This window comes from Hylaeus volcanicus, chromosome 2 (genome assembly GCF_026283585.1).
Source record: "Hylaeus volcanicus isolate JK05 chromosome 2, UHH_iyHylVolc1.0_haploid, whole genome shotgun sequence".
Taxonomy (NCBI): Eukaryota; Metazoa; Arthropoda; class Insecta; order Hymenoptera; family Colletidae; genus Hylaeus; species Hylaeus volcanicus.
Window position 1 is genome coordinate 13,286,703 of NC_071977.1, and position 72,089 is coordinate 13,358,791.

General features: G+C 34.0%; 6 protein-coding genes across 9 annotated transcripts in view; 2 read left to right on the forward strand and 4 right to left on the reverse strand.

Annotated features, from left to right (window-relative positions):
* Positions 1-8,600: 8,600 nt before the first annotated feature.
* On the forward strand, positions 8,601-13,085 carry LOC128872060 (sorbitol dehydrogenase-like). The gene is made up of 5 exons (XM_054114379.1): positions 8,601-8,788; positions 10,789-11,046; positions 11,780-12,017; positions 12,534-12,712; positions 12,837-13,085. Exons 1-5 carry the CDS (start codon positions 8,651-8,653, stop codon positions 13,038-13,040), a joined length of 1,017 nt encoding a protein of 338 aa, XP_053970354.1. The 5' UTR covers positions 8,601-8,650; the 3' UTR covers positions 13,041-13,085.
* Positions 12,959-16,237, reverse strand: LOC128872059 (lachesin). 3 transcript variants are annotated; one of them, XM_054114377.1, is made up of 6 exons: positions 15,922-16,237; positions 15,375-15,616; positions 15,039-15,295; positions 14,568-14,971; positions 14,165-14,282; positions 12,959-14,053 (listed from the first exon to the last, which is right to left on the reverse strand). In XM_054114377.1, the coding sequence occupies exons 1-6, from the start codon at positions 15,965-15,967 to the stop codon at positions 14,032-14,034; spliced, it is 1,089 nt and encodes a 362-aa protein (XP_053970352.1). In that variant the 5' UTR covers positions 15,968-16,237; the 3' UTR covers positions 12,959-14,031. The 3 variants fall into 3 exon arrangements, with proteins under 3 accessions (XP_053970352.1, XP_053970353.1, XP_053970351.1); XM_054114378.1 differs by lacking the exon at positions 14,165-14,282; XM_054114376.1 differs by having other exon boundaries at positions 12,959-14,282.
* Positions 16,238-18,927: 2,690 nt separating this feature from the next.
* LOC128885125 (anoctamin-4) lies at positions 18,928-38,800 on the forward strand. Of its 2 annotated transcripts, none has more exons than XM_054138954.1 (16): positions 18,928-20,908; positions 21,088-21,149; positions 21,625-21,768; positions 23,001-23,328; positions 25,117-25,264; positions 26,817-27,099; positions 27,397-27,542; positions 27,925-28,170; positions 29,342-29,541; positions 30,211-30,348; positions 30,431-30,648; positions 31,736-32,044; positions 33,541-33,850; positions 34,914-35,119; positions 35,320-35,610; positions 36,541-38,800. In XM_054138954.1, the coding sequence occupies exons 3-16, from the start codon at positions 21,730-21,732 to the stop codon at positions 36,850-36,852; spliced, it is 3,174 nt and encodes a 1,057-aa protein (XP_053994929.1). In that variant the 5' UTR covers positions 18,928-20,908; positions 21,088-21,149; positions 21,625-21,729; the 3' UTR covers positions 36,853-38,800. The 2 variants fall into 2 exon arrangements, with proteins under 2 accessions (XP_053994929.1, XP_053994930.1); XM_054138955.1 differs by having other exon boundaries at positions 21,715-21,768.
* Positions 38,356-46,931, reverse strand: LOC128885124 (protein son of sevenless). Its single transcript, XM_054138953.1, has 20 exons — positions 46,440-46,931; positions 44,884-45,147; positions 44,713-44,796; positions 44,560-44,640; positions 44,282-44,431; positions 44,001-44,209; positions 43,741-43,924; positions 43,409-43,655; positions 43,087-43,311; positions 42,649-43,012; positions 42,371-42,560; positions 42,050-42,286; positions 41,819-41,974; positions 41,550-41,732; positions 41,355-41,472; positions 41,005-41,294; positions 40,704-40,929; positions 40,137-40,462; positions 39,759-40,011; positions 38,356-39,679 (listed from the first exon to the last, which is right to left on the reverse strand). Exons 1-20 carry the CDS (start codon positions 46,545-46,547, stop codon positions 39,588-39,590), a joined length of 3,987 nt encoding a protein of 1,328 aa, XP_053994928.1. The 5' UTR covers positions 46,548-46,931; the 3' UTR covers positions 38,356-39,587.
* A 2,880-nt stretch (positions 46,932-49,811) lies between these two features.
* Positions 49,812-53,259, reverse strand: LOC128884866 (uncharacterized). The gene is made up of 5 exons (XM_054138525.1): positions 53,021-53,259; positions 52,402-52,515; positions 52,021-52,146; positions 51,458-51,568; positions 49,812-50,149 (listed from the first exon to the last, which is right to left on the reverse strand). Exons 1-5 carry the CDS (start codon positions 53,101-53,103, stop codon positions 50,146-50,148), a joined length of 438 nt encoding a protein of 145 aa, XP_053994500.1. The 5' UTR covers positions 53,104-53,259; the 3' UTR covers positions 49,812-50,145.
* A 12,203-nt stretch (positions 53,260-65,462) lies between these two features.
* The window catches only part of LOC128884880 (uncharacterized), a 13,615-nt gene continuing 6,988 nt past the window's right edge, over positions 65,463-72,089 (reverse strand). The window contains exons 3-4 of the mRNA XM_054138546.1: positions 68,611-68,731; positions 65,463-67,425 (exon numbers count right to left, since the gene is read on the reverse strand). Coding sequence (XP_053994521.1) covers positions 67,375-67,425; positions 68,611-68,731 — 172 coding nt within the window. The 3' untranslated portion in view covers positions 65,463-67,374. The remainder of the gene's footprint in view (positions 67,426-68,610; positions 68,732-72,089) is intronic.

Sequence of the window (72,089 nt, forward strand, 5' to 3'; positions counted from 1 at the left end):
AAAAGAACCCAAAGAAATGTTCATTTTCATACATTTTTGTTCTATGTGGAGGTCTAACAAACAAACTAAAAAAATTCATTCAAAAAAAATTTTAAACAACTTTTTTATCAAGTTAAAGTGACTTTTTTCGCCCAAAGAACTCATTCTTTTTTTCAAACTTGCAGTAATTTCACATTTCACCATTTTTGCGGGTTTCTATTAGTTCACATAGAGGAAAAATGTATGAAAATGAACATTTCTTTGGGTTCTTTTTGTATCAAACTAAAATTACGACCTGCATCTGTCCCGCCGATAGGAGGTTTTTATTGTGAGGTGCTCTACAAATGTGCGTCACAGTCGACTCAATTTGAATATTTCTTGTTGAAAAAATTTGTACAGACTACTCAAATATGTATGAAAATGGGAGAAAAAGTTCGATAGAATTAATTACTTTTTTCCATCCGAAAAAAATTCACGAAAAACCGCTTTTTTTAGACCTCCTAATACAGGATACCCCCTTAAAGAATTTACCGTGGACATAATATCATTAGAAAGGGAATGTAAACCAATGATGATAATTTGATTTAGCGAAGGAATCGATTTTGATAATATTCGAGAAGAGAAACGAATCCACTTGTCGCCTATCGTCACGTGGAAATGACTGAAATGACTGAGCTATCGTTTGAATGCCATTTATAGCGTGCTCTGGCGTGAATGTGGGTGAACAAAGGAAACTGGCTTGAATGAATCAGACGAAGAGTCGAACGTCGCGTCATATCCGGATACGCAGCCGACACCTGCCTCCTTCTCAGTGATTAATTCGTAGCTAAGCCCACGTCTTCCTGTCCCTTTTCTCCCTTTACTTCCGTCTGGCCAACATCTGTCCGTGCGATTTTTCTTTTCACCATTAAGGGCCGCAACAGTAGACGCTTATATTCCCGGCCGAACGTGTCTATTCTTATCGCTCTGCATTAACCTCTGTAAACTCGTGACACCGACGCCCGTACGGGGATATTCAACGAAAAACATAGTAGTTGCACAAGTTTTCAACGCAAACTTGAAGAGCACTTACGAAACACGAGTACTTTTCCGCTGTAAATAAATCAGAGAATTCTATTTTTAATATATATATAGACTTAGATAAACTTGCCGCGTTACATGGGAGGTTCTAATAAAAGTGATACGCGAAGTAATAGCTCTATCGTTTGGTCCCACTGAAACGGGAGTTTCTTAAGTTACGATATGGTTTTAAGTAACATGTAAGACCCTCCTCACCCTCAAACGAATAGTTACGTAGCAGACCATAGCGAAGCTGGGATGTGTACTGTTATGACCCACAAAGTTCTTTTTCTAACAGATCACTAGTGTACTTGACAATTATTAAATGTAGAAATTAATTTTGTGTATTTACATTTAGATATCTATTTATAACTCTGGTTAAATAGATATATTTATTCTCCATTTTGTTATGTTAAAGTATACACCGACTTTCATAATAATGAAACACACAGATTGCTTCGACAATTAGTTTTATAGACTATATACAGTCAGTGTAATAAACATTAGTACAGGAACCAATTCAAAATAAAACTTCGTATATTTATTTTATTAATCAATTTTAGGGGTAGAATAATTAACCATCATTTAAGGTTTATTACTTTTAATGTTAATCACTTATTTCTTTTCTTATTAGTTTTTAATTTAAATTGGTTGCTTTACGAATACTTCCTACACTGTACGTGCTCTCTTGGAATATGTAAAAGAGGAAAAGTTAAAAGATGTATGATTCCTCTTTAGAAATAAATGACAAGTTTAATATAAGTAATAGCTAATAATAGTTTAATAGGAATAATAGCCCCATCATTTGATTACCTGGAACGTAAGATTCTCAAGTTACGATACGGTTTTATCTGTTTTATATAACATGTAAGATCTACCTCCATCCTTAATAGAATAGGACATGTCCTATTACAATCCACGATTTATCAATTCCTATAGATCTTTTCGATTCTAAACACAGTTTGGCTTGTAGATGGCTAAATAACTTTACAACTATGTACATAGTGTCCAACTCCACCGCGCAGTAGAACAAAGGAAACCAAAGCTAGGACATGTACTATCATAACCCACTATTGGTGTTTATCAATAGTTCCATCGAACTTTTGTTTAAATCTAAACAGAATTCGAACTATAGATGGCTAAATAACTTTACATCTAGATAGTGTCCAACTCTGTTACGAAACCTAATCAAAGTAAAGTAAACCTAATCAAAGCTAGAACACGTCCTATTATAATCCACGATTTATCAATTCCTATCGATCTTTTAGAATCTAAACAGAATTTGGCTCGTTGCTGGATAAATAACTTTCCATCTAGATAGCGGCCAACGTAGTAGAGCAAACGAAACCAAAGCTAGGACACGTAGTATAGACGGATCTCAGGAAGGGGATGTAGCGTCGCGCAGGATCGCAACGATCTTCGTCGGGGGTTGCATGAATCGGCCGTTGGAGAAGAGGCTCGTGTGTGTGTTTCGTCGAACACAGCATCGTTTCCACGATCCGATCGAGGAGAGGGGTAAGTTGGCCCCGTGACCCAGTTTATTCCCGGGGGTTGAATGAACGGCACCGAACGCAATGACGTCATTCTCGACCTCATTTCCGGTTCCCGGTACAGCTAGCTATCCCGGCTCCGTCCCGTTGACCCGAAATTTCTCGTGAATCGAAGGACGCTCGTTCATCCCGAGCCATTCTAGCAGCTATGAATGAATTTTCCGCATGCACGTTACACGGCACGAAAAAAATACCCCGTGCTCGCGAGAAAAACCCCTTCGACATTAATTGCCGCCTACAACTCCGAATATTACCCGCACACAGAAACCACGAGTTCGCATTGATTAATTTAATCAATTTAATGGAGACCGGTCCGTAATGAGTGACGTGAACGATGGAATAAGGGAAAACGAGAGTAGTTAATTCGAGTGTTTATTTTTCGACTTTAAACGTTTTTCAGTGTGCATAACCCAGTTGTAAGTACTGTATGAAATTGAAACTTTATTAGAGTTTATTTTATAGTGGTACAATATTTTTTTAAACTATTTCTGTGGTACGATACTGTAAAGAAACTGTGAAGCTTTTGACCCTTTCGTAATAGACTAGGAAACTATGAAAGTAACAAGTCTATCCAAGTGTTTATTTTGTTCAAACCTAATCGTTTTACAATGAGCATAACTGAGTTGTACTAAATGGAGTTGGACCGTCATTGGCCTTTTTCTGTATGTTGATACAAAATTTTTGATAAAATATTTCGCGATAAAGGAACTGTGACACTTTCGACATTTTCAAACGAACAATTACATACTGCCATATAGCATTTATGCATCCTTTATAAATTCCTATCATGTGTTAATAAAAGCTTAATTACTATCTATAATGTATGCAGTCAGATATTGAAAGGTACGTTTCAGCTGCACACTAGCTTTTCATTGGTTTCTATTAACCGGAATGTCCTCGCATTTAATCGCGTATTGATCAAATAAAGGACAAAGTACATATTAATTAATGCACCGACACGTTATGTTTATGCAATTCATTATCGTTGGATTATGATTCCAACTAATAAATTTAATATATTCAGGGAACAAGTATTGTTTAATTATGCACGTAAAATATGCATATATATATATATATATTCGGTCAATATAAAATAAAATACAATTTACATTTACATATATTTAACGTTTAACAAATACATGGTGTCGTGTATAAATTGCGAATGAAATTTTCGTTTATAAATGCGAGAACATAAAATAACGAAATACGATATACATAAGACTGAAGCAAGCATTTACATCTAGAGTAGAATGGTAAATATTGTTATTAGATTATCATGCCAAATCAATAAATACATACACATTTACTTATTCTATAATTTTATATACCTAATGTTACAATTGAAAAAATTAATGAGAATACGTACCAAACAGTTCCACTTTTGTTTCCGCAGTTTCTAACTTATTAGCAGCTCTGCACACATACTCTCCGTATTGTCTCTTTTCGATCGTAATCACTCTAATCGTTGTATCGGTATATTCGGTATAAAATAAAATACAATTTACATTTACAGATATTTAACGTTTAAAAAATACATGGTATCCCAAAAATGTTGGAGATCCTTGAAAGGGGTGGTTCGGGGGGTGACTTGAAATAACATTTTCACTAAGGGAAAAGTTGTCTCAAATCACCCCCCGAACTACCCCTTCCAAGGACCTCCAACATTTTTGGGGCATCCTGTATAAATAAAAAGGTCAATCGAACCATCTATCATTTAATATCCACAGATAAGCACCTTCGAAGATACTTTCTTGGTCTTGCGATCTTCTGTTCATTTTTGAGATGATTTCTAAGTGAAAAATGAACGTTAAAAGGAAAAACTCTGCACCGCTGGGACTTATCGTGCTGAAGGGTCTCACTTTCAAAGTTTTACCTTCGGTAGAAGGTTTGCATTGTAACGCGATGCCTTTTGTCCTCAAGGGATCACTTTCCAACGCAAAATTTACAACCGTCACGGTGAAATTGAACGGAACCCCTCCAGGAACGTACCGAAAGCATACGTCTTTGGGTTCTAAAAAAACTATAACACGTGCCTTATGCGTGGAAAACATTTTTCTTCTTCTTCAATATTTGGTATTAAAACATAAGATAAATAACTCTTTCTTCGAACTCGTCTTCATTGACAAACCCACTGCGCAAAATCAATAAAATCATATTAATAAAATACAAACGAACCTAAGAAACTTATTTTCATTTCAAAATTGATACAGGATACGATTGAATAAAACACCTATTTTCATTTTCCTTCCTCTATATTAAAAGTAATTCTCTCTGTTTTATTTAAATTTTTTTCGTTCCAATTATCACAAATGTCTCGTATTCTTTCCTCTGAATTCCTATATTATTACGTCAGTACTGCATACACCTTGTTTACATTTCAAATTATTAAGATCGTATTATTTCACCTATCATTGGACCCGGAGGTAACTGTCAAAGCATTACACAATCGAATCGCTACGCGTGAATTACATTAAATAAATTGCACTTGAACATTTCGATCGCACAATTGACGCTAACCACCACATTATATCCACGTTACCTCGCAGGATGTAATTTATTTATCGCGCGGGCACTCGGGCCGGCAACGGAATGATCGCGGTCCTGATTTTGTAAGCCCATTGAAGGTGTTAGTGTCAGACAGGCTTTTGAGGCTTCGGCTGTTAACGAAGTCGATTGTCCAGTGAAATTTACACCATGAATCGCGCGTATACCTGGCCAGGGAGGCTTTTCTTCCGTAGTGGTTCAGGTGTCGGTTCAGGTGCCCGAGGCCCACAAATCACGAGCGTGCAAATCGTAGAAAAATTTCCTCTACGTTGAACAGGACTGGCAGGAACCGCCCATGCATTGTCGTTTCACGGCAGGAGAATTTTTCCCGAAAACGAGGCGTCTTCCAAAAATTTACGGGGTCAAACGAACCATGCGAATTTTCACGAGGCACGAGGTGCAACCGATACGCGTGACAAATATTTCTGGCCTTTCATCCGTACAGTTGTAATTTTACCTGTCCCCCACGAATTCTACGGTATCTGCTTCGCATTGTTCATCGCGAAAGATAAAGCACCCATAGAGATCGGCAAAATTCTCGTGTAGATAACAAATTTCGAATGAGGAATAACAGATGAATTTGGTTCGTTATTTGTTGAATCGCAATTACAAGTTGAGTATAATTCGTGTTTGGTTTCATATTGGACTAATCGAAGTTTACCTAGATAATTGTAGGTGTACCAGAAGGGCTTTTTGGATTTTGTTCTTTATTATATTTGTTAATTTGAGGAATTTGTTTGTCTTGTTCAGAATCGACTGTATAGTATTTAGAAGTCTTAAGGCGTCTAGCCACCCTGAACGCTCTTCAGATGGGTGCTATTCTTAAAAAATTCACAAATGCGAAAGTATAGAAAAAAATATTTTTATGTTTTGACACATACTAAAGAATGGTTTAATGAACACATGAAGAATTTTTTGAGATAACAAAAAAAAAATGGCGGCCGTTCGAAAATTTTGGTGAAGGCCTTCGGCAGGAAACGCGCGTGAGCTGTACCATCATTATATTCTGTAGGTTGCATGTGTTAAAAGAAAAAAAAAATATTAGATTGTTTCTAGAGTTTGTCGCAAGAGAGTAGCAATTGGACTTTTTTTTTTACCATTAAGAAAATTATGGTGAGCCGAAGAAATTTTTTTATTATTTTTCACCGAAATTTCAAGAGAGAAATTGTCAATAAAAAAAAAAACTAATCAAGTAATCGCAAAAATCCATTGCTACTCTTCAGATAATGTATCTAAAAGTAGTGTGTACAAATTTCAGAGCAATCAGACCGACAGTTTACGAGAGATTTACGTTGTACCATTTCGAAAAATGTAGTTTCGAGATAATCCCAAAGGAAAGTAAACGTGCGGTTCGATTGCTCTGAAATTTGTACACACTACTTTTAGATACATTATCCGAAGAATAGCAATGGATTTTTGCGATTACTTGATTAATTTTTTAATTAATTTTTTTGTAATAATAGTACCCATCTGGCGAGCGCTCAGGGTGGCCAGACGCCTTAACTCTATTCGATCCTGTTGTATTCTTGTGATATGGTAGACCATTCTTAGTTCCACACTTCCTTTGCTGACTTCTTAATGAAATTTTTTGCGTCATTTGTTATTCGTCGAGTTGTAACCAGTGGTCAAGTTCAAACTATAGTCATAAATATCAATCAATTCAATCTACGAGACTAAATTAATTTACATAAGGCGAGTGGTACTTCGTCGAATCAAGTGTTTCATTTAGAGAAGCAGTCTAGCAATTTCAGATAGAAGAATCACATAGACCTTCTTCTTATAATGTTATGAATAAATAAATCGTAGTCTTGAGTACGTGTCATGTAAATTTTATTGTTCAATTCCGAAAATTGACAACTTTGTAGAGCAATAAAAAACGAGTGAGTTAAATGCTCTACAGGTTACACCAAGTTTGGTGATGTAAAGTAGTCATAATTCTTTAGACATTAACTGCAATGAATCTACATGTTCGAAACATTTGGGCTTGCAGTATATGATCATGCATAATTTGTTCCGTTGTTTTTCCGGTCTGGATGAACGCCATCCATGAAGACTGCATTAAAAATTATGTAAGGAACTTGTAAGGTTTCCAATGACATCGAAAAGATTAGATACAGCTGCGATAGAAACGAAGTAGCCAATAAAGGAGACGAAGAATACTTCGTTAGTTTCAAAATAGACCATAAATTATGTTGTTTAAACAAGAAGTATGTGGTAACAACCTCTCGATAAAGTTAGATATCATCGTAATAAGCCTTTTATTGCTCTTGAATGTTTTCAGTCAACTATCCATCATCAACTGTTATCTTCAAAACTATACAAATAGAGCGATCTTCAGTCAAAATGGAAAATATGCATATAATAAGAAATTAATGAATGAAGACACTTCTTGTGTTTAGATGAATCGAAGTCCAATAGTCAATAATGTTGTTCTTCTAACAGATTAGGCACTAGTGTACTAGACAATTATTAGGTGTAGAAATTAATCTTGTGTCTTTACATTTACGTAACCATGTACAACTCTAGTGTATATAGAAATATTTACTGACCATTTTGTTAAGATAAATGAAACACACTGACTGAGAAGAAAGTAAGTTTCCTTTTATAAATACTCAGAATTAATTTTTACTCTTAATATGTATATTGGACAAACTGTAATTAAATTGTAAATGTTATGTTAAAGTATCAACTTCCATCGTAATGAAACACACAGATTGCTTCGACAATTGGATTTATGAACTATATGTGACTGAAGAGAAAGTGAGTGTGTATATATGTAGATATATATAAATTACGTGTACAAGTAATACGTAAATATTCAACTAAACAATGCATGGAGCAATAGGATTTTTTTTTGTTTTTTTGTAGCTTGCCTTGAACTATCTACATTGTACATGTCATCGCTTTTCCGTAAGCATATGATTTAGAAAAAAAAAACTGGAAAAAACTTGTACTTTTTTCTCTTAACTAGTAAATCATTTACATGTGATTCGACTGCGTGTTAGTGTGTGTACACTGGTCCCCTACCAATTTAAACAACTTTGGTGGCCCGAGAATCCGATAATAGGAGTTACATTAGCAAATTGCTTTCATATATTACTTTTCGAAGGGTGCTTTATTAGATGAGCACAAAATCATCACCTAACTTTTGTATCATTGTATTGCGGTCTCGTGTGGGGAGAAAGTGAGTTTACTTTATAAATGCTCAGAATTAATATATTGGACAAACTGTAATTAAATTGTAATCATTGACGTAGTCACTAATAATCTTGTAGTTGACGTGACCTTAATTGAAGTAATTAAAAGAAAAGAAACGTCGATATAAGACAGATAACAGTGATATTCAAATAGTGCTTGAATGTGTGGCTTTGCCTCGCCTCTTGCCTCGTGTGTATAATAAACGCGAGCGAGCGCACGGCACCAACATATAAACATTAGTGTCGCAAGAGGGATATAAATGTTTGATAGAGAAGCCAGCGTGCTTTAGTAGAGCTGTTAACGGCGACACGAACGACACGATGGAATTTTTGAGTTTCGACGTGAAGAATAAAACGCTTTCATTGAAAAAAGCCGAGATCCCAGTACCGGGACCAAATGAAGTTCGAGTTAGAGTTGCGTACAGTGGAATCTGTGGGACCGATCTTCACATACTAGAAGTGCGTATCTATTATAACGATTTACATCGTTACCGTAACACAATGTTTCGTACAAACTACATATATTGCTCGTAACTCGACGCACGCTCGGCCTAAATGCAAAATGTCACGTTCAGAAACGTGGCATCTCCAACGCAGAACTTCTGAAACTGTTTACCTTGGAATACTGCTGTCACGTGCAATTTAAACAAGTAGAGAAAAATTAACGAATTTCTTGTATTTTTATTTCAAACGTGGAAATTATATCATGCAATCGTTCGTTAATTGATTGAATCAATTTTCCATACATTATGTAAACAATTTCGACCATGTGTGTGCCCATCATCTTCAGATTTTAAGATTTTTTAAATATATAATTTAGTATAATTGAAATTCATTTATGGATGAATTGTATACACAGTCAGTGTAATAAGTATTCGTACAGGAATCGATTCAAAATAAAACTTCGTATATTTATTTTATTAATAAATTTTAGGGGAAGAAATAATTAATCAACATTCCTACACATTTTTACTGTAGATTGTGCGTAAATTAAAGATTATTACTTTTAATGTTAAACTCTTATTTCTTTTCTTATTAGTTTTATTTTAAATTGGTTCTTACACTGTGTATATATTTTAATCTGAAGATGAGTAGCACGTGGACGAAAAGGTTTGTGCAAAGTCTAAAAAATTTAGTCAATGAATATTTATATGTAGGTTCGACGTTCATTATAAAAATAAATAAGCAAAATCACTACTAATTTGTTTCAATATTATTCTAATATTATCTGTGACAAACTAGCAGCGTACTGATGTGATATTTATTTGATCCAATAATCATAATTTTTATTAATTAATTTGTATTATAATTTGTAAACGTTCATTTTTATTTTGATTTTACGTAAAATACACATTTTCAAACTAAATAAATTGTAGTAAGAACCTGCGAAAAAATATAATTAATTATATATTTAACTTATAGTTAAATATTTATTGTGAAATAAATATCAGATGTAAATAGAGTATGTTTGTACAATGATTTAAGAATAAATTACTTATTATGTATTATCTAATGAATTATGTGTTTATGTATCTCAATGACCGGTGCGCAACTTTAGTAAAATCGAAATAAGCTTTCTCGTGCATTCCTAAATTAAAGTTAACATTTGCATCGTGAACAGTTGTCGACAGTTCTCGCGTGCATTGTCCGATATAACTGGGGGGTAAGAGGCTTGAAAACGGTTCTCGGTATGTTTAGAACCATTATAATATCCAATTAAATTTGCAACAGCTACGGTAACACTAAGTTTAATTTTTCAAGGAATCAAAATACATTTAAAAAAGTGAATATTATATTGACATATTAAGTGACATATCGCGTTATTGGCCATGTAATTATATTAGATGTATTGGAATATTCCCACGAATGCGACAAAAGTTTCCATCCTTTGAAGCGTGTAATTTGCATCCATTAATGTGACGTCGTTGCGATGATAGATTCACTCATTTTCCACTTCAAAATGTATGTTTATATTAAACAGAAAAATAAACCTGTCAACACCAGTAGTAAATTATGGTTAGTTGCAAGGCTACATAGGAAATTATTGTTATAAGATATAAAAAATATATATTTCATAAAATGACTTGTTTGATGTAATATTTCAGTGAAAAACAAAAAATATTTGATCGCTTTTCATTCTATTTCAGTTAAAAGTAATAAAACAGCCTCGTTTGCAATTACATTTACCTTCAAATTAAATAATAACGATTGCTTGAACACCGTCCCACACAAAAAAGAATTTACTATTAATTAGTATTAAAAAATCTCCAAGAAGCTCCACGTGAATCCATTATTTATTCTTTACGTTTATTTTTATGCATTGCTTTGGCAAAAAAGAGAACCAAGAGAAGAAAGAGATGTGTGCGAGTTTTAAATTGGAAAGAGTGGAGACATTTTAATTAATTAAAATTTCTGAAACAATAAATATGTGCTTATATTAATTGCAAGGGAATTATTAGGGCGATTTCCCGTGCAAGACTGAAGGCTGTTTGACTCTTGGTCATGAATTTTCGGGTACGATCGACGCTCTCGGCCAGAATGTGAAAACATTGAAAGTTGGCCAAAAAATCGTCGTGGACCCAAATAGCGGTTGCAACACGTGCCACCCTTGCCACAGCGGGAACTATCATTTTTGCAGTGCCGGTGGCATAAACAGCACTATAGGAATCTTCCGTGATGGGGGGTGGTCCACACACGCAATTGTTCCTAAAGAACAGGTTAGTACCAATCATCTTCAACGATTTTCAACTATTAAGGGGTCTCTCCAGTGTAACGCCTTAAAAACTAGATGATATTTGAGTACATGAATTCCAAACTATTTCTGTATTTTATTACATATTTCACGTACATTCTTTAATTTTTTCAAGTAAAAATATTTGTTATATTTCGAGTTGTCGTAGATCAATTAGAGCGTTTTCAAATAATTTGTCAATTAAAAAAATTCTTAATATGTATCAGTGTGGTTATCATTATAAAATTGTGGAATTTGAAAGTACAATGCATAAATATACCAAATATACCAAATTCTTTATCTAAATCTGTACAAATATGAATTTGCACAAGTATTCGCATTCTAGTCATTACTCAAATATTTGAAGCTATAAGCAAGACTTGAAATGTTCATTCGTAAATAAAATTCATAACATCGAACTTCAAAAATTACTTCAGGAAAAAAGTTTTTGCAATTTCCTATTAAGTCTCGTTCTTTCGAGTTCAAGAATAGGTTTAAAATATCTATTTACGCCGTGTCACAAATAGTCTCGGTGTGCAATAAACGGCTTCGTAAACCTCACAGAGTTCGTTTTAATCTCGTTAGGTCAAAAGGATAAAGCGCGCCTTTTTATCGTAGGTCATCCGAATCCAGAAAAATAGAGATTAATTTTCGTCGAATACAGTGAATACGAAATCAACATTTTGCTAATTGTTTCCTCTTATTTTCGTAATTTTCAGGTTCATTTGATACCGGAGGATGTTGATCTGAAAGTAGCCGCGCTCGCCGAGCCTCTATCGTGTTTGGCTCACGGATGGGATAAGATTAATCCCGTTAACGTTGGTCTTAATGTGCTCGTAATTGGCGCTGGGATAATTGGCCTTTTGTGGTCCTGCCTATTGCATTTACACGGGCACAGGAAAATAGTGACGATCAGCGAACCTCAAGAAAAACGACGGAAGATAGTATCTAAACTCGGTAATGATAACGTTAGATAAAAAATATCTATTATCAAAATTGAACTACAAACATCTTTTTACAAATACATATTCATATGTTGCAATTAATCTTGGGCTCAGCAGTACTTTGTTATTCTGCTCTATACACTGTAAAGCAATCCTGAAGTATAATCTCTTCGTTTCGTTATGAATACCAATATCTAAATCGTTAACTCTTTGGGCATTATTATCTTCATATTTATGGAATTATATTTCAATCGTTATCTATGTATAGTTAAACTTTATCGAATGGAACAAAAAAGAAACAATATACTCTGAATCCTTTTTTTAAGTAAAATGCAATATATTTATATGTTGATGGATTTAGTCCTGCGTCGAATTAGAGAAATATCCTTGCTATATTCTCTGTATAAAAGTGTTACCTTGAACACAATATATATTGTTTAACTGTTAATAAATCATGTTGTTAAAACAACACGGTGACTTGCCAAGCTATAATACTAAAGTAATAGCCACGACTTTCTTTTGTTTTCAGATTTGGATTACCAAATAAGCAGTCCAGACAAACTCAAAGAAGGATTCGACTTGGTCATTGATTGCAGTGGTTCAGGTCCAGCTATGGAAGCAGCTGTGCCTTTATTGACTCAAGGCGGCCGCTTGTGCGTCTTTGGTGTTGCCAGTCCTAAAGCGAAATTGACCATCGAGCCATTCCAGGTAATTATTGACTCACGGCTATGTAATCGTCTACCAGATACTTGAGTCATTGTTCTCCCAGTTAATTACGAAAATGTTACGAGCAATCTTGAATACTTTAAGTCTTTACTTTTTTCTTTGACAGGTTTACATGAAAGAATTGAATATCGTAGGCGTAAATATAAATCCTTTCACGTTCCCAAAAGGATTGGCCTTGTTGAGGGCGATGGCCGATAGATATCTCAATTACGACAACCTAGGTATTAAGGTATACTCATTGTCCCAATATCGCGAGGCTTTCGAAGCATTGAAGCGGGGAGACATCAGTAAAGCTGCTTTTAAATTATAAAAATACTAGATAATTGTCGAAATAAAAGAAGGCAAAAAATTTGTATAGCATCGATCTTTATTATTTATTTTTAAACAGGTTATACATAGGTACATAAAAAAGATGTAAGTTTGACGCAATTTTCGTTTATTAAAATCCATATTAGTTTAAAAGTAAATATAAAATTGCAAACTCGTAAAAAGGTCATACAAAATCTTACTTATTGAGATTCTACGTTTCTGCCCTTACGATATCGCGCGGTTGTCTGAAAGAGACGAAAGAAGATCCCTGTTATGAGTATGCAGTCTATGCGCATAGTGACACACATACAAAATATCTTAATGACAATTGTATAAATAATTTCGTCTATAATATACAACCATTACCCTAGCTGTAAAACGAATTACATGCTCTGCATCACAATGAAGGTACTAACACGTATATTAATTTCTTTTTTTCTTCTCGTTTGCCAAACTTTACATAACAAGGCAGCTATAGAGTATTGCTATTTTGAATTTTTCTAATAGAGCATTAACAAGTATTAAGTATTTAAATTGTATTGCTGCACTTTTGAGCTCCTACCAGAGCTATCTGGAAGGTTGAATTGATATATTCATAACATTATTATCAATCACTTCCTTCGCGTCTATCAGTTGTACTGATATATGAAAGAACTATATAATATACATATACATATCAAACTATCGGTACGCGGTAATATTACTTTTTTCGCTATGCATCACTGTATTTTATCTGGAATGTTAGTTTGTACCTTGCCAACGTCTCTTATATGGCTGGCCCCTAATAATTTTATATATTTTCTAATAACTATTCAATTTTGGTTGTAAATAACTACAAAAATAATCATCTAAAAAGAGTTAAAAACAAGTCAGGCCCCTAAAGTTGTTCGTGGTGTTACTAATATCTATTAAGAATGGGGAACCACAGTACTATTAGCAGCCACTTGGACAAGCTGCATTGACTTGCTGTTGCCCACCGAAGTCCGGAGTAATTAATATTTGGCGTAGAAATTTCTGCAAATCATAACATTTTGTACAATGAAGCAATTTCATTCAAAAAATGGTTAACGGAAAGTTCGAAATATAACACATAAAACGGAAGAAAACGTATTCAAGATAACATACCTCATAACAACTGTAATAAATAAAACTACGACTACCAAAGGTCCTGAGGAGACTGGCAATACTCCAGCCCCATAACGCGCTTGACCACAAGCTGGCGGACACACAGGGACAGTAGTTTCTGCGCAAAGAAACAAGGAAAAATCTAAACCATGCTAGCTACTAAACTCAAAAAATAAATGCATTGAAAATAAAATTGCGAATGAAATTTTCGTTTATAAATGCGAGAACATAAAATAACGAAATACGATACACATAAGACTGAAGCAAGCATTTACATCTAGAGTAGAATAGTAAATACTGTTATTACATTATCATGCCAAATCGATAAATACATACACATTTACTTATTCTATAATTTTATATACCTAATGTTACAATTGGAAAAATGAATGAGAATACGTACCAAACAGTTCCACTTTTGTTTCCGCAGTTCCTAACTTATTAGCAGCTCTGCACACATACTCTCCGTATTGTCTCTTTTCGATCGTAATCACTCTAATCGTTGTATCGGTATATTCGTCTGCAGTTGCAAAATGTGATATGCTATAATGCTGATTATTAGATAGCTGAACGTCATCCCTTAGCCATACAATAGCTGGTGGAGGATATGCCTCTACGTGACATTCCAAATCCATATCGTATTGTAAAGCTTGACCAAGACGCGGTCGAGGTGCGGTAATCACAGGCGCAAATTCGACTTCAACATTAATATTACGTCTAGCTCCACGTCCTACACCATTTTCAGCAACACAATAATATGTTCCACGATCTTCTTTACGAATTGCGGGAATTTTCAATGTATTGCCACTGCAATGTTCTTAGTTTAAAAACAATTCTGATAAATATTTTCAATAAACAACAACCAAGTACCTACCGATAAATCGATCCACCAGTTGGTAAAATAGCATTATTTTCTCGACGCCATGAAATTCCGGGTGAGGGAAATCCACCTGCGTAACATTCAAGTTGCACAGGTTGTCCCTCGCTAACAACCACAGATCTGGTTGAATTATCGCTAATAATAGGCGGTCTGCGAACTTGTAGTTCGACATTTGCAGTAACATAATTATTTACAGATATTAAAACTTTACATTGATAAAATCCAGCATCAGTTTCTTGTATATCTTTTATCTAAAGTATTTATAATATTAATGTTATGTATATAGAAGTACACAGATAGACAATAAGCAATTACATAACACTTAAGTACCTGTAATAAAAAGCTAGATGTAGCCTCATCGTATCTGAGAGCAAATCTAGTATCCCTTATAATTAAAGAGCTACCATGAGAAAGCGGTAGTTGATCATTTGCGATATCTTTATTAATTTTTGTCCATATAACTGGATATTCTTGCGCGTATTGAACGGAGCAACTAAACTCTACAGTCCCTCCAATATCTTTAATTTGTTCCGGAGTAATGTAAGATATTGTCGGTGTACGTTGACCCTTAACTGAAAGGTAAATAAATTTTGTATGTTACAAATATTCTACTCCAATAACAACATTAGAATATTTTTAACATAAAAGAGCAATATTATGAGCAAATATAAAACGTAATTAATTATATTACGTTGCATAAGTATCACAACACATTATTAAAATACACAAAACGTTCTATGAAACATTAAGTTACATGAATTGGTTATCGATATCGCACTCCATTAATCGGCGTCCAATTGATATGTGAACTTATAGAAACATCAGATTTCTGTTACGTACGATACAGTACGTGCAAATGAATCATTTTATTACTTACCTGTTTGTAAAAAGGCGAACACCAAAATTGTATAAACAGTCTTCATTATGACACACCCAAATGCTCTCCAATACGCCCGAATAATCTGCACCTTCTTATGCCTGCAGTATTATGTTCACTTATTTCACTGAAAATAATGCTTACTTGTTTCACCTAACTAAGACTTAGGCCGAGACGGCTGTTGCAAAATGCAACGAACCACGCTTTCGGTAAGTTACGTTGTTGTCAAACAACGCAAACGGATAGAAATCAAAAGGAAGTAATGCTCACAGGTGTCTGTTGACCGAAAATAAATATGGCGAATGACGCTACATCACTGATCAAGCGAGATACCGAAAGGTAGTATACGTAATACGAATTAAGACAATTAGTTCACTTATTTTTCATCGCTACTTTAATTATCCTTTTTAATTTTATATGTACTTTTATATCTTCGCTAAAAAAAATTTCGATCAAGCAACAAAAGTGATTCTCCAAATGACTCATGGAGTTCTTTTAAATTTGTAATTTTGTGTACTGCGTTCAACGGAAAACTTTAGTTAATTCTTTTGTAAGATTTATAACAGAAAGTAATTAGAAAAGTTGCATTTTTAATTGAATTTCAATTTTATCTTGTCTTCTGAATACTAACACTGACTTTTAAAGTTAATGATAAATCGTACTCATAATTTTTAGAGAACCGGTTCTTTGAAAATCAATAATGATGTGCTACGTGGTAGGCCCTAATAAATGAGACGCAAGTTTACACATCCTTTAAATATATAATGTAATTATATTTATAAAATGATATTCTTTTTTGTTATAGTATTAATTAGAAGATAATGATATTTACAAGTACTACAAAGGTTTAAAGGTAAATCATTACCTTCGTAACGAAATGTCAAAGCAGTATAGGATTATCAAACATTCCCTATCGATTATTTTTCATTAACTATTAGTCTACATGACTTTCATGTAGGTCTCGTTACGAAGGTTACGTTAATTAAGTTATGGACAATGCTTAGAAACTAGTTTTATACTGTGTACTTTAGAAGAAACGAACCTATCTTATATACGTTCCTAGTTCGAGACAAACTTATTGCCAACTTACGTGTAATATTATCTTGTCATCGAAATAATTGTATATGCGACAAATAGAAATATATACCTGTCACGATCTATTATTATGCAATTATTTTTATTTATAATTCCCACAATATCAAACCAAATTGTATGTATTTAGAATTAAGAAAATAATATTTTATTACTTTAGTATAGACACTTTCACATGCGCAAATTTAAAGAAAAGTTTATATATAAGTTCATAAACAAATGTATAGAAAATATATTTATTATGATACTGTATTGTAAGGCATAACATTTTTTCAATAAAAATTTGATATTCATAATTGTATTACAGGTTTTGTTAAAGTTCTGTATTTATCATTTTTATATCATTCCAAAGTAATTTAAAATGCAAGGGGTCCGATGCGCCTGGGAAAATATTTGAGCTCCATGCTCTATAATTTAAATTTAAAATGCATATGGTTACCTGCTACAATCTATAATTTTGTATCTACGCAAATGAAAATTACCCTACAGATAATAAACTTAGATATATTTTACATTTCATACCACATAAACAATGATTTTCCTTCTCCTAGATCATCATCTGCTACGATAGCAGCGTAAGTGCTCTTTTCTTATCACGATTCACAGTTCCTTATATAAGAATAGTGTTAACTTTACCCAACAAATTATGAATTAAATATCGATGAAGGCTACAATATATGTGTCATCGATATAAGAAATGTCACTTCAAATAGTGTCTGATTTGGCATGGAGTGAGTTCATGAAAGTCTCTCGATGTACGTATGTACTATACTGTCACGATACGTAACACGTGTTGTGATCATGCGGTAACCATAGCGATCCGAAAAACCTCGTTGCTCTGGGGCACGTTTCCTCGATCGTGCACCTCGTGGTTATCCACACGCACACGCGAACAAGACGCACGTGTGTACCCAGAGTCCTTATAATAAATGATCGGTGAACATCGTGCATCTGCGTGTGTGTATAAGCGTATACGGATGCACGAACAAATGAAATCATGAATCGTGTACACGAAACAAAAAAAAATTGTTGTAGGACACTGGGTATAAGTGCGGTAACACGATACATCGTAACTACGTACAGTGGATGTAAAAAGTATTCGTACACCGATCAATTTCCAAAAAAACTATGTAAAAGTGTAGTTTATTAACTTACTTTTTATAAACAATGACATTCTACATATTCTCGGAAATCTCTATAACAGATAGAGTACAAAAGAAAAAATAGCTATTTATGTAAGTTACGAAATTAACAAAAAGAAAAACAATTAATCGATAAGAAATGTTGAAGCAATAAATATTCACACAACTGTTTAAAAATATTTTACTGGAAATTTGATGTTTTCTAATTCGTACGGAGCAATAAACTAATGTGTTTACGTTACAAACTCTACTGTAAATGGTTCATCATAAGAATCGTACAAATACTTATTGCTTCTATACTTTTTACTCACTTTTCGCATTTTTTTGTTAATTTCACAATTTATATTAATTAGTAAATTGTTGTAATTGTAAAATGTTGTTTGGACTATATCCATCTTAGAGATTTCCGAGAATATGTAAAATATCATTGATTATAAAAAAAAAAGTTAAGAAGCTACAATTTCACACAAAAGTTTTTTTTGTAAATTGATCGGTGTACGAATACATTCTACACCCACTGTATACTCACGAGAAACGTTCGTAATCATCCGTTACGCACACTAAATCACGTAGGTACAGTCGTTTGTCCTGAAGTATGCAAGTATAGAATAGAGCGTAGGATAATACCTGGACACGGAACACATTTGCAATTGCACGTGTGTTTATTCGCCAAGAGACGCGTATATAGTTGCTATTCGTAAATAACCACGCACGGTCATACGTGAACATATACGTATCATCCTGCCACGAGGAGGTCAGTATGTGTCACAGTATTGCCGTGGAAGCGGCCGGTGTCACCTGGCGAATATCGTTTAGCAGCCGAGGATACTTATTGTTAGTAAAATTTCGGGGGAAGTGTGCGATTATCAGAAACTTTTACTGAAGAAACGTCAATTATAAAATAACGATAAAATCTATAAAAGTTCATGTAGCTGTATAAGAACTTCCAGGAAATGTAAAGTCTGGAATAAAAATATATCGGATCTTCAGAATTTTCTATAAATGAAATCTAAAATCAAAAACTGATGTACAATTTTGTAGAATTAATTAAAACTACAATTAACATGAAACCTTCGGAAATTTTTATAGGATAAATATCACATTTAAAATAAATATGAAGTCTTCAGGAATGCCTGCAGGAAGGATATAACATTTTCTGAAGTTTACATAGAAGAATTTGTATAAAGAAATATTTTACAGTGACTAAAATACATTGTTTCGAAACGTTGAGGAATGTTAAAGTAGTTTGCATAGATAAAGCGACGGAAGATCAAACACTGTCGACTGTCTCTCGGAAGAACATCGAATTGTGATCCACGTCTCGTCAAATCGTACGTCACTTCGTTGTGTTTATAGTTATATTTCGTAACGCATGATATTTAAAATAAAACCGACGGGTTCATCATCTTCTTCGAGGGCGTCAGGCTCTTTTAAATTCACGAAGTATCGATGTCGACGCGTAGGATCACGCGTCAGAAAGGATGGGATCATAAGTCAACAAGAAACATAGTTACACGATAAAAATGAATGATTATTCATAACGATGAGCAATGTGCCTTTAATCCACCAATATCGTATATATTAAATAGTTCGATATCAAGTGAAGAATTAAAATAAGTATAGGTTTGTAAATTAAATAATTGAATTATAGAAGAAACGATGAAGAAAGAATGCAGTGAATAGAAGAAGAGGGAAGAATTATTATATAACACAATTAATATATATATACAAACTACGAAGTTAAGAGTTGTCGATATCAAGTGCAGAAATAAAAAGTAAAAATAGAAAAAGTATAAATACACGTTCGGTACCATTACGCTGTCTAATAATCTAACCATAAAAAACAATGAAGAAAGAATACAGTAAATAGAGTGGAAAGAAGAAGAGAGGAAAATTATTATATAATGCAATTCGTACACATAAACAATGAAGTTAAGAGTTGTCTCTGTTACAAAGAGTAAAAGTTGTGCGCGCAGGGTTGAACCGGAAGCGGGGGGCAAAGTGTTCGGTAACCAACCTGCACGACAATGTTTCTAAAGGCCGAATCGCGTATATAGCGTGTGATCGTCGAAGACATTTCGTTTCGTGCGAGTGATCTATAGATTTACTTTAAATCGGACAGGGGAAGACCGGGCCGGAATGTCAGCACGTTTCCTCATCGGCCAAGGACACACGAACCTCCCCAGGTCGAGGAAGGTGATAACTATAGATCAGCCGACCAGTGTTCCATTCATAATTGAGAAAGAATCCAACCAGCCCGAGGTCGCAACCTGAAACTGTGATCGATTCTCGTTTACTCAGCGACGAGCGATCAGTAGTGATTACCGCGTGTTTTACGTTTGAATGTCGATCGAACCGATATCCACCAACGTTTCCAACGGTCCGTTGTTTCCCTCCATTATCGATTGAATTATTGCTGGCGATAAAGTTTCGAAGACTGTTATCTTCGTGCAAAAATGCGCTGGTGTATGGAATTTCGTTTTATTTAAACGGAACGTTATCTATTAACATCGCGGCGGCTGTTGGCGGTACTCGTCGTTTTAAATAATTGCTGGAACTCGCTGCACTGGAATTACGGCGCCGATAACATTAGAATTGGTGTAATTAACGATCGCAGACTTCCACACGAATTTCCTTTAGGAAGTCGTTTGGTTTCCGTGCGAATGATGATGATTCAACGACAATTATCGTGCCGCACCGGTGCATCGTTTAAAACAAGTTACCATCACGAAAATAATTCGATTGTGGGAGAGGTGGGCAAGATTTTTATCTATATCGAAGTTTTCTAGTTTCCTTAGTTTAACATTTATCTGCTAGATCGTAAACGCAATTGAAATTTTGATTATATAATTAAATGTATACGATGAATGATTAATTGCAGAATTAAATATCTTACAGTGAATATAAATATTTTTATGATGTTTATCTACAGCAGTTTCTATCAAGCTTCTAGTCATTAATGAAGAGGGAGATCTCATTTCTGGAATTGAAAATGTAAGTGATTAATGAAATAAATTTCGTAAATAAATCACTATTCATTAGTTTTATTTATTATTTAAATAGCACTTCGATCTCTGTTTATGAGGAATACCATCTTTAGGGTTGACGAATTACTGATATTTGACAATTTTATCAGATAATAATTAGTTCACAAATGGTTTAAGTATAACATATTTTTGTAGAAAAACGAAGTTTCAATCACGTAACATCAACAAGTTTTCGAAAATTATTTTTCTAGAACAAATAATTTAGCAAAAAGTTTTTAAATAAATACATGTAAAAGGATACATTAGTATAGTAATTTCTGAAGCATTCTGCAAAGTCAGTCGTGACTAATATACTATACTTTCGTTAGTATTTAAAATTTTGCCTTCATTCTTTAAAACAGTATTTTTAATATCGAATTTTTAAAACCATAAAAGTGTTGTTCCCTCTTAAATATATACGTGGTCGCCGTATCTGCTTTCAGAATGACAGTATCGATCAGGATCGTCGAGTAGTTTGCATTTTCTCGAATTGTCACCTATGATAAACGATTGTTCTTCTTTTTACCTATTAGTTTTTGTTGAACAAGATGGATGCCAGTGAACTTCGAACGGAAAATGAGACGCAGGTAAAATATTTGATACCGTTGTAAACTACTGCTTTATTAATCTCATCACGCAAGACATTTATTTCTTGCAAATTTTCACAAGTCATGCTTATACTCATTATTCTTCACCACCAGATTATTCTCATATCAACACCGTACTTCGGTTTACTCTTAATTTATATTCGAAAGTAATAATCGTAAACATTCCTTTATAATGCGGTAATATTACTTTAATTTACGATTATGTCATAAGATATACATAGGAGTTTTACGAGTTTCGCGTAAAGAGATAAGTGTGAGCAATTATAGCGTGTGTATATTCATAGAAAAAAGTGGTGAATATTTAAAAACTTGCATTAAGGATAGTTTCTATATTACAACGATGGGTCTAGGCGATACAACTATCTGAGCAATAAATCTAAGCAGGCCACGTTACATATAGATTACACGTGTGGTTGTGAGCTAAGGTAGAAAAACGGGGCACCGTTAATAAATTATCCAATGATTATATAGAACTCGCGCGAAATGTGTGTCTGATATTTCAGTACTTCAAAATTAATAACAGATCAATCTCTATTAAATGTCAGTCAATGTCAGTTAATAAGAAACCAAACACTGCTAATTTAACACGTTGGTCGCACGTCACTCAAGAATGGGTGACAGGACTTTTCATTAAGGAACTGAAAAAATTAATTCCAAAGGTGAGACAATTTAAATACTGTGACAAAAACTTAAATACTGTGACAAATGTTAAATTATCTAATTTTCAATAGTCTCGTGACAAAATTTAATTTTATAGACATTTTCATGAGTTTAGCTTGGCAGCCAACGTGTTAGACAATTAGAACTGGATACAATTTTCCTAAAAAAGAAATAGATTCGTGTAAATTGTAAATAGCCAGTTGATATAAAATGCAAGTCTTATTTATAAAGAACAAAAATATCCGTACAAGTATAAACAAGAAATTAACGAGGCAACACCCTAAAATCAACTGTCAAGGCTAAACATTATTTATAATTGTTGTTAGATGTAAGGAATTTGTTTTTCTAATCGTAAGTACTTCCTTATCAGTGTTAATTATTTATGGCACACATACGAATGTGAATGTAGAAAATGTAACTCACAGTGGTCGCTAATGGCTTACAAGCGGATGCAAGAATTAATAAATAAATAAAGGAAATAGAAGTGGTTACGCAATGGAATAGATAAAGAATAATTATCGAATAATAGCTGAATATCATTTATTTTTTAGATGAGTCACAGCAGACGGCAAAGTTTGGCTGTTAGTAATTCGAATGCTAGCGAAGCCAGCCCAAGCAGATCTCAAACGAACGTAAAAATTGAAAATGCACCATCGAACGTGCCATCAACGACCTCGACGCCACAAAGAACAAAGTCCTCTACGGAATCAAGTTCGTCGAGCGTGAACAAGAGCAACCAAGTAGTTGGAAATAGCAGAGAAATGTTGTACGAAATGGATAGAAACGGCGTTCTACCTGGATCGCCGAAGGCCAACAGGAAACTGTCTAGATCCAGCGTTTATCCCTCTGGAACGAACTTGACAGCTCGAGACGCTTTCGGTACGTTCCAAACGAATCACGTTTGTATGTACAATTTTGTTCACATTGGAGGAAAGATACATGAAAAATGGATATAGCGTAAATTATATCATAGTGTCGCCATTAAGTGAATAAGCAATTCCATTATCTCCTCCACTCCTTTCTTTTCATTTTCATTGTTATTGTTCACTCGGGTGTATATGTAGCTCGAGTGACATAAGTGGGACAAGTGATAAATTAGATGGTTCGATGGAATTTTTCTGTCATCTCATTTCATACAATTGCACTGTTTTTAACCGAAACTATAAACATTCTTATGGAGAAATCGATTTTTCTTATCGTTCCGTGCATAGAAGTAAAGAGGATGTTGCCATGGCCTGTTTCTAATGAATCACGTAGACTTAACAAATTGATTGAGACACTTTTATTGCGTTTATGTTGTGGACAATGGTTTTCGAAATTCAGGAAAAATTTGTTCCGGAAAGTTGATCCTTGTTGATCACGACAGAAAGAAAAGAATACTATTTTTAATACTTTCAGACGTAAAAATTCAGTTGAAGTTGGTTTTCGTAAAAATTGTAAAAATTGCAAACTTTAAAGGCTTGTAAAGAGTTTAGAAAAATGATTACTTAAACCCCTTCTAATGTGAAATGGACTACGATATTATTCAATATTATAAAACTCCTTGGCATTGCAGTGTAAAACTACTCTACTCGAAGTGAAGTGACCTGTACGAAGTGAAAACAAGAAGAAAGTAGGGGTCACTTAATTTTAAAGAATTTCTGTCTACCTCCACTTTCATTTATTTCTATATCATCTATGTTTCTTTCCAAATTTAGTAACATAACAGACATTTTTTGGCACAAATGAAGAATATAAATTAATTAAGCATTAGAATTATAGGAACATATACAGACAGGAACATTTTTGTGTCAGCACCATTGCTAATGGTACAATGGTAGAAGTAAACCTAAGTCAATAAACTACGATCAATATGCACATGAATGTCAGTGTGTCACGAACTATAGATATTAATAATGCATGTACAACTTTACCGTGCTGATAAAGAGCCTATGTTTGTCGAACCATTGCCAGACAAACACGTGTCTCCTATTATTCTAGTCCCATTTTTCTTAACTCGTAAAGTATAACTTTTCCTTTAGCTAAAGCGATACTTTTCGTAACTTTATTTAAAGATCTTCAAGAGATATTTTAAGAGCGTTATACATAGTTTTTCTCGCAATGAATTCATTATGGCAACACATGGTTGCAGGAAATTTTTATTCAACAGGTGCTCAATTATGCATATGTATTTGTGCACGTAGCATTGAATCAAACACATAGTCAAACAAATTATTTATACGTTAATGCGTGCACTTATCGGAAAGTTAATTTATTTTGTTGAATTATTGAAAATTCAAGGAAGCGTGTATGCGAAAGTTGTTGGACATGGGACAAATGGAAGAATTAAGTTAGATTTTCTTTTAAAATTATTACTTATGTAAATTCAAGGCTAAATAAAATAATAATTTTTAAATGAAGGCTCTTTTTAATTGGACTCTAATAGAATTTTATTAAATTCCTATAATGGACTTTAGAGCAATTTCGACGAATTAATTAATATTTTGAATCATCCCTTTTTGAAATATTATTATAAACATCGGTGATACAATATTACTATTATCATTATTATATAGTTTCCTATGACATGGATCGATAAAAAATAATGTTATATCGTCAAGTTTATTTTCGAAGGTACGACAAAACTGATGAAAGAAATTAACTGTAAATAATCATTATTCTCCACAGGCCCAAAGCTCACGGTGTCTACTTCACCAGGTGACACTCCGCCATTGTTAGAAACATCAATATTTCCGGATGACATACCAAGGGATGCTTTGCTACAGAAGGATTCACCCTCAGACTCCGAAGTAGATCCTGAAACTCTCTATTTTCGGTACGTAGTAATAAAATGTAACCCATTTTGTAATAATTTCCCATCTGGTAAATTCTCTTCGAAAACAATGGGAAAGAATAAAAGCTATTTGATTTTATATGGACGGTAATAAAGGTAGCCTACACTACTCCAAATGATTGACACTTTGAATTTGATTCGAAGAACTGAAAAGTTTCTCAATGGATATATTCGAGGATATACAGTGGGTGTAGAATGTATTCGTACACCGATCAATTTACAAAAAAAACTTTTGTGTGAAATTGTAGCTTCTTAACTTTTTTTTTTATAATCAATGATATTTTACATATTCTCGGAAATCTCTAAGATGGATATAGTCCAAACAACATTTACTAATTAATATAATTTGTGAAATTAACAAAAAAATGCTAAAAGTGAGTAAAAAGTATAGAAGCAATAAGTATTTGTACGATTCTTAGGACGAACCATTTACAGTAGAATTTGTAACGTAAACACATTAGTTTATTGCTCCGTACGAATTAGAAAACATCAAATTTCCAGTAAAATACTTTTAAACAGTTGTGCGAATATTTATTGCTTCAACATTTCTTATCGATTAATTGTTTTTTTTCTTGTTAATTTCGCAACTTACATAAATAGCTATTTTTTCTTGTAATCTATCTATTCTAGAGATTCGGTGAATATGTAGAATGTCATTGTTTATCAAAAATAAGTTAATAAATTACAATTTTACACACTTTTTTTGGAAATTGATCGGTGTATGAATACTTTCTACACCCACTGTATGTATGCGCCCTTCGAAGGGTTGAGCGACTAAAACCAAGTCAGCACACTCGTTTCCTGACACGATATGTACACGTAACATTTTGCCAGCCCTATGACCGCGTGTATAAATACCCGGCATAGGTAGCGAAGTCAATGAAACGATTATTCGTAAAGGCCACTCTTATTTTTAGGCCGTAATAATAGACAATGTTAGAAAACCATGTAGACGCATAAAAAGGGGTTTGCATAATTGATGTCCTCGTCGCTTCGCCTTGCGCAGAAGTTGCAAGCGTGCTAGGGAGACATGATTTTATCATTTAATAAGTTTACGTAATTAGAGATTATTTTTGTTCGAGTTCGTGTCAATTTTAGCTCCACTTTCGATTATATCATTTCTTTCTCTACTATCTCTGCCAAGTATACCCCTAATTAGTGATTGAAGCAGTGATTTATTAATTTGCACGTTGATTGATTGACCATCCAGTTAGAGTAAAATTAGAAACTGCCGTTTTTATAAAGAAGAGATAATTTTAAACATTATACAACAAAGTTCAGAATCCTCTTCGAGGTATACAGGGTGTTCATTGCAGCAGTACCGCTTTCTTCTATACTCGCATGAGAAATTCCACGTGATTCATTCTCGCCACGCGTACCAATTAATAGCAATTATTCCAATCTTACTATCCTTAATACCGGGTGTGAGAATTCAACAAGTCACCGAAAATAATGAAATTTAAATATGTAGTAAGCTTCTTGCTCCGCAAGGTTTCGTAATGACTTCTATGAATATTATTGTATCGACTTCCAGAGATGGTCGAAGACGGATCGACATGGTTTTGGTGTACCAAGAGGACAATAACGGGGTGCTGACCGAACTTGAAGCGCGTCAAAAAGACCAGAGACGTATATTCCAGCAGAATTTGTTGAAAGAAGGGTTGCAGTTGGAGCTGGAACCCAAGGAGAACTCTTTCGACGGGAAAACGTATTTCTTGAAGTTGCACATTCCGTGGAAGATCAAAGTTCAGTACGCCGAAGTGATGAACCTGAAGCTGTCTACCAAAAGATTCATCACCATTTCTGTGAAAGCTTGGGTAAGCTAATAAATGCTTCGACTAATTTTTAACTCATTCTCCTTTGTGGTTTCCATTTGGAAATTAACTTTACTTTTAGAGTATTTTGTTGTAATAATACGAAACGATTCCTTGAATTTAGTTGAACAGTATCATCGTTGGTTCTTCTTAGTTTCCTAGTTCTTAGAAATAAATGAAAAAGTAGTGGAATCATAAATTTGGAAGGGCATTAATTAATGTGAATCGAAACAAAGGATTAACGATAAAAGTGGCTGAAGATAAAAGTTGAAGCATGAAAGGGAATTATTATTTCATTAGCAAGGTGACGAGGACGCAAAAGAGAGGCCAAATTTCTGGGAGAAATGGATAAAGAGGATAAAAAAGATTCACACTTGGGACACCCAAAAATATCCCGAGGAACCTCATTTCTACGAGAGCATCGATTCAAGCGATCGCGAGGAAAGGTAACTGATAATAATTCGGAGATAATGTCGTAATGTCGAACCAAGTTATTATTTTATTAATACATTTTCAACTGTATCTTGAAACAATATGTTTATGTTTACATTTTTCACTGGTGCGACTTCAGAAATGCTTAGGTTTTAAGTGATTATAAATATTATGTACAATTTATGCATGTATCAACAGCAAATTGTTTTTATTTAATCTTACGATAAATTAATGCGAGAATAAATATATTATTTGACTTAAACTATGAATTTGCAATCGCGTAAAATCGAAGCATTTTTTAGTTTCAATAAAAACATTACACCAAATAAATATTACAATATATATTTCTTTCTTTCTATGTTTAATAATCGTTTTAAATTTTGTCTCCTTGTACAGATTTGTAGTGAAAGATAGAGACACAGCTTACACGCCAGCTCAAAGGTCCTTGATCGTAATGCAGATATTATTGAGGGCGAGGTACGACGAGACCCACGAGAAAGCTGGTATCCGTAGACTTTTGGCGGACGGTACCTTCCTCGATTGCTTTTCTCTGCACGAGGGCCCTTACAATAAACCGGTGCTCAATGGAGAAATCCTCGATAGACATCTATTGTACTTAATATGGGCCAGACCTTCACAGTGGTAATACTCCAGACAATTTTATTCGGCGACACAATGGTCAACTTCATCAGTTTAATCTTGGGATGTTTCTGAAAATTACGATATATTTGGAATTTATTTAAAAATTCAGGAGAACGTACAAAATACTCAAGAAGAAATATTTTTGTCACTTTAGATTAATATCGAATGATTAAACTGAATCTAATTAAAAGTAAAATTGATAAGGCTTTAAGAGGCTTGGAACATCAAAAAATAAAAAAAAATCACTTAAAAAAATTTTTTTTATTACAATTTAATAAAATTGAATTTGGAGCACTAGAAGTGGTAAGCAAATTTTTTTTTACAAAATTTCTTTTTTTCTCACAAAACAAGTTCGACGACACGAACATAGTAAAAAGAACGCGATAAAACTGTAAAAAATATAAGGAAATGCAACCGACAACTTTCTCGAAGAGAAAACAACGACAGTCAAATTTGCGGAAGACCGGAGACGCGGTTCCCTTGGTTACAACCATAGAGTATTGTTTTTCAGGGTAAAGAAGACGGTAAATTATCAAAAAGGCAGTGTTTTAATCGATTTTGATAAAAAGAAATACGATTAGATAATATTTATATCGATAATCGAGCGGGACATACAAATTTTTAGTTTTTTTGCGTCTCCTGAAAACCTAGGTTTTTGATACAAAGATACACTTTTCGAGAAAGTTGTCAGTTGCATTTCCTTATATTTTTTACAGTTTTATTGCGTTCTTTTTACTAAGTTCGTGTCGTCCAACTTCTGTTGTAAGAAAAAAAGAAATTTCGTAAAAAAAGTTCCATTTCGTTTTTTAATTTTTTTACCGCTTCTAGTGCTCTAAATTTAATTTTCTTTGCGTATAATTGTTCAGAATCGCTTAAATTTTAATAAAAAAAAGTGAGTTTTTTTTTCATTTTTTGATGTCCCAAGCCTCTTAATGAAAAAGTCCATAAAAATTTATTTTATATTTTTGTTTATCTAATAAATTATCTATCAAAGAATTTATTACGAAATAAAATTATTCTTTAATAAATTTTAACCGAGTTTCTTGTCTATCGAACGTTCAATTTTCGTTGCACCTTTATTATCGTACTTGTTATCATATTTATTGTCATTCAGTGCGAATACATAGGTATCCAAATAAAATCCAATAAAATCATTTATTCGTGCTTTTAGGTACAAAAAGCAACCACTGTGGTTAATTAGACGGTACTTCGGAGAGAAAGTGGCACTTTATTTCGCATGGCTGGGATTTTACACGAAATGCTTGTATCCACCAGCGATCGTCGGGCTTCTGTGCTTCATGTATGGCGTTGGAAGCATGGAAGGGGCTGACAACATACCTAGCAAAGAAATATGCGATGGCAATATAGGAGGTATTTCTCTTCCACTTCACGATTTAATTTACCTTCTAAAAATTATAGCACTTGATTTGTTCAATGGTTTCCATTAGATTAAATGTATTAGGTAGACTGGAAAGTAATGTCGTTTTTGCAATTTTAAATCCTTGTTTAGCACTCAACAGCTCGTTGATTTTTATCGGTCATTGAAAATTTGCACACTAGGTGGCTGTTGATAACGAGGGCGATTACATAATTGTTTAAAAATAGAAATTTATCAAAAACTTGTTTGAATTTAGTGTAAAAGAAACGACATTACTTTCCAGTCTACCTAATATTATTTGTCCTTAGAGCGAAGCAATATGCTACTTCATTAAATCATATAAAGGATGTAAGTTCATAAAGTAGGGTATTGCTTTCACTCTAAACCGAAAGAATATGTTTACTTTCGCATTAATTTATCTTGAGATTAAATAAATTACTTGTTTGGCCACATTGTTTTTTATTTAAAGAATTGACAGGCGTAACTAACTATTTATGTTTATCTTACGTTTGTTTTAATATGTTCCAATTTTATTGAATTATTCCCATCGCAAAAGAATGAAATCCAAATAAAATCCAATAAAATCATTTATTCGTTTCATACAAACACCTACAAACTTCCTATATAAACGTAAGTTCAATTTTGTTGGATTATGCTTACAGGAAAGATAACGTTGTGCCCCCTATGTGATAAGGCGTGCGACTACCAAAGATTGGGCACGTCTTGTGTTTTTTCCAAACTTACTTATTTATTCGACAACCCCGCCACCGTCTTCTTCGCACTTTTCATGTCATTCTGGGGTAAAGTATGGAAAACGTATAACTTAATCTTACGATTAATAAATTCTGTTTATAATTAACCGCTTCGTTCTCTTTAATGTAGCAACGACGTTTCTTGAACTGTGGAAACGGCGACAGGCTGTGATAATATGGGAATGGGACCTCCAAAACGTTGAAAGCGACGAGGAACCTAGGCCTGAGTTCGAGACCACGGTGAAAACGTTTCGAATAAACCCTGTGACCAGAGAAAGGGAACCATACTTACCAATATGGTCCAAAGCGTTACGTCTCTGCGCTACAGGCTCCATAGTGTTTTTCATGGTAATTAAGAAACATTACTTACAAGGGAACATATCCAATTCTCACACGCCGATTTTGATAAAATTTATGTGATAGGTAGTTTTCAAAAAAATATTTGACACGTATTCTTTTTTAATCGGCATTCGTCCATACCGAAGGGGTGAAAACAGCCTCTAAAGTTGGGGATGAATACCATGTTCTTTTAAATATCTTGAAGACTAGAGGAGCTAGGACAAAAATTTTCTTTCACGAGACGTAAAAGTTAATGATTCATTTATAGAATGTAACAAACAATCGAACGAAGCGAAAATTCTCACTGAAATTCTTGATGATTCCTTAAAACCTATAAAAATCGTGACTAACTATAAAAATTGATTTCTTTATGTTTCTATTTGTCACGTTAATTAAGGAACTTGACTTACTAGCATTCAACGAAGGAATTTCCGTTTTGCTCGCAATACTTAAACATTAAAAAAAAAAAAAAAAAAAAAGAAACGAGTTTCATAAAAATAGGAAAAATAAGAAAAATCATTTTTGCGAATTGATCAACTCGAAAACGATTCCGGCAGCAAAATGTAAAGGGATTCAAGCCGGACATACGTGAAATAGTATAATTTTGCGATAAAAAGTGCAATAAAGTGGTAAGAAATGGAAGTAGGTCAAATGTCTTTCTAAGCATTTAAGAGGAAACGAAGCCCTACCAGATGCAAGAAGATTCAATCCGATTGGTCAATTCGTTTCGGAATAAGAAGCAATACAATATTTTTCGGTTTAAAAAAAAAAAAAAAGGCGGGTAAAAAATGAGAAATCCCAAACTTTTTTGATAATGGGACCATCGCGGAGACATGCTCTACAAAATGCAACAGGTTTCATTCCGATTGGTCAAGCCGTCTCGGCGTAATCGAGTAACATACATAAACAAAAAAAGAAAAATAAAACAAAAAATAAATATACATGTCGATCTGAGTAACCTCCTCCTTTTCGAAGTCGATTAAAAATAACTTCCTTCTTCTAAATAAAATAATCATGGTAGGCTCACGGTAGAATAAAAGAATCATCAATAATTTCATCATATAATTTTATTAACGTTAATTACCTTTATGTTTAGATATGCGTAGTTTTGGGCGCAGTACTGGGAACAATTATTTACCGTATATCGCTGGTAGCCGTGTTTTACAGCGGGGGTGGTCCATTCCTGAAAAAACACGCCAAGATTTTTACCTCCGTGACCGCTGCCCTTGTCAACTTGATTATCATCATGATACTCACACGAGTGTACCATCGACTGGCTCGGTGGATGGTTAACATGGAGAACCCGAGAACTCAAACCGAATACGAGTCCAGTTTCACCTTCAAAATATTCCTGTTCGAGTTCGTTAACTTTTATTCGTCTCTGATTTACATTGCCTTCTTCAAGGTTCGTAACAGAGCGTTGCTGATTACACGAACAACTATACACTAAATAAAATTACTTATAGCTAATTAGTTACGCATAAAACCATTACATTTTTTTTTTTTTTTTTTTTTTTTTTTTTTTTTTTTTAAAGAATAAGATTCATGAATCGGTGTTTCTGTTTTTAATACTTGATAAATGATTTCAGAAAACTTTAAATTCCTTTGTATTTAAAAAAGAAGATTGAATAGTATTTGAAGCACAACAAACAAAACGTTCTTTTCCTTATTTATACAGGGTGCGCCAGAAATAACTTCCACATTTTAAAAAACGATTAAAAAAATGGTACGAGAAAACACCAGATACTTTTTATTTCTTAAATCTGGATATAATAAAGATTTTTTACTTTATGTTTTAAAAATTATGTCGTCCAAATGGTGGCCTTTACGGCCGATAACACATTTGAAGTCGTTCATGAAAGTTTTCCATCACTCTCGCTAGCATTTCGGAGGAAATTCTTTCAATTTCCTCTTGGATGGCCTTCTTTAGTTCATTCAAGGACCAAGGACGATGTTTAAAAACCTCGGGCTTGAGGTATCCCCACAGAAAAAAGTCACATGGACTTAAATCCGCCGAACTACGGTCCATACAGGGCGTCGTCAGCGCGAAATTTTGCAGATGGTATTTCCGGGTCGAGTGATTTCTTTACGCAAAAAGTTCCGTGACCACCGTAGCTCGGCAGATTTAAGTCCATGTGACTTTTTTCTGTGGGGATACCTCAAGGTTGAGGTTTTCAAAAATCGTCTTTGGCCTTTGAATGAACTAAAGGAGGCCATCCAAGACAGGGCCGACGCAAGGCAGGTTCAGCGCGTTCGCCGGAACCGGGTCCCGCGTTTTAAAAGGCCCCGCGGTCTACGAAAATTACTGAATCAAAAGGTACCGATTTTGATTAACGTTTTACAGACTGATGATACCATTAACAAATGGAAGCAATTTTTGCTGAGATGCAAGACATTTTTTTAGTAGCGATGATTAAATTGAAAGGAGTGACAAAAATCATCAAAGTATTATTATTTAATATTCGTCTTATAAAAAATATATAGCATTTGTAAATAAATAATTTCTCGTTGTAAAATTTAAGTGTAAGATTTGAATGTAAATTCAGGCCCCGCAAAATTTGCGAACCCGGCCCCGCAAAAGGTCACGCCGGCCCTGATCCAAGAGGAAATTGAAAGAATTTCCCCCGAAATGCTAGCGAGAGTGATGGAACTTTCAAAAACGACTCCAAGTGTGTATCGTCCGTAAAGGTCACCATTTGGACGACATAATTTTTAAAACATAAAGTAACAAAAACTTTTTTATATCTAGATTTAAGAAATAAAAAGTTTCTGGTGGTATCTTGTATCACTTTTTTTCAATCGTTTTTTAAAATATGGGAGTTATTTCTGGCGCACCCTATACAAAAGCTTGCTCAAAATTACTATGAATTGCTAAATGTGATTTAATAAATTGATTTACAGGGAAGATTCTTCGTCCATCCAGGAGATGCAGAGGCGAGGTCCTCCGAGTTCGCGCGGATAAAAACAGACGTTTGCGATCCAGCTGGTTGTTTGTCGGAGGTTTGCATACAGCTCGCTATCATAATGGTGGGCAAACAATGCTTCAACAATTTCGTCGAGATATTGTCACCGAAGCTGTGGAACTGGTGGCGTAAAAGAAGTCACGTCGCCGCCACGAAAAATCACGACAGAACGTACACTTCCTGGGAAAAGGATTATCAATTGCAAGATCCTGGCAGGCTAGCTCTGTTCGACGAATATTTGGAAATGAGTAAGCATGATTCAATTCTTCTGCATCTTTTATACAGGACTTGAAGAAAATCTGAACTGAGATCGTTTAAACATGCAAAGTAAAATAAAATTGATCAAAATTTGAGGTGGATGTAGCGCGTAACGTGTTTTACATAGGGTGTTTTATTTCAAGCAGAATTATTGCAATTTAAGCGGGGAGTCTGGTCCAGCTTATGTATTTTTCTAATGCATATAATTTCCAGATATAATTAATTTTTGTTATTGAAACATTTTTTACATATAAAGAGAGGTTCAAAGAAGAAAATTTCACTGTGTAGATTTAATTTGGATGTATACATATATAGATATAGTAGTCGAAAGGAAAGGTCAAAACGGTGGGATACGTGAAGCCCTGGGAAAACATCTGATAGGTACAATCAGAAATTTTTTTTCTTTAATAGGTACGTAAAATGAGTATGAACCTCAATTTGCAAAAAAAAATTGTTAATTGCAAAAACGGTGGCAAAAAACATGAAAATGAACGATACATGTCGGCCGTTATTTTGCAATAATTGTATGCTATAATAATAATAATTCATTAAGAGTCGAGGTTCATAAGCATATAAACTTAATTACCTTCAATTTAAGCGTTGAATCAAGTGAATCGGATAAAAATTCAATGAGCTATGCGTCCCGCCATTTTGACCGAATCCTTTTCTTGCGACTACTATATCTACACAAATTTTCTTGTTTGAACGTCTCTTTATATGTAAAAAAAGTTTCAATAACAAAAATTAATTATATCTGGAAATTATATGCATTAGAAAAATACATTAACTGGACCAGACTCCCCCCTTAAGTATTTCATGATGAGATGAAGCTGTTGGAAAAATAATTATTACTAAAGTTATTTGATCTAAAGGGTGACATTACAAGGCGTAAATAATTTTGTTCTGTAATGAAGTAGCGAGGGAAATTTAAAAAACGAATTAATTTGTTCAAATGGAACTTTCTGTATTTTAAAGTATAAAATTATTTTAATAGTATGAAGAATTAAAGAACGTGTATTAATATTCGACGAAATCTTACATTTTTGTACGCAGTACTGCAGTATGGATTTGTGACGCTGTTTGTCGCTGCGTTTCCATTAGCACCGCTGTTCGCGTTGTTAAATAATATAGCGGAGATACGTTTGGACGCTTACAAAATGGTGAAAGAGGCGAGGAGACCATTAGCTGAGAGAGTGGAAGATATCGGTGCCTGGTATGGCATACTTAGGGGAGTAACTTACGTCGCGGTAGTGTCAAATGTACGTAATAAATATATGCAGTGACGAGAATGTTATTAGAATACAAGTACTGATGCGCACGAGACGAGATCGAGACGAAATCAAGATTTGTATCGTCTCGTGCGCATCACTAAATAAACTGTTTCCTTAAAAAATTAAAATAGTTCATAATTTAAATTTAGATTAGATAATGTTAAGGATGATAAATCTATTCTTTGCAGGCATTCGTTATTGCTTACACGTCAGATTTCATTCCACGAAGCGTGTACGCGATCGTTTATTCGCCAACGAAAGATCTGGTCGGCTACATCGACAGTTCTCTATCGGAATTCAACACGTCGGATTATCAGGAAGATATGAAGAGCGACATAGACGGAGAACATCCGGAAACGTGTCAATACAGAGGATACAGAAACGGGCCAGACCATCCGACCGATCCGTACGGACTTAGTCCTCAATATTGGCATGTCTTCGCAGCGCGATTAGCGTTCGTCGTCGTTTTCGAGCATATTGTGAGTTTTAGAATTCCGTAAACTTTTCTTTCAACGTAGTTAAATATATTTACGAATTACAATTTTTATTTACTCCTGAACTCGACTACTTAAAAAAAAAATAAGTCATGAATTGACGATTGCAATAGGAATACGTCTGTAAATATTAAATAAAATGATACAATTAAAAATATATCGAAGAAACAAAGAGTAACAATATGTTAGATAAAATGTTCTAAAGAATAAAGAATTTTGTATGATGTTAATCGTAAAGGATTTTCTAAAAGTGACTCTAGAATATTCGTATTTAATAAAACATAAGTGGTATGGAATATGTTTGATTTTTTGTTTGTTTTGTTAACGACAACTAGTCCTGCTACAAGACTATGTATCTTTTAGGAATTTGCATGGAGAGTAGATTTATTTTAGTTTATAACTGATTTAAAATAATGAAGTTTAGATATGTAAATTCATATGTATGTGTTTATAACGTAAAGATGTATTCAAATTTACGCGCGTTTTTTAAGGAACAAAATAAGTTGCGCCATCTATTAGTTAAGCGCTCAAGTTTGTCGTGGAATAGTTTCTCTCTATTGTGGCTAGATGGCGCCACTAATAACTTTTGGCAAATTAGATGTAAAAATTTAATTTAAAAGAGCTAATATTGATAGATCCATTCCTTAATAGTAACAATTCCTCAATTTAATCTCGTTTTCCACATAAATAATTATATATTATACATAAAACTATATACTTACATTTATCGACATGGTAAAAAAACTATTCCACAACAAACTTGAGGATTTTTCTCCTAGATGACGATACTATATTCTATTCCGTAAAAATGAGCGCGTAAATTTGAATTAATGTTTACATTCTTTTATATTCAATTTGTAAATTCTTTTAAGATTTTTATTATTATGGACATTAAATTTTTGTATCAATGCTCAGGTGTTTGCCCTAACTGGAATAATGAGTTACGTGATACCAGCAGTGCCTCATTCTTTATCTACTCAACTACAACGAGAGCGATTACTTGCTCAGGAGGCAAAGTACGAGAAAGGTTTGAAAGGAAGAGAAGATGAAGATGACATCCTGTCGATGCTCAGAGAAGCCGGAAGTATTGGTAGAACCGGAGGTGGAGGCAGGGGTAGCTGGGCGAGACGTTTCAGCAAATTAAGCGATGGTTTGGATGCTCACGTCGACTTAGGTTCTAGAGTTAACAGAAACAGCGATGGTTCAACTGTATGGGAAGTTACATAATTTATACCTAATTATTCCAGATTTAACAGTCACATTCCATTCTTGACAAGTCCACTTAACATTTTCGAAACATTAATTATTCATGAAATGACTTCTGTGATTATGTACTTTATACCATTATGGCCACTATAGATTACAACTTCAAAAGAAGCAAATATACTGTAAGGCTGTTGAAGTCATGATAGCATAGTAAAGTATATAATTACTATGACTTCTTAAATGTCTTGTTGCATACTCTGTACTTATACTAATATTAAAATATCTAGTACAAATTTTAAATATGTACGAATCAATAATTGTGATATTTCAGAAACATGTGTAACATAATGCTTATTTGAGTAAGCCACAGTGGAATTAAAGTAATTTAAATTAGGTAATAAATGCCAAATGTACTTTGAAGTTTATTTAAGTAGTATACAGTTTCTGTACATGATAACTACTTACAAAGATGTTAACAATTTAAAGCATACAATCGGTACTGTGTGAGTGATTCATGACACAAACAGTAACAGTATTAACTTAGAGTAAGCTTCTCTTACAATGTTTAAAGCATGTAATTTATTTTATAAAGAAAAGTTTTATGTAAATTGTTCATAGATAAAAATGTTATTGATGTAGCTGTAAATAGTGTTGGTTGAAGTTTGCTGTTCCTAACTGTTGGATCTCTTAGCTCTTAAATATTAATTAATATATGAAGAAATTTGAGCTTTGCATTTCAATCAATAATTGTATGTTCATCTAGTGTTGTATTTTTTGTTAAGTAATTTTCTATTATTAAAGGTTTTGCTATATATATGTAAAAAGAACATGTTATACCAAGAAATATTACATCAAATATATTTCAATATCAATAACATGATCTAGACATCAAAAATAACTATTTATTTATTAAACTCAGTATATTAAGCATTCAGATATTATAATGAATCTCGTTAATTATTGGAAATGTGATAAATGTATAAAAGTCATTAATTTAGTTTTTCAATATATTAAGTATAGAATTGCATTGTATTGTCATTTTATGTCATACCAACTGTGTGAATGTTTTTAGATTAATAGACATTTAATATCTTGTATAAATACACGTATTACATAAAAATACCAATAGATACTTTGTTAAAAAAATGAAAGTGTTACTGATATTTTTATTATTTTTCAAATATTAAAAATATACATTCCAATTCTTTTAGTTTTCTTTTTTCTTAAAGCAAAAATTCTAATACATGGGAAAGGGTGAAAAATTTTCTTAAATTTACACAATATACTCTTTATTGTACATAATTTCAATATTTCATTTTCCGTCTTACGCTTGACATTATTACAATAATTACTATAGAATATATTTATAATAATATACATGTACATATTTACTTCTTTGCTATTGATTCAATTTATATGTATAATTCTATATGTATATTGGCCTATGATTCATTCCATACTGCACTTTCTTGCATCTTCTGCTTCCTTTTAAAATCTAAAAGTGTATCACAGTTGTGTTGAGGGATAGACAGGGATTTTAAAGAAAAGGAGACCTTTCAGGCGACCGAAATCGATACATAGCCCATTCAGTCAGATCTCTTCGGACCTCGTGGCCACCAAATTTTTTTATCCATAATTTGGCAAATAGCTGCGATGAAATGTATTCTACATTCCTCATTTGTAAAAGTGTTTTTTATCCTACCATAAAACAGACTTATGTCATCATTAAAAATAAACTGTTGTATACGTTAAAAGTCAAATTATAAAAAAACAATTTTGATCATGTGCGACTTGAAAAATGAGGAAGAACTTCGTATACGTTATTTTAGTTTTCTATAAGTTACATGCGAGTAATTTGTAACAGTCTGTTGTGTTATAAGACACACACTCGTAATATTATTGCTTTTGCATTAAAGTTGCGTTGATAATTTTAGGAAATCTCGCAGAATAAAATATCATTACGTTATTACCTTCCACGACTCAGTACTTTCACCAACAATACGTTAGATGTGATTTACAAAATTTATCAGATAAATGCTCTTTTTCCATTTTACCCGTAAACGTAGTAAAACGGCTGTGCACCATGCAGCGACATAGGAGACTCAAATGTGTAAATTCATCAAACAAATCTTTGTTCATTGCGTCAACTTATAAAAATATTTTACGCATTTGAACAACAAATGTTAACGTACCGCTTTTTAGGCGTTCTGTACAAATTTCTTTAGATATCTTTCGAGATAAATAGTTTGAAACAAGTTATTCAATTGCATATGATGTAAGGCCTTATATCTACTATATATTCACGTCATAAAAAAATGTCTAAAAATATACTATATGTGTTAAAACATTCTATATTCTTTCGAAAAATAAATTTTCAATAAAAGTAGAGTCACACGTATTAAAAGAGAAATTGTAAACAGGAATGTAACAGCATCTCATCACACACGGGCCGTGCCTCGAGAACGTTTTTATTACATTTTGTGTATTAATATATTTACTGATTATGCGTGTTTCAAGTGTCGGCTAATAAATTGCAGTAAATATATTAACATGAAGACTCGGAGAAATCCGTCAAAAAAATCGTTTTCTCTTGTGAAAAAACAAACAAACAAACAATAACACAGCAGCGTAAATTTACATTGTCAGCCCTATTGGACAATTATAACAGTCGATTCGACTAATCCTCCTGAGTGGACTAAATCTCGATTTCCAAAAGACGTGTTTTAATTTAGGTTAGAGGTAGGAAGATGTAACACTTAACTAGGTCCAGGAGGAGCATTGAAATTAAACATGGTGGTAGGTGGACGTCCCGGTAATGGTTTTGGTGGTAATCGTGGCGTTACCGATCCTGAAATACAATGCTCAATGAAAATAAAAAATAGAAACATGTGAATTTTATTTAAATTTAAACGCATTGAAATGTATACCATTAGGTTGCGTAGGTGGTAGTTTTGTAGAACTGGGCCCGTTGAAAGACATGTGTCTCCGTGGATGAACGGTGTTCGAACACGTGCTTTCCAACGTGGAATACCGCCTTGCAAGCAGCGACGAGGTACTTGGATTCAACGTAGGAAGTCGAGGCGGTAAAGTTACTGGGGGAAAGTCTCTTCGGGGCGGTAATGGTGGCGGAGACGTGCCATCTCTTGGGGGAAGTATTGGCGCGTTTGGAGCTTGTCTTGCCTGTGCATCCAATTATAAATAGCATTTCACAGGTTACGCAGAGTTAAAATTGTATAAACACATGTATCAAGATCTAATTTCGTATTTATATCTAAAACACTGATATAGAGTATGGTAAAACTCACTTGTTGCGGTGACTCGCTTATGGAACTCTCCCGTTTTCTATGAGATCTAGGTGGCAAAGGTGGCGGAGGTTGACTGGAAGGTACGTGGCTGGGAGATGGCGGAGGTGGCATCGCGGCACCAGGGCTTCCACCCGACGATGGCATACCAGTCAGAACTCCCATTACACCGATTGTACCGGAATTGAAACCGAAGTGACTATGTTGATGGTGATGATGCGGGATAGGTAAATGACCAGGAGATACCAATTGAGGACTGCTACCCGGTGAGCTGATTGGAAGTCCCGACATGGTAAGAGGACCTGGTGAACCTGGAGGTGGACCTGTACCTGTATTAACAGTAAAGTGCATCTACTATCCTATGCAAGCACATTCCGCAACGAAATAAAACTTTTCTGTTTATTCGTCCACGAAAGTAAAAGTTTAAGAAAAAGCGGCCCACTATTTCTATTAGTTCTGTTGGAACAAGCTTCGAGTATCGAGCTCTAGACCCCTTAAAGCTCGAACCACAAGCCTTATATATATATATGTCATTAATTTCTATACAATTTGACATTGTTAAACACGTACCACCCAATAAGACAGGCGCAAAGACACTGTGGTCACCTATGTGAGAAACTGTGATGTGTGAGGCGTGCGGAGGAGTTTCCGGTAGTTCTGGGGGAGGTGCTTCCGGTGGAGGATCGTGTAACCTTACACTGGAGGCTACAGCTTGCAATGGAGCTGGTAACTTGCCGCTTAAACTTCTAGCTTTAATGCCCGGCGATTTTAAGTTCAAGTCTGGCCATTTACGGGGCTGTAAAGATAAGAAACAGCAAATAATACAATCTAATTATGTTCTATAATCTGTGATAATTCAAGTACAACTTACGACTCTGGGTGGTTGTCTACACCCCCTCGGTTCTACTTCTAAGCTTTTATTGTACAAATAATTGCTTATATCTGCGTCTTTCATATTAGGATCGAAGGGTGACAAGTTCTCAATGAAGTGTCTTATCCTAGGCTCCACTGAAAGACAATACGGTTGATTTTGATACTGTTGAATTTCACCGGTTATTTCCGCTACTTTCCGCCGCTTGCTAAAGTTTATAAGTTCCGGACTTCCTGGTAGATAATCCGGGTTCCCTTCCTCAATGTGCAGAATATTGGTCAGGTACATACCTAAAAGGGGAAGTAATCGGTAACGGTTGTTTCAGCACTTCGTTTTTTTTTATTACTTACCAAAGAATGGTACACATGGTGGATTTATGGATCGTAATTTTTCTTGATATTTTCGGAAGTGACCATTATTCAGTTCTCGTGCTTCTTCGAGGGCTTTTTCCAATCGTGCCGGTATTTGCTGTAAATATAATCAAATTTATAATTCACTTTGCTTCAATTAATTGAAAATGTATAAAATAATATTATGGAACGTACTTGAAAAGTGAACTTTAATCTAAATACAGATGCAGATCCCATAGCGCTAACAATTGCTAGTACACCATTAAAGTTATTAAGATCTTGAAACACCATCATAATTTCGATTGCACGTGACACAATCGCTACGCGTTCTTCTAGATTTTCAGCTTCCACTATTGTTTTTTCAAGCCATCGAGTGAACTATAAATAAAACAATGATAACTATTTTTTTTATTTAATACACTATATCAAATACAGGTTTGGTTAAACCTTGGAATATAACTTACGTTTGTCGTGTGCTTTATCATTTTTAGTAAGTTTGGAGATGATTTTTCTTTATCTTTCTTAGTCCATACTGACCCTACGAGTTCAGAAGGTTTTACAGTTCTGTTCAATTCGAACTCTAAGAGAGTTAATTGTCTTGCTAGTTCAATTGGATGTAACTGCAATTTATAAGAAATTATTTATTTAATTATCTTCACGACGTAAGTAATATTAATTGAATTCATAAATCTTACGGTTAGTATTCCCCATTCTTCTTCAGGAACTTTTAGGTGCCACTCGATAGGTGGTGGAGATCGTTCGAAGCTAAAAGTTATAGGTCGTTGTTCCGAGGGTTCACATTTTCTCTGTACAATTTTTATTACTGAATCCACCCATTTTCTCATTGACTTTCCGCTTACAGTGTCTAGAAATAATTGTAACCTTTCCAAAAGATTTCTATCACGTTCAAAATCATAAAAATGGTGATCGACCTAATTCGAATAAGATGTAAATAAATATTAAAAAGTTTAGGTGTCAGGATATTTAAAATTAAAAAATATTAAAACATTACGAACCCAGTGCCTCAAAACATTTAAAACTCTGAATTGCACAGGTTGACAAAATTCTTTTCTATATCTCTTCCAATCTTCCCTTGCAGTTGTTTTACAACCAGGTTTTTCCTCGTCACCATAAACTAATGAAGGATCTGGTATGTCAAATCGTTCGATTAACAAAGTCAATAGTTCCTGAGGTGAGCAAAAACTCCTAAGAAACAAAATATAATCAAATGTTTAAAAATATAATCGAAATTCAGTTTTCAATAGGCAAATACCGAGTACATGAACTCACGAACCTATAAGTAGTAAGGAATGTTCGTACAAAAGCTGGGTCAGCATATATATGATAAGTTAATCTCTCTACCAATTTAATCAAAGTTGCACCCTTAATTAATGGAACACCTCCGTTTTCTCTGGCCTCCAAAACAATATTCTCCGGGCCATCCTGATCGGTAAATTTATATAAATGTGGTGGAGGTAATCTTAATGGATGCTTTCTTTCTTCGTCCAAAAGTATACTGTCCAAAGTTCTTTCTAACATACTCTTTGTATTCAACATTACAAGATCCGCCATCCAGCTATTTTTATCTTCGACGGATTTGGCAACAAGAATAACATTAGGGTGGTCCCTTGGTGCAATTTCAAAGGCATTTTTTAATTCTGAAAAAATAATCACATTTATTTACACGAACGATTTGAATCTTTTTAATCTTAAAAATTCGGTTTTAACGTACCCTCGGTATCCTCCCTATCAATAATATCAACTTTTCTAATAAAAAATCTTTCCTTTAATCGCAGTTCACCTTGGTGCGGCGGATGACCCACCACACCAACCGCTGCCACGGTAACGCTAACTCGTTTGCCACCACTGGGTTTACAAAGGACTAATAAACCATCGAAAAGAAGAGCCTTCCGCTCCGTTAATCTTCTTCCGTTACTCACTTTTCCCAACATATCCTCTACACAAGGTGAACAATATAACAATGTAATATTTATCACACTTATCAAGCTATAATATCAAGATTAGATGTAGCTAAGATCTATCATTTTTCATACCTCGTATAAATTCGTTACAACATTGTCCAACGTCTCGTTGATCCCAACCGTCAACAGTTTTTTCTAATTCGCTAGTTTTCTCTAATGCCGCTTGCCTTCTTGCTCTACTCTGCATTCGCAGGCCTGTATCTTTTTTTGGAAGACTCGCCATAGATTGTACCAGTTCCATCTGCAGTGGTCTTAAAAGACCTTGTACTTGTTCCAAAGTTTCACTATCTTCTATATTTGGTGTACGTTTGTGTAATACCTGTATAAAGTGACATCGAATTGCTGAATTAATAGACGTTCATTGATTAAAATAATATGTATACATAAATGTATCGAAAGAGTACCTTTATATAGTCAAAGTACAAAAAACAATGCCATATCGGTTGTAGTAAAAGTTTTGGCAAATAATATTTGACAGCTTCTTTAAATCCTTGTCCTGCTGCGCGTAATGCCGTGCTGGCTTCAGGTCTCGATAATAAATTTGTTAAAACTTCTCGACTAGCTGGACCGTTAATGTCTTTTGCATACCTAATGTTATGATTACAATTAAGTTATATTTGAGGAGAAACATGTATATCTATATAATTATTTAACAGTTTTGTACTTTATATAAACATCAAATTCTGCTGCTTCTGCAAGCTCTTCAAAACAGGAGCCAACCGTAGGCGTTTGTTTTTCCTCTGTAATTTCCATTATGTCTTCTAAACTACCAAGTAATGTTACAGTAACTTCATAAATATCCATTATATTACTGAAAAGTGTTTCCAGTTCAGTTCTATCTTGCGTTAACTTTGCAATTTCTTCCCGAAATACCTATTTTGATAACAAAATAATTTTATGAAATTATTTAATAATATGTTTCGTTAAGTTTAATAATTACCCCACCTTAATGATCATATGTAGATCACGCAAATAGTGACGTTCGTCGTGTATGAGATCCCGGACAGATTCTTCGTAAGTCTGAGAAACAACTGCACCTAAACCACTTTGTGGACCTTCTGCGTAGTCATCTTGATAAAACAAGTCCATTAATACCTGTTAATAAATTATTAATTAAAAATACTCTTTTATTTGCGAATTAAAAAATAAATATACCATTATGATTTTGAGAACTTTATTGTTACAAACATATAACTACAAGATTTTTGAAAGTGATATGTTACCATATCTGCACACATTGCAACTCTTATGTCTTCGCAAGATATTTCTACATGGCGTATATTCTTGACATAGTTTCCAGCTAGCTGAAAAGAAAATGACCTTAAACATAATTCCTGTCAGAAAATTTTGATGTATTCATAGTAACTTTTACTAACCTTTAAAATATCTGCAGAGATATATTCCAAGACTCCTACCACAAAAAGACTAACTTGTAAATCAATTTTCTGCTGTAATACTTCCTGTAAATACAGCAATATAGAATTATGTTATCCCTCAATAAATATGTAGAAAATGTGCATATAATAAAATCAGTTAACTGTAATTACTTTTTGTAGTAGTTGATGAATTTTATCAACTGGAAGAACTAGCGGTGATTTCTTTTTTCCTTTTTCCAAGGCATCCCTTGCGTCTCGAAGTGCCCATCTATCGATGGGAGTAGGAAACGTACGTCTTACTCTTTCTTCCACATCCTGAGGTGTATGCGGAGGAGGATGACCGCAAAGCATACCCAATAGCCTTAAGATCAAACTCTCAACATAGTCTAAGGCATCTTGTCGTGCTTCAAGACTAGGATGTACTTGCTCCAGTACCTATTTAGTATTAATTGTTACTTAAAATATGACAACTATTGTTACAAGGAAAGACAAACTGAATATTCTATTTCTATATTAAAAACACAATCTATTGTTTAAGGAAGTATTATAATAGATAAAGATTATTACTCAACAACAAGCAATTCAGACAGATCTATCGCATTTTGTGTACTGCATAACCATTTAATTATTTTTTACTTTATCTATTTTCTTATTACATGTATTGTACACCATTTGTATGAATGGTTTTCATAATAACGAAGAAAAACAAAATACTTACTTCATTTGAAAAATTGTTGAATTAATTATAAAGAAAAATAGAATTCAAATACAGGTAAGGATTGATGATAAGGAGCAATACAAATAGGAATTGGTATTTGTTAGAAATTTAATTTCAGTGTTTGATCATGTATCACAAATTTTGTTACATATAGAGTGACATGTAGTTTTGTCATTCGCACAATAAATTTCATAGTTATTTAAAAGATACACACAGTGAGCATTAAAGGTATTTATTCAGAATGTAAGTTTAGGAGAAACTATGTACAGCTTTGTTTATAAACAACTTTTATAACACAAACAATTTATCTATGTATTGAAAATGGATAGAGTAACAAGTTTGAAAAAAAATAAAGATATTTATAAGAATATTCAGAAGAATTTAAGAATTTATAGAAATAAATAATATGTAAAAAATATTTGTACAGCTCTTACTTATTAATAATAGAAGAATATTAACAAGACATTATTGGCTAGGATCCACTGTTTCAACAGAAAGGACTGCTTTTGTCTAGCGTTTAATTTGGATCATTCGATTCTAAGAAAGATTCAAGTTGTAAGACCAAGAAGGAATCCCACAAATATTAATTTGATATATGATTTTCTCTAACGTTTAAAAAACCAGCAATTGTATAGACAATTGTATAGACATTAGGTAAATGTCTCTGCCACTTACTAAATTCTCTTACATACTTCTACAAAAGATACCAGTATCAGTTTTTTTTTTTTAAATATCAAATTTTTCTAGATGTTTCAAGATATACATACAAATAGTTTCTGTAACAAAAGTTTATTAACAAAGGGCCTGTACAAAGTGTTTCTTCTGAAATTGCTCGCTGTACGAATACTTTTTAAATTCACTGTACGTGTGTTGTTGCACGCGCATCGTACGACAATGACAATGTACGATATATCGGTGAAAAGCCAGATCGATGCCATCGGGAGATGTTAGGTGGAACAGGACCTCGTGGAAATTCGTTAGGAAAGTATTAACCCGAAGTGGAAGATACCTTGCGCAGGGAGTTGACAAACACTCCCTTCCACTTGGCGGCGTTCTCCTCTTTCTGAAAGTCGTAGCCTGACGGCTCGCCCACCACTGACGCCGTCGACGAAAACATCTCAATGCTCTGGTACGAGGTATCACGCACCCGAGAGAATAACGCGCACTAGCTAGAGAACAGGCTCCGGAGAGTTCCCGATATTTACAATGACCATTTCGTCGGGAATCACAAAAACTTGACAGAGACGTCTGTCTGTCCGTCAGTCCGTTTTTCTTGCAGACATCTCTATGTAATGCGACGGCTAAGCCACTCGGTTGTATTCCTTCGATATCCTAGCACCTCTAACACTTATTATTCTTGGAAGCATTTCCGAGACCAACTCGAGAGTCCCCGAGTTATGCCGTTTGTGCATTTTACACGCCCTTTTACTCGAATTTTTGTCAGAACCCAGTGCTAACACCACTACTATCAAAGGATACCATTGCGCGACTCGCATCGATCGATAACTGCGATAGTATCATCGCGGCGAGATATTCGCGAGCTTCGAGATATCTCGCGGGCCAAACTATCGATCGATCCTCTCGAGAGGTTTTTCAAAATTTCTTTCATTGAAAATCACTATTACACGACAACTCCTAATGCATTCTACAACAACGACAACTACAATCACTCGACTTATTTATTTAACGTGAACGAAAGTTTTGAAAATCATATTGTCAGATGTTTGTATCTATTTTTCATTCAATTCATCAAATTATTTATTTATCACATCATGATATTTTTCTTGGCACTTCCTTATTTAATATTCAGGAATCTGTTACCTAATTTCTGTAATGTAATTGTATAATTTATCATTTTGGACGCTGGACAAATAATATAGCGCCTCTATCGGGAAAACACCCAAATTTGTCCTCGAATAGTTTCTCTTTTCACTACTAGATGGTGCCATTAACTAATTTTAATAAAAAAGTAGTTTAAATGCGCATATGTTTATGTGGTAAGCAATCATCTCATTCTAAAATTACTATCTTGTAAATTGAAATTGTTATAGAACTGAATTTTTTTTTTAACTTTAGTTAATGGTACCATCTAGCAGCTAAAAGAGGAACTATTCGCGGACAAACTTGGGCGTTTTCTCGATAGAGGCGCTGACCAAACTCCGAAAATAGTTCAGGTTTTCGTCACTAGAGGCTCTAAATGTTCGAATTTTAGTTCTAGCTTCACCGCTAGATGGCGATACCATAGTTTCTCACAAAATTGACGATATATAACGAACAACCTGACACTCTTGCTAAAGAAGCAACCTATCAAGATGTAAACCAACTAGAAAAAATATCCTTCAACGATTTAAACAGCATCTGGAAAAGACAGATGTGGGAGGACACCCACAACCACATACAAACCGAAGCCAATCTCAAAAGAACACTATACTTTAACACATACTATGAAAACAAACAAAAACCATGGTATCATAATAAAAAATTATCCAGGTACATTATCTCTTAACTAGTACAACCTAGCAGCATCTTTAGCGAGAGTAGGAATCAAAAACAGCAGTGAATGCCAATGTGAGGCAGACTACCAAGATTTGAATCAAATTCTTTGGGACTCCCCGCTCTACACAGACAGTCGTATAAAAATGCTAAGCCAACTTCAGAAACTGGGATACCCATCGCTTCAAAAAATAGAAGCAATTCTGCAGAGCAACAACACCAACATAATAAAAATTGTATCAGCATTTCTACAAATCAATGGAATCAACATTTAAACACCATCAACACCTTCAGAAGTGCCTTATACGACTCATAAGACTGAATCATATGACATATATTTTAAACAATTTATTTTTATATTATTATTGTACATATTTCTTGTTATACTTTTACCTAACTAAGCGTCACTTGACTGTGTATTAGACATTGAGCTCTATCCTAACTGGAGTGTGAACTGCGAGAGAGAAGCCGGTCCGAGAGAGATGCAAGATGAATGATTCCGGTGGTACTATCCTATAGCAAATTTATGTGTGGAGGGAGAACAGACTCCTCTTTGTTTGAATTTCGCGGCACTAAGAATTATTTACAGATTAATTATGTACAGATTTGAACTTTATTTCCTTTTTATTTATATATAAAACGATAGAAACATTAATAATAATGACATAATAATGAAATAGTATACATAATTTACATACCATAATTTAGATCATACAAATATATACAATTTGGTATAGAGCTAAATTTTATTATTTCTCACAATTCAATTTATATTGTATTTGTCCAATTTTATGCGGAAAAGAATCTGAAAAGAGAATTATTACAGCTTTGTAATGCTTTAGGTCTACAATGCTCGGGTAGATTGTGTTACGGCGTACGTTTGTTCCCCCTCTACAAATAAATTTGCTATAGGATAATACCGGAACCACCCATTTTGCATTTCTCTTGGACCTCCGTCGCCTCTACTTCTTCCTACAGGAGTTCACACTCCAGTTAGGATAGAGCTCAATGATTAGACATGTATACTATATTAAGCTTTAAGGTTATGTACTCTGTAAATTCTCTGTACGTGTAATATTAGTGTATATGGACCCGAGAAGGGTCGAAGCGCTTATCAATAAAAAAAAAAAGATATTTTTTATCAATGACAAAAAAAATTGACAATATTTATCCTTTTTCGGTATAGTATAATAGATCGATCAGTATTATGTTTCATTTGAAAGAAAATTACAGATCCGTAGGGTTAATTAATATTTAAGACCGAATAAGTACATTACATTACATTGACAATATTTTTTTCATTTTCTTTTTAATAATTTATATAAGTTACATACTAAAAATAATCGTGTTTAGAAAATGATTTGTGATACGTATTTTTTCAATCGAGCTTTATGTTCTCTATCAGTAATTATGACATTTTTATACTGTAGCTCTTTATTAAGTGTAGGAATCAACTGACTTTTAAACGATTTGCAGTTTGACAACGTATACTTTATTGTCTGACTTTTACAACTGTCTCGACCGAACCGAACTCCGAATTATTATAAATAACAAATCACACCGCGTAACCACGCAACCGTTACATTCACGTATACACTCACACGCTTACCCTCGTATTATATATCACACTCCTACATAACTATTATTTTTACTTTAGTAATGAATTCCGAAGAGGTTTTTTTTTTTTAAATAATCCATTTATTAAATGTAAGAAGTTCCATTGTTACTTTATACATCATTATCGTTGATAATTCATTAATATAACTATTTATTGTTCCTATATTATTTGTTCATCATCCAATAACGGTAAATTAGACAATTACACTAAGGAAATTAGGTAAGAGGTTCCTGGATATTAAATTAGGAAGCGCCAAGAAAAATATCATGATGTGATAAATAAATAATTTATTTGATGAATTTGATGAGAAATAGATACAAATATCTGACAATATAATTTTCAGAACTTTCGTTCGCGTTAAATAAATAAGTCGAGTGATTGTAGTTGTCGTTGTTGTAGAATGCATTAGGAGTTGTCGTGTAATAGTGATTTTCATTGAAACACTTAATTCACGATCCGTCGATAGTTTCGTGTGAGGAACTGGTACACCGAACGAGATTCCTTTTTTTCTTCTTCATTCCAGGGTCCATCCTTTTTTGATTTATAGTGTACCTCATTTGGCAAATAAAATTAACGTCCATGTCTTCTATACTGCCCCAAAGCTTCAACTGTAAACACAAATGAGTAACATTATGTTAATTAAGTGTCTACAAAGATTTCTTTGCAAGAGAAAAAGACTTAAAGAGACTTCGTGCATCGTCCTCGAACGCTTCGCGTGCCACCGGCGTGTCTTAATCAGTCTCGTCGTCGGCGAATTATTTCCGATGTGAATCAATGTAATTGCGACACAACCGAGATAAGACGGCTGGAGTAACTTTATTTTCGTCTTACATCACTTACACGCTTCTCCTTGGTGTACGCGTGCGCGTCGCTAATTTCGAGCTTTTTTTTTATTACGATCTTATCGGTCTCGAAGGACAAATTAGAAGAAAGAAGAAGAAATGATGAATCGAAACTCTTGGCATCGTTCGCTGTGGGTTTTTTTCGATGAAAAATGAAAAAAAAATAGAGATAGAAGGAAAAATGACAGAGTAAAACGAAACTCTCGGAAACGGATAAGCGCCACGGCGCAGTTCGCCAAGATTTTTTCGATGATCGATCGGATATCTCTTGACGCAGCAATTTGCAACCAAGTACGCGCGCTGATAGGACATTGAACGCGTCATCAAAGTCGGTGCACGTGATCAACAACGAAAAAGTTCTGTCTGTTTTTATTTTATCCTGTTACCGAAACGCTCGAGAAATATCTGCGTATCTTCTGGTTGAGTATCGGAAAAGTGGTGTGCTCGGGGAAATCCTCAGTTTCGCGAGCGCGTATTTTATTTATTTTTTAGAGGTCGGTTGTTACAATCGAGTCGTCTTTAGAATTCGAAAGATTGCGATATGAACGGGAATATAATTATTTTAATTACATGTATTGAAAAATAATTTAATGTGATAGAGAACACAAGATTCAATTGTGGCAAAAAGAAAAGGATTCGACCAGATCATATTACTTCCACCTTCTTATTTTTTATTTGTTAATATTAAATGACTATATTCTTGTCTTTTTTTTATGGAAAACTCAAATAGAGAGATACGAATAAACCTCTGTTTTCCTCCTTACTTTAATAGAATGTTCATCTAGTCTTGGACATGCAATATCCAATTTGGATTTGAAAGTCCAAACGAATATGCATTCTTTCAAGGAAGAAATTTAAATTAATTTAACGTGATGATTTAAATCAAATTAAATTGAATTGAATTGCAAAATTCGAATTTGACGAAAGTTGAATTTCACTATCATCGAGCTGTACACTATGAACACCCAACAATTTGAATTTCTAGCGTTTAGTATCTGGTGCATGTAGTCTTACAGTTGCAAGATTCGATAAACGTATGGTAATTAAAGTGACGTATAATTTAAGTTTGCATACCTAACAACAGGATAAGCCGCGTTTCCTTTGTAGCCGAGTTGTCCCGAGAGTCGGAAGAGTTTTCGCAGATTCTTCATGTTCATATCGAACACGGAACGTTTCCTGCGGCCACTGAAGCATAAAGTAAGCGACAGTTAGAGAACAAGTGCCTAAAATGTAAATGCATTTAATATCGATATTGACGATTACGTTTTTAATTTATTTCATTGACATAATTATTAACAGTTTGTAAATAGTATTATTTCACAGTACTCTAATCATGATTTTAGACTCTACAATGCGTTGAAAATGCAAATAAGTAATTGAATACATTGTTGAAAATTGTATAAACACAATCAAAGGTAATATAACAGTATTGAGTAAATCAACAGGTATCGTGAGACTTACTAAAAAATGAAAAATATTTAAATGCTTAAAAAAAAATGCTTTATTTCGTCATATTATAATGTAGCCTTGAAGTAATACCTAAAATTTTTAGTATCATTCAAGACAATGATGGTTGAAACGACGAGTGGAGCATTTACTTCATCGTTTTGAAATAAATAATCAATTTCGACACTCACATTTTCGATATGTCCAACTGTCGGCCACTCCTCATCACTGTGGGGTGTAATTTTCCAGTCATTTTTGAGAGGGCCATCAGAGTCTCTAATTCTGCTCGCCTTTGATCCGATAATCGTTTCTGCCGCCTGCATTTGCGACACAAATTTTATTATAAATAATACTTACTTCTATTTCATTCTACAAACTGTGATAAAGAAAGTCATAAGTAGACTGTGGATTTTATGCATTCGTGCAAAATGTACATAATATATGTAAAATATACTCTATTAATTGGTATAATAATATTAACGTTTTGTTTCACATAAGTGCATATAACTTATGGTTACGTATTCGCGTGTATCATAAATACTTAAAATCCGTAGTTGAGTAAAATTACTCACTCATTAACCACTCCTAATAATTCTTCGTTCATTTTCCCTGCTAAATCATCTTCTCCTGTTCTCGCGAAATTCAACACAGCATCGTGAGCGCCAATTTGATTCTCATTCGTGAATCTGTTGAAAGAAAAAATAAAACTGCATTTAATAATTTATGTAGAAAGAATTCCTATAAAATTATTGTCTGATACGATGGAGAATGATTTTAAATTAGAATAATACAGTTACGAAAATAGCTTAGAAATTAGAGTTAAGTAAAAAGTTACATTCAGCCAGCAGCCAGCTAGTTTGTAAACTTTAAAAGTTTAAAGCTCGTAACTCTCAGATTGATTAGTATCAACTTTCATCTAACAGTTTTTTAATATCAATCTATAAAATCAGTTTTAGCTGATTTGATTGATATTTAGCAATAAAAAATTAATTTGAAGTAGCTTCTAACTTTTTATCTCAAGGTTGAATGTTTTCTTGGTATCAAGCACCCAACGATTAGGAAAATGCAAATTGTCGTTGGATATTAAAATTTTCAATTAATTGATATAAGCAAAAAACAGATCCTTTCCGATAAAAAACTAATCAAACAGGAAGAGGTCACTCAAAAGATCAAATCAAAATGTGTACAAACCTTCCGTAGCCAGGGCGAGCAGAAACGATCGTGGACAGATAAAATAGTGTGAACAGCGATACGATTTTGATCCAGGACTTCATGTTTGCGTAAGCACACGTGAGTTTTACGGTCGAAAATAAAAAATAGAAAAATCAAAACCGAAATAAACTCTTGAAACTTTCTTGGGTTTCGGAAGTAGATATCACAAGAAGTTGTCTTCGTGTCGTTCTACTTGGAACTGTAAGTCAACACGGCCTGGTACGCGTATATATTCGTCTCGGAGGAACATCCTCCCCACTTAAAAGCCTAACTGACGTTGCTTCTACACCCTCTTTCGTGATATCGCTGGCAGCACGTTTCGTTTTTTAATGCACGAGAGCATGAGTTCGATAAATTCGTCTATCGTATCGTAATTTAATTCTCTGAATTGCCGATTCTATCGTTGACGCAACGGAGGCGCATCGACCTGGCCACTCGACCATGGGACAATAATTAATTAGTTGGTTCGAAGGGGGAAGAACTTCCTAGAACGGTTCGAAGAAAGGTGAATGTTTTGTTTGGGAATTTTATGTGGACGAACGGAACGTTTTCTGGTAATAAGTTTTGAACTATTCGAAAGAACGTTCAAAACTATTTTGAATTAGCCTAGTTCTTTTTATATGTGAGAAACGTATAAGGTGCAGATTTGGACCGTTGCAAAATTATTTTTTCGCAAATATGGCTCGACAGCATTAACTACAACGCAGTAGCTTTGTTAATTTAAGATATCTTTAAATACAAAAATTGCGACACATGCATTAAGAAACGTTCTTTCGAATACCCTGAAACAGATAATGTTCCGTTTGTCACCAAAAAATTCACAAATATGCACCTTTCTTGGGACCGTGCTAGGTACTCCTTTAAGTTTCCCTCATTAATTGCTCTCTGCGATAGGAGAGCAAACGTGCAAAAGTGTATTCGTGGCCAGGAATTCAACAGTTTCATCGATTGACGAAAGAACGTTCCGATATGATAGCTGTGGCAAATGATTGTCGTATCACGCTTTTTTCTTAAACTTTTCTTTACAGTGGGTGTGTTCAGCGCTCACTTTCGCAATTCGCTATCCTCTGTGACGAAGCAAGGGTGTTATTACGAGTAATGCACAATACGCAGAGTGTATTTTTATTGAAGTGACGACACGTTTGTAGTAACGAATATTTTAACTGTTAAGAAAAATAAAATGGATATTGCTTTATTTAGTTTTATTAAAATTTGCTACTTTTATTTGTACAGGAAAATATGCAGCCCTCGTGCTAATATTTTCTTACCAGTTCGTTCATTTTTTTAATTAATTTAATCAAGTTCTCATATGTTGTCACGTCTACAGTGGGTGTAGAAAGTATCCGTACACCGATCAATTTCCAAAAAAACTATGTAAAATTGTAATTTATCAACTTAATTTTTATAAACAATGACATTCTACATATTCTCGGAAAAATCTCTAGAATAGATAGATTACAAAAAAAAAATAGCTATTTATGTAAGTTACGAAATTAACAAAAAGAAAAACAATTAATCGATAGAAATATTGAAACAATAAGTATTCGCACAACTGTTTAATTTTTAAAACTTCAGTAAAAAAAAAGAAATTTACATTAATTTACAAGTATATAATATTTCCTTCGTGGGATTTCTTTTTGATTTTAAAATTATTGCAACTATTGTAAGTGTTAAATTAACTAAATTATTAATTAGAAGTTAATAAGAAGTGGGATCTTTTTCCATTCCTCTATTAGAACCATTTTTAAAAGTAGTTTACTGGAAATTTGATGTTTTCTAATTCTTACGGAGCAATAAACTAATGTGTTTACGTTACAAACTCTACTGTAAATGGTACGTCATAAGAATCGTACAAATACTTATTGCTTCTATACTTTTTCCTACTTTTCGCATTTTTTTGTTAATTTCACAAATTATATAAACTAGTAAATGTTGTTTGGACTATATCTACCTTAGATACTTCCGATAATATGTAAAATATCATTGATTACAAAAAAAGAAGTTAATAAACTACAATTTCACACAAAAGTGTTTTGGGAAATTGATCGGTGTACGAATACATTCTACACCCACTGTAAATGTGTATATAAACACATGCATGTATGTAGAATTCGTTCGAAAGTTGAATAACATCAATTCCCCATGCATAGAAATCATCTTAACAAATTTGATGTGTTTTTGACATACCATTCTTAAGGTACAAAGCCAATTTTCTCGTATTTTCAATTTCAAAATCATAATGTCTGAGACAGTTTAATTTTGAATTCTCTGACATGACATTTTTGAAATTTATTGAAATGACCAACTTCTTCAAATAGAGTAGGGTTGTTAAAATTTAATTGTAATAGTGTAAATGAAAATGAAGTTGGGTGATCCTTCCGTATCAGGTTTGCATTCTGAGCTCTGACTGCTGCAAATTGGTCGAACCGATATAAAACGGAGATACGTTGAATACATCGAAGCTTCGAATACGTTCATTTTGTTATTGACGTGCCCGATCAAGGTCGTACTTAAAAAAATTTTCTATACATTCATATAGAAACCACCATTATCGCCGAATACGTGTTCTAATTATAAGCATTATCTCTTTCCCATTCATTTTTTTTTGTCTCCATCGGGTCAAAAGTTTACTCTTCCGTTCTTCTTTGTGTTTCTATCTGAAATTCGCTATCGTTCGATGCGAGGAATGTGCAAAATTATTTTAAGACTCGTAAGAATCGTGTGTTTACGATTCCTCGGTGTTACAACAACACGTAAGTATCTCCCTTTCGCACCAATAAGTAACAAATACATTCGAAGCTGTAAGCAGCTGCAACACTCGATCATTTACTTGTCCTATTTACTCACTCGTCATTTTATCTCCGTTAATTCAACTCCATTTAACCAACAAACGTTACTTCTATTAAATTTACACTTGATCAATCTTAAAAGTGTACTCTACTGATTTAATCGCCACCAGGAAGTACATAGTCCCAGGGAACTAATTTACAATTATATGCCTAACGATACTGGAAAGTCCTCTCGATAGATTCCACAAATCTGGTGTAAGATTGAGAAATGCAATGTCCAAGTAAAATAATTTACTATCGTGATAAAAATAATTATCGTCTAATTGAACGTATCAGATTTCGTACTCCAAGCTTCGACGATGCTAAATTTAACAGTGGTGTGTTACATTCAAATTATTTCGGTTATTTATAAATATTGGAACTTCTTATCTAGTAATTTGCAATCACTACACTTGGGTGTGTCCATAATTTTTTTTTGTAATTTCGCTCATTCCTTAAACTCGTACCACGCACATCCTCCGTGTATCCTTGCGTCATGCTTAATTCCCTTTATCTGCGTGGACGAAGATAGCATGAATGATGAAATCCGCAACATAATTACGTTAAAAATTCGCGAATCGCTATCGAAATGTCATTAAAAATAATAAAAAACAAACTAACAGGAAGGAAGTAATATCAAGACTAGTAAGTAAGCATTTTCGTTCTGTTCGCATGTTGATCGATAAAATATTACGCCAATCATGAAAGTGTCGAAGCAATTTAGTAGTTACTGCGTATTCATTGTTAGTCAAGGAAGAAAAAGGTTTATAGAATTTGATGAGATTTGTTATAGATATACACCTGGAGTCGTTTATCAGAAAATCACAAAATTTGATGTTATGGCTTCTATATATGAGGCTTTGATTACACTGTCCAACACGATTTTTTTTCCGCGATATCCACTAGGTAATTCGTATAGGGTTCCTCGTCCTAAATACGAATCTGAAAGTGAAATTGCTCCATCACCCTTAGTTTTCGAGAAATACGAAATTTTGTAAAAACGGTCGATTTTTAGAGAAAACGTAGTACTACTTGAAAACTACGAACGCTAGAAAGTTCTATTTAGTCTTAAAAGATAGAGGAGTGTTTTCTGAATATGAAGACATATTCTTTTAGAATTATCTGCTCCTTTGAATGCCTGTAAATGAACACCGAATTTTAAAAAGGTGATGATGCGTGAATTTTTCACGAAATACTTTTATATTTTAATGAAGAGTTTTTCACCTAGGTCGATTTTACACTACGTTATCGGATTCTGCAAACATTTCTGAAGAGAAAACCACCCGCGGCAAATGTTGGAACGGTTTCTAATCCATACGGTTTGACAAAACGTCAACTCGGAACGCATGAACGGTGTTTTGCCGCTGCACAGCCATTGCTCACTATGTTTCGGTCAGTCACGGCCGTCGCTACGGGATTCGCCTAATCGGTGCCACGCGCTATCGGTTTTTGTATTACATTTTTAATATTTCATTTATACTGCAACTCAACAAAACGGAGACAATTGTCCACTGTTTAAATTTTAATCACTAATTTCCCGTTTTTGTATCTTTAATTATTCAACTTTTGCTAATTTGGTATTGAGCAAACTTTATTTAAATCTAAATTGAATTATTTAACAATTAATTCAATCTATAATTGTATATTTTGTTGTTAATTTTTAATGAAAACTGCTGCTACCTATAAAAAATCTCTCTTTAGAGCAGAGTTTACCCCCCAAACACTATCTTAAATAACAAAAGATGAAAGTATCGAAAAGTAGAAACATTAAGCTTTAAAATGGTTTCCTATTCGTCAATGTGGGGCGAATTTTAACGAAGTTACGAGAATTTGATGGTTATTATTCAAGCACGTGGCGACGATTGTGCAGAACGCATGACGACGGCCCTGATTCACCGATATAGAGCGAGCGAAGCCTGCGCGTCGGCAAACAGAATTCGTGCGTCCTAAATTAATATTTTCTGAATCTGTACGAACTAGAAAACGTTCCAACATTTGCCGCGGGTGGTTTTCTCTTCAGAAATGTTTGCAGAATCCTATAATGCATAGTAAATTCGACCTAAACGAATAACTTTTCATAAAAATACAAAAGTATTTCGTGAAAAGTACTCGCGTCGGCAACTTTTTGAACTTCGGTGTTCATTTACAGGCATGCGAAAGAGCAGATAATTCTAAAGGAATATGTCTTCACATTTAGAAAACACTCCTCTATCTTTTAAGACTAAATAGAACTTTCTAGCGTTCGTAGTTTTCAAGTAGTATTACGTTTTTTCTAAAAATCGACCGTATTTACAAAATCGCGGATTTCTCGAAAACTAAGTGTGATGGAGCAATTTCACTTTCAGATTCGTATTTAGGACGAGGAACCGTATAAGAATCACCTAGTGTATATCGCGGAATCTAAAAAAAGTTTAAATTTGTTGGACAGTGTTACAAAAATAAGAGATGAATGAGGAGGTAAGATGGTGCAAACATAGGGGATAGCTCTTAGGAGCAAATTGATAAAAGGGTATGCAAGTACTGTATTCTATAAAGAATAGTAACAAAGTTTCACCAAGTTATAATATTTTATTAGTGGTAGAGCAAATATTGTAGAAGAAAGTAAAGTAGTCTCAACACTGTTAAAAAAATAAACCAAGCAGCCGTATTCCCTAGTAGTCTCACCATTTTTGTTTAGAATTTTTATTATTAAGAATGAGAATATTCAATCTAGACTAACGCATGGCTACTAAGCTCCTTTTACTTCGTGTAATCGATCAATTTGTGTCCAGAGAGGCTCACTTATCACATTCCCTGATAATTAAGCATATTCCCAAAAGCATCGAATTTGGTTCGAATCGTTCGATTACTTTTTCCTTGTAGCAACTTTTAAGCCAACTTACACGCATGGAAAGCATCGTTACGCTTCCCTGAGCAGAGGAACAAAGTTCTAAATACCCTGTAACTCGGTACACGATGTCTTTTCGCGTGTTAAAGTCCCGATAGCGGGTCAACTGACGCTGATCTTCTACATTATGGACATGCATCGCGACCCGGCAGGTCCCCAATCGCGCGCGTTACAACAAAAACAGATGGAGAGAAAACAAAATTTTTGGGACAATCAAAGAGGACGTAAAACGCGATATCGACGGTGGAAATTTTGCAATGAACCCTGACTAGATACACTCGACTGATCTGAACGAAGAAATCGGCCGACGAGCTAGTGCAGCATATATGTACAGTGAGATGCAAAACTATTCGTATCAATCATTAGGAATATACAGCGTCGAAATCCACCGTGACGTCAATAAAGTCTAATTGTGAAATGCAATGGTCATTAGGAACATAGAAAGCTCGTATGAAGGGAACGAACTGGACTTGTAAAATAAAATGGTCAATGAGGTTGAGAGATAGAAAGTTGAGATATGTATTGATAATAGGATTAAATCAGAGATAAAAAAATAACCACTATTCAGAAACATAAAAGTCACATTCTCTTTGTTGTTGGCGAATTACGTGGTTTACATAAATAACCTTAACCTTTTGCATTCATTTTATTTACAACTTAATATTCGCAAACTCATTGCAAACGATAAGTATGAATGTTTGTGATAAACGCATAAAGCATGAGTTGCCATTACTTGTTCCGTGATATTTTTGTTTATACACCTACAAAACTTATTATGTGCATGCAATGTTTGTCTATTTAAACTTCTCTACTTTTCTGCATACAGTTTTGTAACTGCAAATATTAATATTCTCAAGGTGGACCTTAACCATTTAAAGGGCAGAACTCCCTGGATATTTTTTCACTTATTTGTCGTAATCCATTTACTTACACTATAAACTTAAAAATACAAAATTTCCGCTCCCTTTCTTATTGGAAGTAGTAACAATGGGTACCAGTGACCTATAAAAGGTTTACGATTAGGATGATCGTTTCCTCGTGTATATATATATATACACATATACATATAAAAGAGAATATTGATTTATTGAACAGAACAGTCAACATAGTTCCAACTATACAAACAGTTCAATATTCCAGCTTATACCAGTTCAGTTTGTAATTAAAAATACCTAAAGTACAAGAATGACCATATCTCAGGATTAAGAACAACCAAGAGACATCAATCCAACTCCACTCAACCAATTCAACTCCGATAGATCCTACATACGTCTACTTTATTTTGTGATCCGAGTACTTATTATTAATACCTATTATATTTCCTAACACACGGCAGCTTACCAAAACAATTCTCGAATAAAAATAACGATTCTGATTCACAGAACAGAATGATCAACAAGGTTGAGAGATATCAATGAGTAATTAAGCATTGTATACAAACAGTTTGGTGAAGTCTGTCTAGACTAGCTCAGTTTATGACTAAGAACGTCTGGAGCACAAAACTGGCCATATCTTAGGACCGAGGTCAAACGGGGCGCAATGTCTACGTAAACTTTTTGGATTGTTCCTACGTCATCAATCGACGTAGCGGATTCCACCTGTTTCCATTCAACTTATGCGTCCGCGACACACGAATACTTTTGCGTGTCAATGTACATGCCAGCCCCGATAGAACGTTACCGCGTCGATCGGAAAATGGGGATTAAGATTGTGCAACTTTGGAGGCCCGTTCGACGGCAAACGTAACAGTCGGAGCGATTTGCTGCGCAGTAACCGTTGCGAAATCGTCCACCCACGCGGGCTGTGTGTGCGTATTTATGAAATAATTCGATATCTATCGAGACGAGCGAGGCACGTCGGCCGATCGTTCCGGCCAATCGCGCTCGCCATGGACGAACTGCTCGCGCGAACACGACGGAATTAGAGCCACCGATTGCACACGTGCAGAGATGGGCAAAATTCAGTCATTAGTGCGGTACGAACATGCTAGTGGGAGATGAAACGTTTTTCGGCAGCTTTCTACCCTCTTTAGTACTATATTTTCTGAAGATAAATCTACAACACTAGTTTGGTTGAGGTTGGGTCACTTGGGACTTTAGAGTATGGAGATCGACTGTATTGCTTGGACTCTGAGACAATATTTACAGTGGGCGTAGAATGTATTCGTACACCGATCAATTTCCCAAAACACTTTTGTGTGAAATTGTAGTTTATTAACTTCTTTTTTTGTAATCAATGATATTTTACATATTATCGGAAGTATCTAAGGTAGATATAGTCCAAACAACATTTACTAGTTAATATATTTTGTGAAATTAACAAAAAAATGCGAAAAATAGGAAAAAGTATAGAAGCAATAAGTATTTGTACGATTCTTATGACGTACCATTTACAGTAGAGTTTGTAACGTAAACACATTAGTTTATTGCTCCGTAAGAATTAGAAAACATCAAATTTCCAGTAAACTACTTTTAAAAATGGTTCTAATAGAGGAATGGAAAAAGATCCCACTTCTTATTAACTTCTAACTACTAATTTAGTTAATTTAACACTTACAATAGTTGCAATCATTTTAAAATCAAAAAGAAATCCCACGAAGGAAATATTATATACTTGTAAATTAATGTAAATTTCTTTTTTTTTACTGAAGTTTTAAAAATTAAACAGTTGTGCGAATACTTATTGCTTCAATATTTCTATCGATTAATTGTTTTTCTTTTTGTTAATTTCGTAACTTACATAAATAGCTATTTTTTTGTACTCTATCTCTTATAGAGATTTCCGAGAATATGTAGAATGCCATTGTTTATAAAAAATAAGTTAATAAACTACAATTTTACATAGTTTTTTTGGAAATTGATCGGTGTACGAATACTTTCTACACCCAGTGTATATTAGAACAGTAGGGACAAGGATAGTAACGAATCAAGAATGTAAAATGATTAAGCTACTATTAAATATAATGTTTTTGGCCAGTTTGATGTCCTCTTTAGTGTACTGTATTTTAAAATTTAATGTATAAGACTAGCATGGTTAAGGTTGGGTCATTTTGGACCCAAGAGAATGGAGATCGACTGTATTGTTCCACTTTTGAGAAAATACATATAGTAGAAGAGTAAGCACAGGGACAGTAACAAATAAAGAACATAAAAGGATTAAGCTACTACGAGATATAATGTTTTTGTTCAGCTTCAGGCCTCCTTATAGTATAAAGCATTCAGTGTCACGTATTTTATTTATCAAGGATCTTTTCTTAACTTTTCATAATTCAAAAGAAAAAAAATTTCAGTGAATCCAAAATTAACAATAACAACTAAATTATGAATTAATTAAATTTACACAGAATACAGAGAATGAATGCAATAATTCCTAGTATATGGAAGTGGTCGATCACTGCGTTCAGCAAAGTTTGTTAAACTACAGTGGATAGAAACCTGACTTGAAAGCACGGAAATGAATCACGCGCAGGGATAATTTGAACGCACAGATGCATTTGTAATTCGTCTACTCGTGTATTAAGAGATTCCAGGCGAATCAAAGAAGCAGACAGTACTTCGTACGTTCTACATTTCGCAAACGCGCTAGATTTCGTTTGCGAAAGTTTCATTACCGCAACAATGCATGGTGCGCTGGCTCGTCTCGCTGGGAAATGCTTTAAATGACACGTTTCGTTCCGGTTTCTCTTTCGTTCCTGAAGTATGTAGAATAGTGTTCGTTCAAATTTACATAAACTCTTTGTACCAAGAAGTTGGATTGCCTGACTGCGAGAGAATAGATTTGCACGAACTTCTACACTGATTTCATACGATAATATTCTATCTTCGTCTATGACGTTACTGGCCAAAGTCTTTTTCTAGACACTAATTACTTGACGAGTTGAGACATTCGTCATGCAAGTATTCTTATTTTTATTGGATCTCTTAGAAAGAACATTAGAATCTTTGTAATTATTTATTGTAAGTTCAATTTCGTGTGTATTTTTTAATTTCGAGATGGATGGTGTTATAGATTATACCTATTAAAATTTCTGTTGTGTTTAGATAGTGCATGGCATCTACCAATACTCTCTCTAACATTTTTGTGACTTGAATAGTGACCGTTGCGGTTCATCATGCATTAGTTCGTTTGAATCGATTAAACGCACTCTCAATTATGCGTTAGATCTCCAGTTCGTTTTGGACTCAAGAGAATGGAGATAGACTGCATTGTTCGACTTCTGAGAAAATATTTACAGTGGGTGTAGAAAGTATTCGTACACCGATCAATTTTCAAAAAAAAAAAATGTAAAATTGTAATTTATCAACTTAATTTTTATAAACAATGACATTCTACATATTCTCGGAAATCTCTAGAACAGATAGAGTTAGAAATTAACAAAAAAAAAAGCAATTAATCGATAAAGTATTCGCACAACTGTTTCATTTTTAATACTTGATTAAGAAAAAAAGAAATTTACATTAATTTATAAGTATATAATAGAATAGATCTAGTCCAAACAACATTTACTAGTTAATATAATTTGTGAAATTAACAAAAAAATGCGAAAAGTGAATAAAAAGTATAGAAGCAATAAGTATTTGTATGACGAACGATTCTTATGACGAACCATTTACAGTAGAGTTTGTAACGTATCTCATAATCGTACAAATACTTATTGCTTCTATTCTTTTACCCACTTTTCGCATTTTTTTATCAATTTCACAAATTATATTAACTAGTAAATGTTGTTTGGACTATATCTATTCTAGAGATTTCCAAGAATATACAAAAAGAAGTTAAGAAACTACAATTTCACAGAAAAGTTTTTTGGGAAATTGATCGGTGTACGAATACATTCTACACCCACTGTATATTAAAACTGTAGGCACAAGGATAGTAATCCTTACTATCTTTAGGTGTAAAGGAAAGCAAGAATTTGTCTTTCCTTTGTAGCAAGTATAGAATAAACTTTCTTTTTCACTAATTTTTTGTAAAAAAATGTTGGTTGTATATGTTTGTGTATTTTACACAAACTGTATTGAACGCGTTCGTGTTTCAAGTAGCACTGCACACTTTTACCTACACGTGCGAATTGTTTGAAAGGAGGTATCAATATCCTCAATAACGTCTTCATGTCAAGAGGAAGTTTATGGATTTCCTTCTTAACGAAAACTAACACGCAAAGAATTAAAATAATCTTGAAATATGGAATAATGAATTGTTTCTTTATGAATTGAATCTTTAACCCATTGCATCAGAAAGAAAAAGATGATGAAATCTTGCGATAAATATTAACTATTATTGAAGGTAGTTGTTCGTCGAACCTGCTTGGACCACGTGTGACGAATTCTAGCTGACTCCTCGCTATCAGTAGTATTAAGTGGTTTTAGTCCGCCCGTGAAAATATAGGGAGACATACGTAACTGTGACGCCCACTTTTTAATAGAATTATGCATTGTAATAGTACTTGAAATGCTGCAATTATGGATGTATGATTCTGTGGTCAGATTGTTTATAATTAAACTTTTAAAGGACTTTTATATTATTAGTGTGGCGGTATCGGCGACGTGCTGACGCCACGTTTCCGGCTTATATTTATAATAATTATGTTTAGTTTTAAATGTTACGTCCGGAAGAGTGAATCGAGGTGCGTGTTGCGTGACAAGCGTTGAGTGAATGTTTAGATTATTGGTTCGAACGTCGAGCGAATGTTTATATGATTGGGTTGAATGTTCCTTTGGGTGAATGCATTTATTTAAACAGAGTGCAAGCGATGTGAGAATGAAGAAAGAATGTCTGCGATGCTTGGGGGAATGAATGATGAGTCTGTAAGTTAGTCTAGTAAGAGAAGCCACGGAGTACGGACGCGATCGTTCCATTAAAAAGTCTTAAAAAGCACATGAGTCTTACTTATTTTCCCGTCAGCCACTACAAGTAGGAATAAAGATCCCATTATCAGATATTTCTGTGACTCAATTAATACTGTATTGTGATTTTAACAACATTTTTTATATTTTGTCCTATTTCTTCTTTTTTCAAACTTCAAGACATATGAAATTGCGTTTATGACAATTTTAGTTTTCCAGCTATAAAGTAGTTATTGTACTCCAAAAAAATGTCTGGAATATTTTGTTCATCGAGAAATGCTTAACACCTTGTGATCGTATTTTCAGTGTTTAGAAAAATGCTTTTTTGAATATGCATATGTACGTATGAAAATTTTGAGAAATAAAATCTGCATTTACCGACAGCATAGAATGATTCGGTGATGGTTTCTCCAGATGGAGCTCATATGCGTATTTTTAATTTATTTGAGATGATAGAAAACTGCGGACTTTACTTTGATCACTTAATTAACGATTGCTGATGTACTTATTCACTTTTTCTTTATTGGAAAAAAACATTCTAAAATGTATGAAGACCAGACGACTTGTTTGATAATAAATTATAGAAATTATCGATTTATAGATCATTACTAAAAAAAACATTATAGATCCATTCGCACGAGTACCATTTCCAAATCCCTCCCACATAGAAAAATCATTTTCGTGTGTTTATTTTCTTAACTTTTGAATATAAACAGAAATATTGTCTTGAACTACGTTATTGTAGTCGAATAGTGAACGATATTTTCTCTATTAGAAAAGAAAATAATCACTATTCTAATTACATTTACCTGATGAATGTGGAATGGTGAAAATAATAGAACAAGACGACGTGTATAGCTGATTACTATTTTTATTGCATTGAAATAAACAAAATAATACGTAGGGTTTGTAAGATCATTGAAATTATTTCGTATGCGTTGCTTGATACATCGAAGTCGCATCACAGGCGACAGTGTCTTTAATACTTCGTCTAGTTTCTGTACAATTAAATAAATAAATAAATAAATACTTACGTAAATAAATAAATAAATAACATATAAAAAATGTTCCGAGGATATACAGTTGCATTGAATACAATCGTATCGATATCTGAGATCAACGCTGATTCGATGAATAGATCGTGTAATTAATGTTAACAACTTGATCGTCGTTGATACCAATTACTTGCCATCGAAGTTGACATCGATAACTCTTTCTCTCTATAGCAATAATTTAATACAACCGTAAATTATCTTTACAGAGTCATAAATTAAATACCTCACATGTAATGTTAAATAACGCAATCTCATTTAACATGAATGATGGTGACTTTTAAACATCGAAACGGCAGTTCCGGAATCGTTCGCTTTAATTATTCGTCCTAATTGTATATTCATTCGCCTATCAAACGTAAAATATACAAAATAATTTCGTCAAGGATAGAAATAATAAAGAAATGAAAAGTTATGTCTGTTGCATGCTGAAGTAGGTAAAATTCTCATTTAGATGAAAATTGTCGAATAACGAATAAAAAAAATCTGAATTAAGTAGTCAAATTTTGAAACTCTTCTTACGTTAATAATAAACGCATTTCAGATCGTAGAAGCATCGCAGTCTCGAGTCTTTCTTTCACATTTTTCAAGTAAATATTTATCACAATTCGGGAACCGCTGTGATGAAAATAATGAACATGAAATGCAAACCTGTCTTCTAATACTTCTAAATACATTTCTCTTGCAGTGGCGCAATATTGTTGACAACGAGTCGCAGTGAAGCCTCTGGTAATGGCAACGAAAGTCAGAGATTGAAAAAATTGCTATTTAAATAAAATAAAATATAAATTAACCGTTCTTATGAGGAATTGTGAACCAACGTCGCGAAGAAATTACTATGCTCTGGTTTTGTACACAATTGAATACAATTTTACTCCTCTCTGGCGAGAGGAGTGTAAGGTAATTGTAGAAATAATTATCAATGTGATTAAATTTCCAAATACTCTGGATCTATATATCGTCCCCATTCTCAGAGGCTTGATACTCGTTATCCTTCACTTCTGATACTTCATAACACTTTCTATATGCTATTTCAACTTTGCGTTAACAGTCGTTAGGCCACTGCGCCTAACTTGGACGAAGAACTAACAAAATGTACAGTCGAGACACCGAATGTAGCGCGATTAATTAACAGATTACGATGTAGGCCAGTAATCCTCAGCGATAGAGTTGCAATTCATCGTCATCAAGATTGAATGACATTCGAACGAAAACGAATCGAAACGTTTACGAGAAACGAAATCTAAATACAAAAGGAAAATTTCGATTTTGCGTAATATCGAATCTTATTAGCATTGATGTTGCGGTCGAGGATGACTGGTCTGATCATCTACGATAAATAAATAATAAATTAAATTAGCTAAATAAATTACTAGAAATAGATAATACACACTCGTGCAGGAACGAATAGAATGTTAAGAAAATCGACGCAGACAGTAGAACGTAGTCTAATGTGATATTTGAAAAGAGCCATCGTGCACACGTAATTTTCTTCTGCGTTGTCTTCGTCGCGTTCTTCCATTCCTTGGTTACTTAGTATCCTATGTAGTGTAAGTTCTTTAAAGAGTGTAAGCTCGGACGGAGGACGGTCCGTAATACTGTTCAGGTGACCTAGGGGTCGAGAGATTATATGTATATATTTTTCTTCGTTCTTAAGCGTTTTGTTCTCTCGACTGTCTTCATTTCCGCCCTGTATCAGGCGCGACGACGTACTTTGAAATTAAATGAATTGGTAGTCGTCGCCGTTGTACTCCCGAGACTCCTCGAACATCTGCAATTAGAATTAAGCATTCAACGTTTAAACGGGTACACGTTTTTTACATACAATCGTTGGTGTTGCATTCACATTCGTTAGACATGCGTATAGGTACTAATTAATTTTTATTAAAAATTGCACGTTGATTAATACACTTTTTTGGGCATATTAATTCTACCTTAATGGAATATTTGAATTGATTTCATCATTGTATGACAATTATCAATGTAATGATTATATTGTTTAGATTTTTAATTGTATTTGGTATTTCAACGAACACGTTTGAAAATTACTTTTTGTTTGAAAATAATTAACTTGTAATTATTTGTAGAATTACAGCAACGATATTTAGTCGAGTATAATAATATTCATTGATCAATATCCATTTGAATAATTGCTGCATTTTCGTCTTTAAGATCTTTATGCATTCTTGACAAAGTATGAAATTTTACTTTCTTACAATATATCGGGAAAATGACGAATAATTCGAATTTAATAAAATTGGATTTGAATCGAAGAATTATTTGCTTCCATTTTGTTTTGTCTCTGATTTAAGTGTCACACGATACAAGAAAATATCGAACTCAAATGAATATGAATCAATACCGTGGAAGACGTGTAATTATAGCTAAATTGCGCGTAAATTAGCGAAACGTTGTGTTGGGGGAAGGCCGCACGTTCTGCATAGAGTTCACAGTGCCGTTAGGCGCGTGCCAGCAATTCCGCTACTTACTCTTTATCGGTTAATTATCGCTACGATTGCATTTGTAATTAGCTGTCAGCGGAAGAACCGGACGAAACCGGATCGTCTTGCGTTTATCGATAAAAAGTCAGTATTAAGCGAATCATTCAGGATCGTGGCGACAGGTTATCTCGTGACACGAATGACGGTACTTACATAATTATGTTGTAAAACGATTCCATGTTTTAATGATAGTTTTATAGCCGGCAAGTCACTATTTAACCAATACTTTTTTCTTCTTTATTTCTAACACGACTTTCCTCTGTTTTCAAATAAAATATAGGAGGGGGAACAGATTTATATGTATATAGGTCCAGTTTGAGAAAGAATAGATACGTTTAACTTTCATTTGAGTTCGAAATTTTAATTAGCGTATTTCTACAGAGAGTTCGAATTTAATAATGAATATTAATTTCATCTTTTGTGTAATATCAAGAAACAAGCATTTGAAAGCTTACCAATGGCAAAGGTGGAACCTTTTCTTCGTCGACGAACATTTCTGGATTGTTTGCTATCATGCGCATGATGCGTTGCAGTGTCTGGAATCTATTGTTCGTGGAGGATCTTCGTCTACGACCTCTGAAATTAGAAAAAGAAGATTCGTTGAAAATAACGGAAATTTAGACGAACGAAGTTGATAATTTTTGGAGATGTAACGATGCTTCACGTATGGGACTCGCGATATCAAATTTCATGATTTTCAGATAATTTACTCCTGAGATATGAAGCACAACACTGGTCATCATGCATGCATACACGTCCACACACATCCATACTTGCATAATCTTGAAATGGTTTCACTTTTTGGACTTTATTTTCGAACTCAAGGCATTTCGAAGTATCGAGGAACGGAAAAAACCGGGAAGTGGGTGTGTAAAATTTTGACTGATAGCAATCCCTTCTCTCTGTCCCATTGAACAGTCGAGAAAGTGACAGACAACGGTCATCTTCAAGGTAGCCAACGAAAAGCAGCGAAATTCAACCCTTTATGGGCCGAATTTTGTTTCTGCGGACAACTTGCAAGGCATTTACTTTGATATTTTAGGTCGATAGTGCTGCCAATCGTTATCAATACCGTTATTGGTTATCAGAGATATTATATAATTAACACGTATACGTCATCTTGTGGAAAAACTAAAATTATTTGGTAAAATAATACTATTTGAACCTCGATATATTAGCATGTGATCTGAAGGGTTCACGGGCCCATAGAGGGTTAAAGATTGCGCGCATTTTGCGCCATGTTCTCAGTCCGTGCAACGGAATATTCGCACGGATAAGTCAACCAGTTATTTTCTCATTGGTTTTCTCCTTTTTTTTTGGGTGTTGGAAGGAGAGATGGACGCGTGGAATGGCGTTTCGCACGATCACGCGTGTGACATGTGTCAAAAGTAAGGAAATGATGACACGTGCCGATAGAATACTGCCGAGCATGCAATGATCAATCATTAGGAATATCCTGGTACAAATTATTTCACGCCTTATCGCTGGGTATGTGCACACGTAGCGCCACAAATTCATAGTAATCGCGTAGCCGTAATGTTATAGGCGTAATTAATATTCGCAATTAACTTTCGTTCGAATTTCGCAGCGAATATTCGCAGCGCGAGAGGACACGGGTTGAAACGTGATCGACTGTCGAACTTTCAAACATTCTTCAAGTGTAGTGAATTATTGGTCCATAAGGAAAAAAGGACGTTGTTTCGATCTGTTGGTTGACAACAGAATAATAGAAGCAGTGTCCTGGTTATATGTAACATCTAGTTTGCGTTTTAGTGATCAAATGTTTATAGGTATTCTCTTTTTTTTCCATTTTCTTATATGCTTCTTTTATTCGCGTATTTCTTACATTTTATTTTTATTAGGTTGTCCAGAAAGTTCGTTCATTTGAATTTTAATATATATTTTATTGAATTACATAGGCACCATTTTGTTCTATAACCCTTCCGATATATTTAGGCCTTCCAGACTTTCCAGACAACCCAATTCAGACTATTATATTATTATTCCCTTTATTTTGTAGATGAATTTATGTTATTCTGACGAAGATCATGGTGTAGGTACGTATGATTTGAAGTTGCGTAATTGAAGTAATGCGTAATTAAATATTTTGTCATTGATCTAAATGCACACAATATTCTTTATTCATGCTTTAGTAGAATTTTCAGCTGTGTTTAGAAAATGTCAGTAAAATTATATTTTAAAATTTCTAAAATTGGCGAATCTGGCATTGAAATATGATATTGTGATTATATATTAGTAGTGCATAAAACATGGAAATTTTATAGCTGATATAAACTTTGTAAAAGCTTTCAAAGGCTAAATTAGTAAAAAAAAAAAAAGGAAAAAAATATTGCGATAGTATTAGATATTCAACAATGGGACAAACATTGACTCGTAGTACTATATCAATGTCTCATGCAATTATTGTTATAGAATAGCCTTTTAATATACACTTTTAATATGACCCATGAATAAGAATTGTTGTTGTCGTGTAATTATTGAGCCTCGCTCTAAAAATAAGTCGATAGTCGTGAAAAAGACTGCCATCGCAAAAACAGGTTCGTTAGTAAGTAAATTCCACAGAATCTCTCTATAAAATTCCAGAACCTCGTTAAGCAGCCAAGAGAACCGTGTATAAAATTTGCAGAATCCCCGACATCTACTTTCTCTAATAAAACTCTATCTTTAACAAAACAGTAAATCAAGCCCTTATCCACCCACGCGAGCACACACGGCGCCATCTTCTTGAAACGAATGTCCAGATAGTCTTCGCGTTTGTTTGACTCTTCGTCTACGTTCCCAAAAGAAGCGGTGAAAATCGTTTCGCAGCTCACAATGGTCTATCAGAGAAGCTGAGAGCCGCTCTTTCATTGTTCGATAATGTTTCCCTTTTCTGCATTTTCCCTCGAAACGAGAAAGTCAACCGGAAGTCTCCTGACACCTGTTCGCGCCCCTTCACGTTCTTACCGAGTTTACGAAGAAACGATGAGAACGGATGGGAATTAAAGCGCGCGCAAATGTTGGCATATCGGGACGAGGATTTTCGAGCAGCCCGTTCCTTGCTCCTTTGACTTTAAGCGAATTCTCCACAGCGTGTAACGTCTGAATACGAATTTATTCGGATGGCATTCGGAGAGGTAACCAGGTTAGAGGTTCCATTATGTCGCTGCGTTTTCTATCCCCGTACGACTCATTCCATCTTTCTTTCCCCGTGAACCACTTCGTCGCGATTATATTATTCAGTCTGCGTAGTTACGTACATGCGCGAATACTCGCCCGTTTCGCTACCCCCAGCGACGAACCATCACTATACTCGCATACGTCCTATAAATACAAATTTTCATGCTTGGCTTGCGAGTAAAGTACCTTTACGAATAAGGAACTTTTTAGAACAAGTCGAAGACTGAAGAATGGTCAAATATCACAATTTTAATTTGCGTTGTGGTTTACCTCTCGGCTATTTTATTTTTAATTTTTTAATCTCGACATCTGATATACGTTAATTTGCTATTTGACTTAAATCGTTTTTCAACCATGACTGTTTCACAACTTTTAGTGAGCTGCGACTAACTTTTATGAGTTGAATGCTCTTATTTCTTTTTCAATCAGTGCACTCATGTTTTATTTCATTGTTTCTTCTTCTATTAATTTTTAATATGCTTTCTTTAACTTGCTTTCTGCCTTATTATTTATCTTGTTCTCTACCTCTTATACTATTCCATGTCTCTGTCAAATATATTTTTCGAATATGTAAAGCATAGAGTTTGAATGAAAAGTATCAACTTCCTCTCCCAAGCTGCTATAATTCGTATACTATAAATCTGCATATGATTTACATATTCGTTTAATTGCACATTTACTTTGAAATTGTCCTGAATTTTCACGCCTTTAAGTAAAAATAAAAAATCATTCCAGGAGGAACTCGAAAGACCCA

Coding starts and splice junctions, on each gene's coding strand:
- LOC128872060 (XM_054114379.1), top strand. CDS start 8,651: ATGGAATTTTTGAGTTTCGACGTGAAGAATAAAACGCTTTCATTGAAA. Junction 11,047..11,779: donor CAATTGTTCCTAAAGAACAG/GTTAGTACCAAT, acceptor CGTAATTTTCAG/GTTCATTTGATACCGGAGGA. Junction 12,713..12,836: donor TGACCATCGAGCCATTCCAG/GTAATTATTGAC, acceptor TTTCTTTGACAG/GTTTACATGAAAGAATTGAA.
- LOC128872059 (XM_054114376.1), bottom strand. CDS start 15,967: ATGAAGACTGTTTATACAATTTTGGTGTTCGCCTTTTTACAAACAG. Junction 14,972..15,038: donor ACTGGTGGATCGATTTATCG/GTAGGTACTTGG, acceptor AGAACATTGCAG/TGGCAATACATTGAAAATTC. Junction 14,283..14,567: donor AACAAAAGTGGAACTGTTTG/GTACGTATTCTC, acceptor TTCTTTGCGCAG/AAACTACTGTCCCTGTGTGT.
- LOC128885125 (XM_054138954.1), top strand. CDS start 21,730: ATGGATGCCAGTGAACTTCGAACGGAAAATGAGACGCAG. Junction 27,100..27,396: donor CCATTTCTGTGAAAGCTTGG/GTAAGCTAATAA, acceptor TTATTTCATTAG/CAAGGTGACGAGGACGCAAA. Junction 27,543..27,924: donor TCAAGCGATCGCGAGGAAAG/GTAACTGATAAT, acceptor CTCCTTGTACAG/ATTTGTAGTGAAAGATAGAG.
- LOC128885124 (XM_054138953.1), bottom strand. CDS start 46,547: ATGTTTTCGTCGACGGCGTCAGTGGTGGGCGAGCCGTCAGGCTACGAC. Junction 41,473..41,549: donor GATTAAAGTTCACTTTTCAA/GTACGTTCCATA, acceptor TTATATTTACAG/CAAATACCGGCACGATTGGA. Junction 40,463..40,703: donor TGCGCCTGTCTTATTGGGTG/GTACGTGTTTAA, acceptor CTGTTAATACAG/GTACAGGTCCACCTCCAGGT.
- LOC128884866 (XM_054138525.1), bottom strand. CDS start 53,103: ATGAAGTCCTGGATCAAAATCGTATCGCTGTTCACACTATTTTATCTG. Junction 52,516..53,020: donor GCTCGCCCTGGCTACGGAAG/GTTTGTACACAT, acceptor TTCTTTCAACAG/ATTCACGAATGAGAATCAAA. Junction 52,147..52,401: donor TTATTAGGAGTGGTTAATGA/GTGAGTAATTTT, acceptor TCGCAAATGCAG/GCGGCAGAAACGATTATCGG.